Genomic DNA, 66,661 nt, shown 5'->3' on the forward strand with positions numbered 1-66,661 from the left:
TGAGAGTCAGCGTCGCGCCGCGCGCGCCGTCCGCTTTCGCCGCTCGGCGCCCTTATTTCGGCTGCGAGGGGCGGGTGCGCGCGTCAAGGCATAGAGACGGGCGTTGAGTTCTCGGGCTAGAGCGTCGCTGAGTCGGAGCCGGAGCCCGATCCGCGCGCGGTGTCTCCGCTGCGTCCGCCGAGGCCCCCGAGTGTCAGGGACAAAAGCCGCCGCCGCGCCGCCTGCTCCCGCCGCCAGGGCTCATCCGCCGCCGCCGCCCTGAGGAGAGTCCGCCGCCGTCGCCCCCCCGGAGGATCCGAGAGCCATGTCGGCCAGCAGCCTCTTGGAGCAGGTACAGGCCCGGCCCGCATGCCTCGGCCATTGTGTGAGGCGAGAGGGAGCCCGACTAGGCCCGGGCCCGCCGCCCCCGGTCGGGCCGAGCCGAGGCGGCGCCTTTCGCGGGCCGGGTTTCGAGGCTCTCCGGCCGGCCGCGCCCAGCGCCTCGCCCTCACCCGCACTCCCCGCTCCTCCCCGGGTCTCGGAGCCCGCCGGACGCGCCGTGTTTCCTCCTCTCGGCGGGCCTCGTTTTTCCTCTTGTTTCCTTCTCCTTCTGTGAAGCCCTGGTTTCCTCGCGTTGTTCGTGGCGCGGCCCCCGCTTCTCTCCGCGGGCCCCGCTGGCCTCGCGCTTTCCCCCGCCTCCCATCCCCAGTCTCCCCCTCACCCCCGTTCCCCGACGCCTCTCCTCAGGCCTGCGCCTTTATTCCCTTCTCCGGCCCGGCTTTAATTGGTGTTTCCTTTTCCATTTCTTCCTCGGACGACCCGCTGCTCGGCGACGTTTTCTTCGCCCGCAGAGACCAAAAGGTCAAGGAAACAAAGGTGAGCCCAGCTCCGCCGGTGGCCCCGGGCCGGGAAGGGGGCCCCGAGTGGTGGGGGCGGGGTCTCCGGGAAGCGCCCCGGGGAGAGGACCTTTCGGAAGCCGCTTAGTTTGCAGGTGCCTCACACTTAAGTATCTGACCCTTTCCGTGTGTTCCTGCAGCTGGCGAACAGCTTTTTGGTGAACAAGGAGTAATTCATTAGAGGTGGGGGTGGATTCGGTTTTGAAATGTCCCAGGTCCTTAGTTTCCTGTAGGTCTTAGAAGGCCTTTGTTTTTCATCCTCGTGGATCACACTCTGGAAGTACTCACATGTGATGGGGGAGGGGAAGCGGGAGGGAATTGAAATCTAGAGGAGCCAATAAAATGACCTTTTAAGATCAACTTGCTCTGGGTGGAGGGAGACATTTTCACTGACGAATATTGCTTTATCCTTTTGAAATCCAAACATATTTGCTCTGTTTGGTAAGGTTTTTCTCTGGTTGGAAGGCTTTTAATTAATTTGTGAAGTAGAGTGCGTGTTTGAGACACCCCTAACACGAACTTTTTTTTCTTTAGTGCAAAATGGATCTGTACATCAAAAGGATGGATTAAATGATGATGATTTTGAACCTTACTTGAGTCCACAGGCAAGGCCCGTGAGTAGTTAACCATTTACATGCTTGATCAAAGGATGTAGTATACCATTATTCTTTGTCTGATCTGTCAGTAAATCTCATTTTTAGGGAATGATTTTCTTAATACCAATCAGTATGGTATAAAAACAGTTACAAATGTTAAGATCCTCATCTGCTTTGTCAGCAAACACAGTTTTCTGAGAGAGACTAGTACTGATAACATTTTACAGTATACTAACAGTATCACTTGTTTGAGTAGTTTTTCCTCCTTCCAAATAATATATCAGTGCAGAATTTAAGGATCCTTTCCATTGTTGAAGATTTTGAATTTTCATCCCCAAAGCATTTTTCTTTTAGGAAAATTGGATTTGTACGTGATGGGAGAAACTAACAAAATCACCTGAATTTTATTCATTGCTGTGGAACTGGTTATCTTCCTTTTGTCTGGTCACTAGTTACTGGGTTCTTAGAACGATTTTGAAGTTGAGCCATGTCTACATTTATAAAGACCAATTTTGGACGTATCGGCTTCTTATTTAGGGGAGCTAGAGGATTTACAAAATAGTGTTAAGATACAGTGCTGTTTAGCGCAAAGACGGAGAATGGTTGGGACTCAGGCACTTTCACCACAGTGGCCTGGGTTCAGTCCCTAGTCTGGGAACAGATCCCACATCAAGCCACTGTGTAGTGGCCAAAAAAAAAAAATAATAAATAAATAAAGGAGTTCTTGTTTTTGCAGTGTAATCTTCTAACAGGAAGATTAGTTGCATATAGGTTCACATATATGAACATGGCCTGTGCATGCAGAAACTTGATTTTGTAGTTTTTGTGTATTGATATCTCTTGGATCCCAAAGACATAGTCACAAAAGTTTTAGCCAATGAATATAACTTCCCAGTCAAAAGAAAACTGACTATGACTCATGCAAAATATCATAAAAGATGAAGAAACTTAGGGTACATTTATATAAATTCTAAATAGATGTTGTATGATATGTACAGTTGTTGAATAAATTTACATATTAGTGCATGCCCATGTTTGGGCCTAATTTTTACATAAAACTTTTTGATTCTTTATGTAAAATTTTCTGCGTTGAAAGTTTAGAAACCACTTATGTGATTTGAAAAAAGTTTTTGCAGAAGACACCCAACTAATGAGGAAAAGTAGGGAAGGAAGTAGAGGAATGAACTATTGGGTTCCTGCTCTTGAAGTAATTTGCTTACGTAATCATTATAACAGGGAGAGTGGGAGCATTTGGAAACATAATTCTAGGTAGTTGTGAAACATTGTGTAATTCAGATTTTTGAGCTCAGGGGCATGTGGGAACCTGCCAGTTCAGGTGTAGGCATTCTGCTGTATAATGGCATAATCGGTGATACTAAGTGCATTTGTTTTTTTGTTAAGTAAGCTAAAGCATAATGTCTTTAAAAAATTTGGCCTTTGTAGTTTATGTCAAGAGTATTTCATCCACTTTTTTTTTTAAAGGACCTCATCCGTGGCATATGGAGGTTCCCAGGCTAGGGGTCATATCAGAGCCGTAGCTGGTGACCTACACCACAGCTCATGGCAACGCTGGATTCTTAACCCACTGAGTGAGGCCTGGGATCGAACCCAAAACCTCATGGTTCCTAGTCGGATTCCTTTCCTCTGCTCCACAACAGGAACTCCCCCTCAACCACTTTTTAACCAGTTTTTCGCCACCTTATGTTGGATTAATTCCTCCAGCTTGACCTATTGAGTATTGACTGAGTTTCTTGTAAACAGTGGATGTGGGACTATTAAAAGTATAACATTTATCTTCGAGAAATAGATTTGCCTTAAACTTGAGGGTGTATGTTAAAGACTTTTTTAAAGGAAAATTTTAAATTGGCAGAGGAAATTTTATCAGGCCACATTAGCTGAAACATTTAATCTTCAAGAGATGTGTTTTAGTGGCTAGGGAGAAGACCTTTGGGCTTTAGTACTATGAACTTAAAGACTAACATATTCATGGTCTTCCAAGTCTCTTAAGAACAAGACAAAAAAAAAAGAACAAAACAACAAGAATGGAATCCACAGGGAACTATTTCCAGTCTCCTGGGGTAGACAGTGATGGAAAAGAATTTTTAAAAGAACATATATATATGTATAACTGAATCACTTCGTTGTACAGCAGAAATTGGCACAACATTGTAAATCAACCATATTTTAATAAAAAGACAAAACAGGAGTTCCCGTCGTGGCGCAGTGGTTAACGAATCCGACTAGGAACCATGAGGTTGCAGGTTCGGTCCCTGCCCTTGCTCAGTGGGTTAACGATCCGGCGTTGCAGTGAGCTGTGGTGTAGGTTGCAGATGCGGCTCGGATCCCACGTTGCTGTGGCCCTGGTGTAGGCCGGTGGCTACAGCTTTGATTACACCCCTAGCCTGGGAACCTCCATATGCCGTAGGAGCGGCCCAAGAAATAGCAACAACAACAACAAAAAGACAAAAAGACAAAAAAAAAAGACAAAACACCGTGTTGGCTAGTTGATAGATTCTTAGATACCAGAGCTTTTTTGAAGTTATGGTAAAGTACTCTATTTTTGAATTGAGCTGTATAGAAACCAATTCTATGTATCTCTGGCTTCTCATTTAAGCGGCTACTCTGGACTATAGGATTTATAAAAAGTTAAAATATTGTCAGCACAAATAAAAGAATGTTTTTGCAATGCAATTTATCTTCTAATGTGAAGACATTGTATATTTTTCTGATTATTCTAAAGGGTGATTCCTTTTTAAAGATATGGACTTTACTGTGTCTTTAGGATTATACTCATGTTTTTAATGGAAAAGTTCGGTGTGCATTTCAGTTTACAGCCTTTGCTCTCATGGATTAAGCAGAACAAATAGCAAGTTTTTTTAGTTTTGAATCCTCTAGAAGCCACTGTGCTTTCCTTTCCAGTTTATAATTAAATATTGGCATATGTTGATGGTCCCAGATGGTTTGCCAGGAGGCTATACTTTAAAGTAGATTCATTGAACCTTGCTTTTTTGGTTTATGGTTGAGGAATGGTTGCACAGATTTTGGGGATAGAAGGTGAAGTTTCCAGTTCTTTTTGTTAATGTATCTGTTATATAGTACAGATTTTTTGGTTTGTTTTGTGTTTTTGGGTTTCTGGGGTTTTTTTTGGCTGCCCTGTGGCGTGTGGAAGTCCTAGTACAGTTTTAACAGGAAACTCTTGAATATTCCTCTGTTCTGCCATTATTCCCAGCTTTCAGTCCAGAAATTGTGGTTTTAACAAACGTATCCTCTTAACACTTCTGTATAGCAAGACATAAACTTGGTGAGATGCTGGGTTTTCCCTTTTCTGAATTTTAGCACTTAAAAATCCATCTGTATTTGCTGTATGTTGGTTTAATTTCAAATGTTTAAACAGTTCAGTTATTAAGCTAAAATATCTTTTTTTTTTTTTTGGGTCTTTTTAGGGCCGCACCTGCGGCATATGGAGGTTCCCAAGCTAGGGGTCTAATTGAAGCTGTAGCCACTGGCCTGTGCCAGAGCCACAGCAATAACAGATCCCATCCGCGTCTGTGACCTACACCATAGCTCACAGCAACGCTGGATCTTTAACCCACTGAGCAAGGCCAGGGATCCAACCCGCAACCTCATGGTTCCTAGACGGATTTGTTTCTGCTGCGCCACGATGGGAACTCCCTTAAACAAAAATATCTTAGCCTACAAAAACACCTGCAGGTTTTTGGAAAGAGACTATCTGAAAAATCGCTCCTTTTTTTATAGTAATGGCTGGAATATTTGAATTATGTGAATAATTAAGAGAGGAAATGTCCTGGTGGTTTTATTTTTGTGTTTAGTTTTAATTTGCTTTTTTTTTTCTTCCACAGAATAATGCATATACTGCCATGTCAGATTCCTACTTACCCAGTTACTACAGTCCCTCCATTGGCTTCTCCTATTCTTTGGGTGAAGCTGCTTGGTCTACTGGGGGTGATACAGCCATGCCCTATCTAACTTCTTATGGACAACTGAGCAACGGAGAGCCTCACTTCCTACCAGATGCAATGTTTGGACAACCAGGAGCCCTAGGTAGCACTCCATTTCTTGGTCAGCATGGTTTTAATTTCTTTCCCAGCGGGATTGACTTCTCAGCTTGGGGGAATAATAGTTCTCAGGGACAGTCTACTCAGAGCTCTGGATATAGTAGTAATTATGCTTATGCACCTAGCTCCTTAGGTGGAGCCATGATTGATGGACAGTCAGCTTTTGCCAGTGAGACCCTCAATAAGGCTCCTGGCATGAATACTATAGACCAAGGGATGGCAGCACTAAAGTTGGGTAGCACAGAAGTTGCAAGCAATGTTCCAAAAGTTGTAGGCTCTGCTGTTGGTAGTGGGTCCATTACTAGTAACATTGTGGCTTCCAGTAGTTTGCCTCCAGCTACGATTGCTCCTCCAAAACCAGCATCTTGGGCTGATATTGCTAGCAAGCCTGCAAAACAACAACCCAAGTTGAAGACCAAGAATGGCATTGCAGGGTCAAGTCTTCCACCACCCCCAATAAAGCATAACATGGATATTGGAACTTGGGATAACAAGGGTCCTGTGGCAAAAGCCCCCTCGCAGGCTTTGGTTCAGAATATAGGTCAGCAGCCAACCCAGGGGTCTCCCCAGCCTGTAGGTCAGCAGGCTACCAGTAGCCCACCAGTGGCTCAGGCATCAGTAGGGCAACAGACACAGCCATTGCCCCCACCTCCACCACAGCCTACTCAGCTCTCAGTGCAGCAACAGGCAGCTCAGCCAACCCGCTGGGTAGCACCTCGGAACCGTGGCAGTGGGTTCGGTCATAATGGGGTGGATGGTAATGGAGTAGGACAGTCTCAGGCTGGATCTGGATCTACTCCTTCAGAACCTCACCCAGTTTTGGAGAAGCTTCGGTCCATTAATAACTACAACCCCAAGGATTTTGACTGGAATCTGAAACATGGCCGGGTTTTCATCATTAAGAGCTACTCTGAGGACGATATCCACCGTTCCATTAAGTATAACATCTGGTGCAGCACAGAGCATGGTAACAAGAGACTGGATGCTGCTTATCGCTCCATGAACGGGAAGGGCCCCGTTTACTTACTTTTCAGTGTCAACGGCAGTGGACACTTCTGTGGCGTTGCAGAGATGAAATCTGCTGTGGACTACAACACGTGTGCAGGTGTATGGTCCCAGGACAAATGGAAGGGTCGTTTTGACGTCAGGTGGATTTTTGTGAAGGACGTTCCCAATAGCCAACTGCGACACATTCGCCTGGAGAACAACGAGAATAAACCAGTGACCAACTCCAGGGACACTCAGGAAGTGCCTCTGGAAAAGGCTAAGCAGGTGTTGAAAATCATAGCCAGCTACAAGCATACCACTTCCATTTTCGATGACTTCTCACACTATGAGAAACGCCAAGAGGAAGAAGAGAGTGTTAAAAAGGTAACCGGCTTAACTCTTCTTAAGACTTTTAGGGAAGGAGAAGGAACTAGAGAGAACAGGGGAGGTATTATACTGAACTGTTAATAAAAGCTCTGTAAATAAGTATCACTTAACAGTTGAAGCCTTTATGGAAGGATAATTGGTCTTATTATTCAGACCTTAGTGTGAAGGGATGTGGGAACATTAATGGAGGACAGAAATGTGGGCTTAAAAGGAAAGCAGAGACAATAGAGAAACTGACTTTTTGTGATATAGAAAGGTGAAGAATGAGTCTGAAAAAATGCATAGGGGATAATTGAAGTTATAGAACCATGGAAATGAAATTAAAAGATTGAGGCTGTAACATGGCAGAGAAAAAGATAAAAATTATATTGGAATTAACTTTTGGCTTAACTGGGTATTGTGGTTATTTTTAAGAGTTGGTATATCATTAAGCCCTGACATTTCTGCCTGCCTTCTGACAGCTGGCAGTGTTAAGAGGATGCTTTTTCAGAACCTTCTTCCTTGCTTCTGTCCTTTGTACTGTTCTGATTACTTTTTCGAAAACCTTTTTCCCATTAGAAAACTTAATGTTTATTATATGAAACTTGGAAAACAGATAATCAGGAAAAGCTGACGTCTTGCTCTTAGCATGTTTTTGTATTCTTTTTTTTTTTTTCATATTTTTGTATTCTTAAAGATTCTGTGTAACAAGTAGGGATCTTGAGTAGATTGATGGAGAATAGTTTCGGACTAAAGAGTTGGATTTATCTTAAAGAGGTGGTAGTGCTTGGTCCTGTGTATTGAGTGAAAACTCTAGGACCCTAAGAGAATGATAAAATACTGGTTGGGGTAGATCATATATTATCTAGAACTTAGACTTATGTAAAAATAGGAAGTAAGTGAAAAGATAATGGCAAGGAGAAAATATTTTAAAAACATATATATTAATGATAGAATCTTGAGTGGTTAGCTTCAAATGTAAAATAGGAAACAAAACCCAACAGGCTTAGGTAAATAAATTTTCCTTCAATTTGTTGTTAGTTCTTCGGGATCTTATATAGTTCATCTAGGACCTGACACTTGTTACGCCTCTATAAAACCTTAACTCCCTTGAGCAGTGGGAAGAGAGGATTCTCTACCTCCGTAACAGAATCAAAGGCCCATAGTTGTCTAACACTGGATCTTTGACTCATCTTCCAGTGTGTACAAATAAAAAATGGAGATATGCTTGTCAGTGATGCTGAAAGTATTGGGGAGATAGAGTCATATTATTGGAAAGTTGGCTGTTAGAAAAAAAAACTTAGTCCTTTTTGGTCCTTTAAACTTTTCCCTTTCCTGTAGTTTAACAGTTTAACTTAAAATCTTCCATAATCTTGTAGAAAAAAATAGTTGATTGATTATTTTTGCCCAGCATCTGGAAGACTTTAAAGATATCTTCATAGGCTTCTGTTTCTAGAGAAAGAAGAAGCTGTGACCTTTCAGGAATCATGTAGTGGCATAGCAGATTACTAATGTGTGTGAGGGGCATCAGGGTGCTTGGTTTAACCACTTGACACATGCATAATATCTGTCACTTACTATGAATCTGTTTGCTTTCATCTGCAAAGTTTTGCCCTACATCTTGTGATTTAAAAGCAGGAAGGCAAAGACAGGAGTATTTTTTGGGATGTACAGTATAGCTAAGATAAATTTGTGTTTGTTAGAACTAGTAGGGAAGCTTGCATTTAAAAATCAAGTAGCAAGTTTGAGGACTGTTAATTTATGTGGACTTTTTTTTTAATTTTAAAAATTTTGTTGGGGTGGAGTTCCTGCTGTGGTACAGTGGGATCAGTAGTGTCTCTGCAGCGCTAGGGCACAGATTCGGGCCCTGGCCTGGGAACTCCCTATTCTGTGGAACAGCCAAAAAAAGAAAAAAATTTTATTGGGGTGTAGTTAATTTACAATGGTGTATTAGCTTCAGGTTTACAGCAAAGTGAATCAGTTACACGTGTACATATATCCATTCTTTTTTCACATACAGGTTATTACAGAACACTGAGTAGACTTCCTTGTGCCATACAGTAGGTCCCTATTAGTCATCTGCCTTATATATGGTAGTGTGCATGTGCCAACCCTGTCTTCCCAGTTTATCCTTTCCCTCAACTATGTGTACACCCGAACCCAAGGCATATCGAATGTGAGCCACATATGCGTCCTGTGCCACAGGAGGAGCACGCCAAATCCTTAATCCACTGTGCCACAGTGGGAACTTTGTCTATGTGTATTTTTATTTTTTAAGGCCTCAGGTTCAGCATCTGAAAGTTCCTGGGCTAGGGGTCAAATCAGAGCTACAGGCCTGTGCTGCAGCCACAGGCAGTGCCAGATCTGAGCCGCATCTGCGACCTACATCACAGCTCACGGCAACACTGGATCCTTAACTCACTGAACTAGGCCAGGGATTGAACCCGAATCCTCATGGACACTAGTTGGGTTTGTTTCTTCTGTGCCAAAACGGGAACTCCTATGTGTACTTTTAAACCAGGTATACATTTGTATTACTTTTACTTAAGTGGTTCAGTGAATGGTAAAATTTCATAAGTCAGTATAAGATTCATGTTGGAATTGAACAGCCTTGTGTTGTTTTTCATAGGGTGGGTGTAATATAATCAAAGTTTAGGGTTTTTGTTAACTAATGAATCTTTCTTTTTTTTTTTTTTTCCGTTTTTGCTATTTCTTGGGCCGCTCCCATGGCATATGGAGGTTCCCAGGCTAGGGGTCGAATCGGAGCTGTAGCCTCCGGCCTACTCCAGAGCCACAGCAACGCAGGATCCGAGCCGCGTCTGCAACCTACACCACAGCTCACGGCAACACTGGATCGTTAACCCACTGAGCAAGGGCAGGGACCGAACCCGCAGCCTCATGATTCCTAGTCGAATTCGTTAACCACTGTGCCACGACGGGAACTCCTAATGAATCTTTCTGATGAATGAGTATCCTAATTGTCCTCAGGCTGTTGAACAAACCACCAAAAAAAAAAAAAAAAAATATCATAGTTAATTGGACTGTGATGATCATTATGCAACTATAGATGTGATAAATTCATGTGAGTAATAATAAAAAAAAGATCATACTTGTGTCAGATTACTTATTAGTTTATTGTTTGTAAGAGGAGCTTGCTAGATTTCAGGCAGGTCCCTATGATTGCTTCTAAACCCAGTTACCCATTCAGTCAGTATTGCCTTATTATGTTGCTCACTGTTATCCTTTAACATCCTTACGTAACTGACTGTAAACTGTTCCTCCAGTCTTTATTAGGTTTCCAGGACAAAACAAGTTTTCATGAGAATGTGACTGATAGCTCATTGAAGCAGTTAACTCCCCTAAATGGGGTGTTTGTATATGTGCCTTGGTATTATTTACCAGATTACAGAAAGTTTTCATACCAAATGGTAACTCAATCAGTAGGGAAATACTAAAACTTCATCTGGAAAATGATGTCATAGCTGTTCCAAGTTCCAAGATTGGGCATGTTTCTTGGCAGAACACACTGAAGCAGAACTACGGCCATTTTCGCCTTCTTCTGTCACATTATCTAATTCAGTGTCTTAGAACTTTTGGTATCTGTCTGGCTTGAAAACTTCCAGTAGATTTTAGTGACATCTTAGATATGTGGCTGGCTTTGTTGTGTACTTCAGAAACTATTTTGTAATCTTTCTGCATTTATTTAGAACTTTTCCCTAATTGCCAACTTTATTTCTGTGACCTCACTCTTAATGGCTTTTGTAGTATTCTAACATAGATTTATTGTTGTTTACCTGTATCTGTTATTGAATGTCAGCTTCTTTATAATTTTTTTCCGAGCTAAAATAGCATCGTAGTAAACATCCAAAGATATGAATATTGATTCATACCTACCCTTAAGTGCTGGGTCAAAGGATATATTCTTTTGAAGGTCTTGGCTGTACTATGTATTGCCATACGGGCATTTTTCTTAAAAATTTTTTTCTTGAGAGAATTACTGTCAGCTATTCAGAAGACAGTTAACCTTTCCCTTTGCCTCATCTTTGGTGTAGTCTGGCATAAAGGGAGACTTACTCCCTACATTAGTGATAGGTTTTTGTGTTTTTTTTATAAACCTCATAAAATAGTTGGCTTAGTCTTTGTCTTACATTTCTAGCCTTTCACTCTAGGTAAAAATAAGATAGTCTAGAAGTTCCCTTGTGGCGCAGTGGGTTAAGGATCTGGCGTCAGGCTGCAAACTGCAGTGCAGCTTTGATCCCTGGCCTGGAACGGAACTTCCATGTGCTGGAGATGTGGCAAAAAAAGCAACAACAAAAAAACGATAGTCTAGTAGAGGAACTAAGGATTGTAATTTTCTTAAAGCCTAGCCCAACATTAGACTCAGGCACTTGGATGAATGATTTTTCTGAGTAACTTAAAATTAATGGGAGATTTGGGAGAGATCTAAAAAAGATGTGATTGTAGTGACAACAGCTTAAATATTTTTTTAAAAATTTCATTGCTATCGAGAATAGTAGGATTTCTTAAATACTTCTAGAATTCTTATTTGCAAGCAGAAGACTTAAAAATGGTGACTTGTAGTGTGTTTAGATAATACTGAAAATTTATTATGGTGTTTAAGAATGAGATGAAGCTCATTCATCTTTCTTTGAACAATTTTACTGTGTGCTAGACACTACAGAGAAACCAAGAGTGTATAGTCAGCCTTACATTAGTGACAACAATATAGAATGGAAAGTGTTTTCTCAGGGTGTGCATGAGGTGCAGTTTGCAAGCTAGAATATTGCCTAACCCAGCCTGGATTCTCTCATAGAAGAATCCTGGAAGAAGTAATCTTTTAGCTGAGCCTTGAAAAATGTAGAGAAGATAGCCAGAGGTGTTTTAAGAAGCATGAACATAGGTTCAGAACAGCCCAAATCTGTATAGATAATAACACTGTATAGATAGTAACTTGTAATAGGAAGTTACAAGAACAAGTATAGTACAATTCAAGAACAAGTCTAATTGGAGTTTTTGGAATGGGTTTCCCAAATGAGAAGTTTGGAGGTTAGATTAGGAAAAGAGAGTTGAATGGAATGTTTATGTGGTTAGTTGGATATAGAAGGAATCTGCTCGAGTTCCCTGGTGGATCAGCAGGTTATAAGGATCCAGCATTGTCATTCATGTGGCTAGGGTCACCACTGTGGTTCTGGATTGATCCCTGGCCCAGGAACTTCCACATGAGGGTGCTGCCAAAGTTCCTGGTCCAGGGATCAAACCTGTGCCATAGCAGTGACCATGCTGCTGCATTGACCATGCTGGATCTTAACCTACTGTATCATGAGAACTCCTAGTAAAATTTAATTTGAATAAGGATGTAGGAGGTCCTTGATGTAACCTTCACATGAAATGCATTGGGAAACTTGTCAAAGTAAACGTAATAATAGGTATTCTTATTGTGCCTGTATGTATATATACACACACAGTTCACTTCTTTTTGCAGTGTGCTGTATACATGTTATCTTATTTCTCATCATAGTGTTTAGCTTAGTAGAGGTGATTTAGAAGGGGAGTATGAGAGCTGTTATTAAAACTGTTTTAAGATGTTTTTATTTTATTTTATTTTATTTTATTTTATTTTTTTGTCTTTTTGCTATTTCTTTGGGCCGCTCCCACGGCATATGGAGGTTCCCAGGCTAGGGGTCGAATTGGAGCTGTAGCCACTGGCCTACGCCAGAGCCACAGCAACGCAGGATCTGAGCCGCGTCTGCAACCTACACCACAGCTCACGGCAACGCTGGATCGTTAACCCACTGAGCAAGGGCAGGGACCGAACCCGCAACCTCATGGTTCCTAGTCGGATTCGTTAACCACTGCGCCACCACGGGAACTCCTAAGATGTTTTTAAAACTGACAGCACTAGAAGCAAGGGATAGAGGTTATAGGGAGGAAAATTTTTTAAAATAAAAGAAACTTCTAGAAATGGAATCCTAGGAGAGTTCCCATTGTGGCCAGGGGAAACGAATCCTACCAGGAACCATGAAGTTGCTGGTTCCATCCCTGGCCTGGCTCAGTGGGTTAAGGATCCGGCATTGCCGTGAGCTGTGGTGCAGGTTGCAGACACAGCTCAGATCCCGCATTGCTGTGGCTGTGGTGGAGGTCAGCAGCTGTAGCTCCAATTAGACCCCTGGCCTGAGAACCTCCATATGCCATGGGTGCAGCCCTAAAAAGACAAGAGACAAAGAAAAGAAAAGAAAAAGAGTCCTAGTCACCTGAAGGTTTTAAGAAGAGAGTAAAAGAACTTTTATTAGATAAATTGTAGAGAAGATTCACATGGGATAGTTTAAATCAGAGAAAGCAGAGATTAAAGAGAGGGCTAGGTGGCCCATGATAACCTGTTTTGTGGAGAGGAATTGATGGTACCAAACAGGTCTTTTTAGGAAGACCTTGTTTTTGTTTGTGTTTTGTAGTTTCTATTTTTTTATTTTTTGAGTCTTTTTGTCTTTTTAGGGTTGCACCCTCGGCATATGGAGGTTCCTAGGCTAGGGGTCTGATCAGAGCTACAGCTGCCGGCTTATACCACAGCCACGGCAACGTATAATTTCTGAACTAAATACTTATTTACATATAAAATAAAAAATAAAAAAGGACTTGAGGCTAGAAGGACATAGATGACAAAGGATAGCTGGATTCTCAGGTATTTGGATAGTTATTTCTGGGTATTAATGAAAGAATTATTGCAACAATGAACTAAAAACTTGGTAAAGGAGTATAGAGAAATGTTTCCCTTTTTAAATCTAATTTTTCTGTAGTGCTGGCACAAGTAATATTTCTCTTTATAAGGAAGTTTTTTTTAATGATTTTTGTTTTTTTCCATTCTAGCTGGTTTCCAGTGTTCTGTCAATTTTTTACTGTACAGCAAGGTGATCCAGTCACATGTACACATATACATTCTTTTTTTCTCACTTTATCATGCTCCATAAGTGACTAGATATAGTTCCCAGTGCTATATAAGGAAGTTTTTTGTTTTATGTTTCTTACAGCCATCTTTTTCCTCCTTACCCTTTAATTTGGGCTTTTAGCCCCTTGTTTATAAATATTTGAGGTGATCAACTTGGCTCAATCAGAAAGGAAGAAAAACATCATTTTAGCCAAATATATTGTTTTCTTATTAAATCCTGAGGAAATAAATAACCATGCAGTATTGTTCAGTATTGTTTAACATTTCCCCAGTCCACTGCTGCTTTAAATTGCTTCTTCAAAAAAAAAAAATGCTTCTTCAGACTAGTGAGTAGGATCTTGTTTTTAATCAGGAGGGCAAACCTGAACTTTCTGTAAAATTTTAAGGCCACTTATGTCTTGGGATAAATTAACTTGTCTGTCTGCCAAAAGGGTTGAGGGAATTTTATTTGTATTATTCATCACCTTCTTTGTTTCGTGGATATATAAAATGCCTTTCTGTAGCCTCCTTAAAGGAGTACCAGAAGAGAATCAGTGACCTTGAGTTTGGATCTCTTTGAAGAATGCCTTTGTATCCATCTTTCTATAAATGTTTGTGTTACTTACTGGAATAGAAGACATAAACAAGGCACCATCTTTGTCTTAGGACCAGATAGTGTTATTAGGAGGATGATGCAATGGATAAAATACAAGGTAAGTGCTGTAGTAGAGAAATGAAAAATGTTTTGGTTTTCTGGAGAAGTGATAAATTTGGGGAAATTAAGGCTTCATGGAGGAAACAACATTTGATCTATGTCAAATAGATTGAGTAATGCAGTAATAAGCACTTAAGTCACAGCACAGTGCTGTGCTTGGCACATGGTGCACATAGAAGTTCAGCTGTCTCATCTGATATTTCATTTTCATATTTTAGATGAGGAAGCAGGCTCAAGAGGTGATTATTTTTTACTTTTTTTTTTTTTTGTCTTTTAGGGCCACACCTGCGGCATATGGAGGGTCCCAGCCCAGGGGTCAGCCTACACAGCCACAGCAATGCAGGATCCGAGCCGTGTCTGTCTGCAACCTACACCACAGCTCATGCCAACACTGGATCCTTAACCCACTGAGCGAGGTCAGAGATCGAACCCACATCCTCACAGATACTAGTTGGGTTTGTTAGCCACTGAGCCACTACAAGAACTCCTCAAAGAGGTTTTTTTTTTTTTTTTGTCTTTTTGTTGTTGTTGCTGTTTCTTGGGCCGCTCCCGCAGCATATGGAGGTTCCCGGGCTAGGGGTTGAAACGGAGCTGTAGCCACCGGCCTACGCCAGAGCCACAGCAACGCAAGATTCGAGCCGCGTCTGCAACCTACACCACAGCTCACGGCAACGCCGGATCGTTAACCCGCTGAGCAAGGGCAGGGACCGAACCCGCAACCTCATGGTTCCTAGTCGGATTCGTTAACCACTGCGCCACGACGGGAACTCCTCAAAGAGGTTATTTATACAAGGTCTCATAGCTAACAAGTGGCAGAGTTGGTACTTCAGCATCCAGTGATGTGCTTGAGCTGGCTAAATGTAAGGCAACTGTTTTGTTTTCAAGAATTTAGCAAGCATTGGGGGAGGAGGAGAGTGTGGGATGGACTGGGATTTTGAGGTTAGTAGATGCAAACTATTACATTTAGAATGGATAAATAGTGAGGTCCTGTAGTATAGCATAAGGAACTATATCCAATCACTTGTGATAGAACATGATAGAAGATGATATGAGAAAAATAATGTATATATATGTATTACTGGATCACTTTGCTCTACAGCAGAAATTGACAGTAAATCAGCTATAATTAAAAAAAAAATTCAGCAAGCCAGTTTTTAAACATAGCCATTATTAAGCAGTACATTGTAATAAATTGTTTTAAATGTGTTTCTATTTACATTAAATTACATTATAAACTATAGTTTGTAATATAAATTGCAGTTAAACTACATAAACTTAGGTACTATTGTTATTACCATTAAACCATTTTATGTGTGTGTGTATATGCATAATTTGCACACATATTTTGGCACACCCACAGTCATGTGGAAGTTTCTGGGCCAGGAATCAAACCTATGCCACAGGAGTGACTCTAGCTGCTGCAATGCCAACACTGGATCCTTAACCCACTGCACCACAAGGGAACTCCAAACCGTAATATATATTTATTTATTTTTAAGACCACACCTGCAGCATGGAAGTTCCTGGGGCTAGGGGTTGAACTGGAGCTGTGCTGCTAGCCTACACCACAGCCACAGCAGTGCTGGATCTGAGCCGCATCTGTGACCTACACTGCAGCTTGTGGCAATGCCAGCTTCTTTTTTTTTTTTTTTTTTTGCCTTTTTCTAGGGCCGCTCCCTCAGCATATGGAAGTTCCCAGGCTAGGGGTCTGATCAGAGCTGTAGCCTCAGCCTACACCAGAGCCACAGCAGCACAGGATCTGAGTCATGTCTGCAACCTACACCACAGCTCATGGCAACGCTGGATCCTTAACCCACTGATTGAGGCCAGGGATTGAACCCACAACCTCATGGTTCCTAGTCAGATTCGTTAACCACTGAGCCACGAACAGAAACTCCAGTGCCAGATTCTTAATTCACTGGGCAAGGCCAGCAGTTGAACCCACATCCTCATGGACATTATGTTAGTCCTTAACCTGCTGAGCCACAAGGGGAACTTCAGGCCATAATATTTAAATTCACCACTCTGGAGCTCCTGCTGTGGCATAATGGGATGGGTGGTGTCTTCAGAGCACTGGGATGCGGATTTGATCCCAAGTGGGTCAGAGATCTGACATTGCCAAAGCTGTGGCTTAGGTCGAAATTTTGGCTCTGATCTGATGCCTAGCCCAGGAGCTCCATATCTGTGGGGCAGCCAAAAATGAAAAAAAAATTTTATCACTCTGAAAGTTATATCTGTATCAATATATAATACTGTGGTATGGCGCATCTCAGCCCCATTGGTAGTTTGAAATCAGCCATGTAGTTAGCACCATGGAAATTGGCAAATGCTATATATAAAGCTGGACTTGATTTTTGTTGATTGTCTAGACTTAGAATGATGGAGAAAACATTAATGCAGATTAAATTTAAGTGTCATGTCTATATCCCTGACATTATTTTGAATAACGCAAAATTTGAAGAAATAATCTTCTAGAATTTGAGAATTATTGTCCAGTTTAGCAAGTTGCTCAAATCATTGACAAGCAAGTGAAGTTTTGACACATCTTTGTTATTTCACTTTTGTCGTGAGTAAATGATAAATGAAAATATGTTGGGATGACACTCAGAGCCAGTCTCTAGCCCCAAAGCCCATGGACCACTGTGTGATAGGTGGAAAATGTGAAATAGAAAAGTGGGTCTTGTCAGAGCTTAGGTTATGGTAATAATAAAGTTTAATGTGGAAAAGAATAAGTGACAAAACTAGAGAGGTTGGTTGGGCCCAGTATAAAGAAGGGCTTTGGATTTTTATTCTGTATTTACATTTTAGATTGTAAGGGAGGTTGGTCAATGTAGAGTGACATTTTGAAGCATGGGAAGGATTAAATACTGACTGGGCACTGACTATTAGGTACTTTCATAGTTTTACTTTAATACCTACACCAACTGTGGAAGGCAGTAACCCATGTTTATAGGTAGGGAAATGAGAAATTAGGTTAGCAACTTACCTGAACTCATCTATTAGATGAAGAGACAGGTAGATGATTCAAAGACTTCAAACGAGAGGCTTTTATAACAGGAGAAAGACAATGAGAGCCTGAATCAAGACAATGGGAATGGGGAAGTTAAGAGTGGAAAAGTGTGGTAGACATATTTCCTGATTAGTTATTTTAGAAAGCTTCAAGAATATGGGATGAACAGCAGGTTAGGGTTTGGAGATGTGTTGGCTTTGGAACAGTAAGATGATAGGATCTGAAGTTCATGAGTGACATATATCGATAGAAGTTTGGGAGTTTTCAGGCCTCGTATAGGTAAAGGCATGGATGATTTTAAGATTCTTCAGAAAGTGGTAATAAAAAACAATGGCTGGAGTTCTTTTGTGGCTCAGCTGGTTAAGGATCCAGTGTTGTCACTGGATCAGTGCTGTGGTGCAGATTGGATCCTTAGCCTGGGAACTTACATGCCGGAGGTGTGGCCCCCCCTTCCAAAAGTGAAATTATTGAAAGTCCTGGAGTGTCTTAATACATAGCAGTCCTGAATAAATTTTTATGTAAGTTTTTATTTAATTCTTTCGTGGTGAGGTAGGTGTAGCTATCTCAGTTGTACAGTTGAAGGCACTGAAGCGTAGAAAAGAGTAAATGAACACCTTTGCAGAGTTCCCCAAACTAAGCAGAACGGATGTTATACTTCTGCAGTGTGGTTCCAAAGCTAATAACACAGACCGAGGGAAGAGGGCCAAAAGAAAGAACCCCCAGAAATAACACAATTTGAAGGATGGGTGAAAAGAGGGAGCAAGTGAAAGAGACTGAGAAGGAGTAGTTTGAGCTTTAGAAAGAGAACAAGGAAAGGGCTATATCTTGAGTAGAATTTCAAGCAGTGGGATATAATCACCTTATTCAGAGACTGCAGAGAGGTAACAGATAACTGCAAATGCCAGCAACTGTCTGAATAAAAGTAACACGAGAGTGCCTTGTTAGGGGTTTGAAGGCTTTGGTCTCCGCACATCATTATTTGTTGTTTCTATATTGTTCCAACCCTTCCCCACCTGTAAATTCTTCCGAGTTGTCTGTTCCAAGCCTTAAAGAAATTTAGTGAAGACTAGCATTTATTTAATTCATATGGGCTGTTTGGTGGGTTAGACCATGTAACAGTGTCTGAAATAAGTTGAGTATTAAAATGACAATATTCTGTTCTTATTTAATATGGCTAAAGATTAATCCATAGGAGACTGCTGTTTTTCCAGACATTTGGTAGTTAGCAATTCTAGAATTACTTAGTATTTATTCTGTATAGTTCGAACCAAGAAGACTAATATGTGAACCATACTGCTTAATTGCCAGATTAGTTCTGTAACAGTTTTCATACTTTTTAGCAGTTGAATGTTCTTTCCCCTTCAAACAAAACCTTCCTCAGGCCCCATGAATGGCTAACTTCACATGCTCAGCCCCCTTTTTTCCCTGGGAGATTTTTGAAGCAGCTCCTTTGTAAACACATCAGATGAGATGAATTTCTTTCTTTTTCTTTTTTTTTTTTTTTGCTTGTTTAGGGCTGCAGCTGCAGCATATGGAGGTTCCCAGGCTAGGGGTTGAATTGGAGCCACAGCATCACAGGATCTGAGCCACACTTGTTACCTACATACACCACAGCTTACAGCAACACTAGATTGTTAACCCACTGAGAGAGGCCAGGGATCGAACCTGCATTCTCAAGGATATTAGCGGGGTTTGTGGCTACTGCTGTGCCACAGTGGGAACTCTGAAATAAATTGTTTGAAGATGAAGGAATGCTGTGTGGTGATTAGTGGAGCTGTTTTGAAATTGAAGAAATGAAAGGAATCTGCAGCTTCAGCATCTCACCCAGCTACAGCATTGACATTGACTGCCTTAGTTTAAGGAACAATATGATAAAGGACTGACACCGGCACTGTTGAGGACTTTCATATAGAGAAGGAAAAAAAGCTCTGTTCTCAATCTTTACCATTGAACCTTGCAAGTCTGCAAATGAGCAAGGACAAAGGCTCTGAGTATGGGAGGGTCGGATCATCCTGTTTCTCCACAGAAAGTAGGTAACTCAGTTTAAATTTGCATCCTGCTCCCACCTCCTCCAGACCAAATTTTTCTAGTTATAACTAGACAATGTAGACTATAATAACTAGCTCAATAAATAGTGCTCTAATGCTTTTCACCCCTTGCTGAATAAGCAGTTCCCTAATTGAACTGATTTAACTCCAGCTAGCCATGGGGAGGAGACATAAATGAAACAGTTTAGGACAGTGTACATTAAAGAGCTAACTTTTCAATATGAGACTAAATACAGAAGAAAAGAATTATAAAACCAATTAGGAATGAAGTCAGGTCATTTTCTTTTCTTTCTTTTCTGGCTGTGTCCACACCATGCTCAAGTTACCAGGCCAGGGATTGGACCCACCCACAGCTGTAACCAGAGTGAAAGCAGTGGCAGTGCTGGATCCTTAACCCATCAGGCCACCAAGGAACTCTGTTTCTTTTCTTTTTTTACCTTTTTAGGGCTGCAGACGCAGCATATGGAGGTTCCCAGGCTAGGAATCAAATTGAAGTTGTAGCCGCTGGCCTACACCATAGCTCACAGCAACGCCTCATCTTTAACCCACTGAGTGAGGCCAGGGATTGAACCTGTGTCCTCATGGATACTAGTCAGATTCATTTCTGCTGAGCCACGATGGGAACTCCCTCCCTCTTTTTTCTTTTAACTTTTATATTTTTATGATAGGCTTGATTTCAGTCAATTCTGGAAGGATGTATATACAGGGAAAGATGATGGAGAGACGAAGGAAGAAAATGGCTAAATCCACAAGTTAGAGCTGTTGGGTATTGGGGAGGGGAGGGAAGAGACAGGGAATTGCTCTTTCCAACTCATTTGCACTTAGTACTGTTGTAATATCTGGTGGTTCTTAAGAGGTAATACTCTTCTACATGTGTCAGAGCTAGGAATTTGGACATGTCACTTGTTTAATACATGAAGCCATTTAGAAAAGGTAGGCACATAAGCTTTTGACTTCATGTGGACCATTTTGGCAATCAGGGTGGGGGTAGTATATAGAGCTTTTAAACTGTTTGCATGTTGGAGTTCCCGTTGTGGCTCAGCAGTAATGAACCCGACTAGTATCCATGAGGATGTGGGTTTGGTCCCTGACCTCGCCCAGCAGGATAAGGATCCAGCATTGCTCAGAACTACAGTGTAGGTCGAAGACATGGCTTGGATCCCACATTGCTGTGGCTGTGGTGTAGGCCAGCAGCTGCAGCTCCGATTTGACCCCTAGCCTGGAAACTTCATATGCCTTGGGTGCGGCCCTAGAAAGACACAAAAAAAACTGTTTGCATGTTAACAAAATTTGCAATGTGTAAATTTTATATTAACATTTGTAAATGTCTCCTTTGCATTTGTTTTTCATAACCAAATTATAAAAAGTGTAGAAAATGAGAGAAAACTCACCCATAATTCCTGTACTCTTGACAAAGCCACCCATCATTTTGGCATATTTTTCTTTTCTTTAGCTACACAAGTGGCTTATAATAGCATTCTGTATAGCATTTATTTTATTCTGCTTTTCTTCCTTAATTCTTAAAGTATTTACCCATATTTATCCACTTTTTGGACATCTGTATAAGGCACTTTTCATATCACCCTTGCAAAAATACTATAGAATAGTTAAGATTATTTTCATTTTACAGGTAGGGAGCTGAGATTCAAAAAGGAATAACTTTCTTAAGAACACTAAGTTGTTGAAGAGCTGGAATTTGTTTTACCCCAAATTTTGTTCTTTTTGTTCTTCGGCCTTGCTGCATCTTCACGTTTATCATTTAAAATAGCTATCTCGGAGTTCCTGTCGTGGCGCAGTGGTTAACGAATCCGACTAGGAACCATGAGGTTGTGGGTTCAATCCCTGGCCTTGCTCAGTGGGTTAACGATCCGGCGTTGCCGTGAGCTGTGGTGTAGGTTGCAGACGTGGCTCGGATCTTGCGTTGCTGTGGCTCTGGTGTAGGCCAGTGGCTACAGCTCCGATTGGACCCCTAGCCTGGGAACCTCCATATGCTGCGAGAGCGGCCCAAGAAATAGCAAAAAGACCAAAAAAAAAAAAAAAAAAAAAGCTATCTCCTGGAATTCTCATTGGTGCAGTGGGATCAGCAGTGTCTTGGGAGCACTGGGATGCAGGTTCAATTGCCTAACTGCAGCTTAGGTTGGAACTCTATCCCGCTAGGCTTCCAAAAAAGAACCCCCCCCAAAAAAAAAACTATTTACTAATGTTTGTAACCAGCTATCTCTTTGTTGTCTAGCGAGGAGCACATAATGAATTAAAACTCAAACCTTTATTTTAAGCACTTAGGTTTAGAACTTCCTCATCACAAGCAAATTGGATCAACTCTACCTAAACTTGTGAGAGTTGCTGCGATGACAAATGATTCTGAATTGTCATTGGAGTCAGAATTACAGCTCCAAAAGGTTGTGAAGTTGAGTAGGAAGGTTTTAGGCTGTCTAACTCTTCTTTTTATTACCTGATTTTAATGGTAGAACTAGAGCCCTAGACAAGTTCTTGGGTAATTCAAAGTCCTTTATGACAACTGTTACCCTGCTTGGAGTCTATAAACCTGCAAAGGAGTGGGGAGGGGAGCAGGGTGGACCCGGTATGAGAGATTTTTAGAGTATAAATTCCAAAAAAAAGGTAACAACAGTTTAAAACAAATTTTGAGTCATCTGGAAAATATTTACCAAAAACTGATAACAAACTGAACTTATATTTAGTAAGCTCCCTAAGTATTTCTTAAAAGGATTAGAAGCAACTGAAGAGAAGTTACTCGGTTTGTGTAAGTTACCATCTGAGTACTTATACTGCAGATTCTTTTTTTTTTTTTTTTGTCTTTTTGCTATTTCTTGGGCCGCTCCCACAGCATATGGATGTTCCCAGGCTAGGGGTCGAATTGGAGCTGTAGCCACCGGCCTACGCCAGGGCCGCAGCAACGTGGGATCTGAGCCGCGTCTGCAACCTACACCACAGCTCATGGCAATGCTGGAGCGTTAACCCACTGAGCAAGGGCAGGGACCGAACCCGCAACCTCATGGTTCCTAGTCGGATTCGTTAACCACTGCGCCATGATGGGAACTCCTTATACTGCAGATTCTTGTCCTTCTTCACCTACTGAGTGAACATCTTTGGAGGTTAGGCCTTAGAATCTGGATTTTATCAGCTGTATAGGTGATTTTCTTGTATTTTAATTACGGATGTCAGGCATTCCATCGTAGTTCAATGGTAACAAACCTGACTAGTATCGATGAGCATGGCGGTTCGATCCCTGGCCTTGCTCAGTAGACTAAGGATCCAACATTGCTGAGAGCTTTGATATAGGTCTCAGACAGCTGCAACAATGCCAGATCTGCTCTGGCTCGGATTTGATCCCTAGCCTGGGAACTTAAAAATTCCACGGGGGGTGGCCGAAAAAGGGGTGGGGGGTGAGGCAGTAATGTCTTTGGCTTAATATCCTGCACATATAACTCCATTTTATAATCTATTCCTCAGAGACATTATGGCTACTTTTAAGAGGCTTTAATACTTTAGGTTTTACTTTTTTTTTGTATCTTCCTTTTTTCGTGAGCACATTAATTTTTTAGAGAGTTGTTAGATAATTTTATGCAATAAGATTTAGTAGCCACTAGCCATCCTGAAGTGGCTCAAAGGTGTTGATTGATTTTTAAGAGCATGTAGTGGAGTTCCTGTCATGGCTCAGTGGTTAACAAATCCGACTAGGAACCATGAGGTTGCGGGTTTGATCCTTGGCCTCGCTCAGTGGGTTAAGGATCCGGCGTTGCTGTGAGCTGTGGTGTAGGTTGAAGATGAGGCTTGGATCTGGCATTGCTGTGGCTATGGCCTAGGCCAGCAGCTGTAGCTCTGATCAGACCCCTAGTCTGGGAACCTCCATGGGCAACAGGAGTGGCCCTAGAAAAGGCAGAAAGACGGGAAAAAAAAAAAAAAGAGTACTTAGTTTTTTAGGATACCTTAAAATTTTAGGACCTTAAAATTTTAGGTTTGTATGTACATTAGGTTGATATCAATAGAGCATGAAATCCTAGATTCTGTGGTCTCGCTAACATAGTAGTGGAAAGGCTAGGAGTTCTCTAAGAACGCCTGGTGTCATATCTGCCTGCTACTGTCACTGATTTGAGCAAGTAAACTTCTCAGCCTTACTGTCTTATGAAAATAGGGAAAAAAACTTTTTGGGTTGTTAGGATTAAATGTATACAAGTGAAATGTTTGAATACAAGCCTTTTATGAATGATGATTGTGATCCATAATCTCAGGCATGTAAATGTTTATGTACACAAAAATATACCCACATACGCCTTTGTTTAGTTTGGGTCAATCATCAAATTCTTCAGTAACATTTGGAATGGTACTTAACAGTACTACTGGGTATCCATTTTGGGGCCCCACACATGGAATTAGATTGAAGAGGGCGCAAGACTGAAAGATCAGTTGAAAGGAGTTTGGCAAAGTCCTATTGAGGTAATATAGTAGCTTGGACTAGAGAGCTATTAGTGTTGAGAATGGTTGACTGGTATTTTTGAAGGTGGAACTGAAGGCTGTGATATCATTCATCAGATAGCTGGAAAGCATATTCTAATGATTGCTTCATTCTTTTTGAACTGTCAGGTGCTGGGGTTGGGGGGGATTTGACTGGCAAGCTATTATAAACCTTATTTACTTGTATCCTGGAGTGTTTTCAAAAATTTGTTCAAATATAGTTCTTACTAGAGAGCAAAGGAGTGAGTCAAAGAATAGCTGAAAAAAAATATTAATGTATCTATCTTAACATTCTGTTACTTTGTTAGACATTATTAAGGGGCTGAAAATAGATTTTCCAGGCTTTTGCTTCTGACCCTTTTGGTGAAATTTATATAGGAGTTCAGCTCTTCATTAACAGTCTTAAGATTTTTTGTGTTAGGAAAGATTTTTAGTTAAATGCATTTACTTCATCTGGTTGCTCATATGTCAGGTCCCCAAAATTTATTCCAACTAAGTGCCCCACTTCTGCACCTAGAAAATCTTAAAAGGGAGTGAAAAGATCGAAGGTACATAATTTTTTGTAAATTTTTTTTTTGTCTTTTGTCCTTTCAGGGCCACACCTGCAGCACCTGGAAGTTCCCACGCTAGGGGTAGAATCAGAGCTACAGCTGCTGGCCTACACCACAGCCACAGCAATGCCACATCTGAGCCATGTCTGCAGCCTACACCACAGCTCATGGCAATGCTGGATCCTTAACCCACTGAGCGAGGCCAGGAATCGAACCCTCTTCCTCATGGATACTAGTTGGGTTCGTTACCACTGAGCCACGATGGGAAATCCCAATAGAAGATAATTAAATAAAATATTATATAGCCCTGCTTTAAATTGGAGGACTGAAAATATTTTTGTTGCCTCACATATGGAAGAGAGAATATTAATTATGTGTAACTTGGTCTTTCTGCCATTAGACTCATAACTCATATATTCACAGCATCAGTCTATTAAGATTTATTTCATAAACCATGTTAAGCACTGAAAGTGATTTTCGTATAATCCTATTTTTTCATGTTAGCCTGTCTTAGCATTTTCTTATTTTTAGCCTAGGCACTGAAATTTGTGTTCTTTTCTATCAAGGACCATGGGACAGGAGTTCCCGTCATGGTGCAGTGGTTAATGAATCTGACTAGGAACCATGAGGTTGTGGGTTCAATCCCTGGCCTTGTTCAGTGGGTTAAGGATCTGGCGTTGCCGTGAGCTGTGGTGTGGGTCGTAGACAAGGCTCAGATCCCAAGTTGCTGTGGCTCTGGCGTAGGCTGGTGCCTACAGCTCCAATTAGACCCCTAGCCTGGGAACCTCCATATGCTGTGGGAGCAGCTAAAGAAAAGGCAAAAAGACAAAAAAAAAAAAAAGAAAAAGACCATGGGACATAAATAAAAATATTAGTTGAGGGCTATTAAAAGTAAATTTTATTTGGGAGATAGACATCAGATTTTAAAGTTAATAAATGTATCTGACAAATAAGAATGTGCCTCAGTTGTGTTTTATTGGCCCTCTTAAAAGTAGGGAGGGGCAGTAGAAGAAATAGGAAAGGATATTAAACTAGAGGAAAAATAAATAAGCACATTTACAGTATTGTAGGAAGAGATTGCAAATGTGTAGGTTTTAAGAAACATTATCACTTTGTGGCTTTTAGAATTTTCCTCTAGAGATGAACTTCATATGTTACAGTCATAGATGTGAGGAGGGGCTAATAAGATGGGATGGGTGGATTGATTGTATGAGTGTTGCTTCTGATTGTTTAAGTGGCAGATCAGATAGTGAGGACTAGAAATTTCTTCTCCAGGTTTATATGTTCTTGGTTAACATCTTTAAATTTATCTTAAGAAATAGATGTTTTTCTTTTTCTTTTTTTTGGCTGTGGCATGTGGAAGTTCCTGGGCCAGGGATCAAACATATGCCACAATAGCAACCCAAGCCACTGCAGTGACAGTGCTGGATCCTTAATCCACTGTGCTGCAAGAGAACGCCTTGATTTTTTCTTTAGGGAGTTCCCATTGTGGCTCAGAGGTAACGAACCTGACTAGTATCCATGAGGAACCTGACTAGTATCCATGAGGACGCAGGTTCCATCCCTGGCCTTGCTTAGTGGGTTACGGATCCAGAATTACACTGATCTGCTGTGTATGTTGAAGACACAACCTGGATCTGGTGTTGCTGTGGCTGTGGCATAGGCCGGCAGGTGTAGCTCCGATTCAACCCCTAGCTTGGGAACTGCTTGGGTGCAGCCCTAAAAAGACCAAAAAAAATTTTTTTTTTCTTTAGTCTCCTCATTGAACAATGAACAGTGAGATTGTGGAATTTTGGGATGAGGTGTGAATTCATTAAAATCTTGCTCTGCTATTTTCCTTTATTTATTACCATCACAGTATCCTCAAGTTTTAGGAATGCATCTTCCTTCCTTTTAACATTTGGCTATCTTCTGATTAACTAGAGTTTTATGATTAATTTTGTGTTTGTGCTTGAGGATCTTAGGCAGGAGCTTAATTTAGACTGGCCACTCCAGCCTGTTCCTACCACACATCTCAGTATAGCTGCCTCACAGATGGCAGTAGGTTAAAAAAGGTGGTAGGTGGGTCAGTAGCATCTTCATGTGTAAAAGCTGGAGTGTCCAACACAATACAGTGTGTGTTGTGCTTATGGTAGTTCCAGCTGGGACTTGGACACATTGAAGGTCTCAGCTTGCTTTTATGGGTTCTACTGCTCTTTTATTGTGTATCTATCATCATTCTCTGTCATTTCCCACTCCCCCCCCAGGCATTTTCTTTCTTTTTTTTTTTTTTCTTTTTGGTTTTAAGGCCACACTCAAGGCATATGGAGGTTCCCAGGCTAGGGGTCGAATTGGAGCTGTAGCCACTGGCCTACGCCAGAGCCACAGCAACGCGGGATCCGAGCCGCGTCTGCAACCTACACCACAGCTCACGGCAACGCTGGATCGTTAACCCACTGAGCAAGGGCAGGGACTGAACCCGCAACCTCATGGTTCCTGGTCGAATTCGTTAACCACTGTGCCACGATGGGAACTCCCTATTTCGTTGCTTTTAATGAAGGCCTTATGACTTTTAAATGATTGGCTAAGGCCCACCCATATTATTGAGAGTAATCTCCTTAAAGTCAACTGATGGTAGATGTTAATCACATCTACAAAATACCTTCATCTAGACTGGCGTTTGACCAAACAGCTGGACACCATAAACCAACCAAGTTGATCCATAAAATGTAATCATTGCACTGTTAATATTAGTGATCAAGTACAAGTTAAAATATACTGTGTTTCTGTTAAAAACTCTTAGAGTGTTCACATCCATTGAATGAATGATTTTACCTGAAAGATTTTACCCCAAAATGGTATCAGTAAAGATAAATATCTAATAATAGAGGATTTGTAAAACAAATAATGGTAAGGTTTTTCTCATGACTTTGTTTTATTAAATATGTCATTTTCTTTTCTTTTTTTTTTTTTGTCTTTTTTCTATTTCTTTGGGCCGCTCCCGCGGCATATGGAGGTTCCCAGGCTAGGGGTTGAATCGGATCTGTAGCCGCCGGCCTACACCAGAGCCACAGCAACTCGGGATCCGAGCCGCGTCTGCAACCTACACCACAGCTCACGGCAACGCCGGATCCTTAACCCACTGAGCAAGGGCAGGGACCGAACCCGCAACCTCATGGTTCCTAGTCGGATTCGTTAACCACTGCGCCACGACGGGAACTCCTGACGTTTTCTTTATTAAATATTACCAAGGTAAGACTGGGTGATCAGAAAGAAATGTTAATAAATACAGCTGACAAGTGAAGTCTTTCGGATGTAAGTGGTCAGGTATCAATAGGAAATAGTCACAAAAGTGAAAGAAAAGATTTTCTGTAAGAGAAGTTTTTTATAGAAACCGAAAAGGTTTTAATGTCCAGAATAGTCCTTGTGTTAGAACCTTCGCTGTTGTATCATCTTTTCTCACTTTAAAAGACTTATAAAAAACTGCTAGGCAGATTTTTTTTGTTTCCTTTTTTCTTTTGTTAAAATACCCTTAAGTACAGTGACTTTCACATAGGTATAAGGAAATAAACACATTTCAAACTTTTATGAGTTGTTAAACATTATTTTTTTTGTCTTTTTAGGGCCACATCCTGTGCCATATGGAGGTTTCCAGGCTAGGGAAATCAGAGCTATAGCCGCTGGCCTAAGCCACAGCAGTGCAGGACCCTTAACCCACTGAGCGGGACCAGGGATGGAACCTGCATCCTCATGGATGCTAGTCAGATTCATTAACTGCTGAGCCATGACGGGAGCTCCCAAACATAACTTTAATGCAGCCAATTTTTGCAGAAGAATTAGATGAATTTTCTCCCATTTTATTAATTCTTTTTGACTGTACCTGCATTGAACCCGCTGCACAGTTGCACCCTGTGCCACAGCTAGGGCAGCGCCAGATCTTTATTTATTTTTTTATTTTTTGTTATTTCTTGGGCAGCTCCTGTGGCATATGGAGGTTCCCAGGTTAGGGGTTGAATCGGAGTTGCAGCCACCAGTCTACGCTGGATCCGAGCCGCGTCTGCAACCTACACCACAGCTCACGGCAATGCCGGATCGTTAACCCACTGAGCAAGGGCAGGGACCGAACCCGCAACCTCATGGTTCCTAGTCGGATTCATTAACCACTGTGCCACGATGGGAACTCCCAGTGCCAGATCTTTTACCTGCTACACCGCAGGGGAACTTCCTCTCCTATTGTGTTAACTTTTTATTTTGAAATAATTTCAGACTTGAAATTTAAAAGACTATGCAGAGAACTCCCATGCACTTTTCACCTATATTTACCAATGTAATATTTTGCTACATTTGTTTATCATTGTCTTTGGAGATGTGTGTGTAATTTTTTCCTGAACCACATGAGAGTAAGTTCCAGACTTCATGTCCTTTTCTCCTGAATATTTTGCTGTTCAGTTTCTAAGAACAAGAATGCATTTTTTTCTTATATTGGCTGTCCTACAAGCGTATGGAGTTCCTGGGCCAGGGATCAGATCTGAGCCACAGTTTTAACTGGATCCTTAAGCCACTGTGTCTGAATCCCAGTGCTGCAGATGCCACCGATCCCATCACACCACAGTGGGAACTCCTAGGCTTATTTTTTGTGTATACATCACAATTGTATTTGGAAATTTATAGAGCATCTCAGTCAGCTTGCTGTATTGTATCAGTGATATTTTCTTAATATCGATCAAGAGATTAAGGCAGCTAATGTCATTTGTTGTTTGTGTGTAATTTCCATAATTTAAAGTAGACTGTCTCTCATACAGGTTTACCTTAGGCCACAGATGGTACTTGCCCTCTTAGTATAGTAATTGTAATTTCACAGTGCTGTTTTCAATTCCTTTTGAAATTTGAAAAAAAAAATTCTTGTTTTTTTTCTTTCTTTTTTTGCTTTTTAGGGCCACACCTGCAGCATATATATGGAAGTTCCTAGGCTGGGGTCGAATTGGGGCTGCATCCGCAGGCCTACACCACAGCCACAGCAATGCCAGATCTGACCCGAGTTTGTAACCTACACTACAGCTCATGGCAGTGATGGATCCTTAACCCACTGAACAAGGCCAGGGATTGAACCCACGTCCTCATGGATACTCGTCAGATTCGTTTCTGCTGTGCCACAGTGGGAACTCCAGGAACATCAGAACTTTTGATATCCTTTTTTTGTTGGAATGACCTTTTGTTTTTGGCCTCACCGATGACATGTGGAAGTTCCTGGGCCAGGGGTTATACCCCAGCCCCAGCAACCACAATGCCAAGTCATTAACCACTAGGCTACCAGGGAACTCCTGAATGGATTTCTTTTTTTTTTCTTTCTTCTTCTTGAGTTTGATTTCCAGAAATGGTATATGGGTGAATTATTAAATTTTATTTAATTCGAAAATTCAAAATGGCTTTTTTAAAACAAACAAAACTTTTTAAGCTGCACCCATGGCAAATGGAAGCTCACAGGCCAGGGATCAAATCCGAGCCACAGCTGTGGCAACACTGGATCCTTAAAAGCTCACTGTGCCAGGCTGAGGATCAAATCTGTGCCGCCACAGAGAGAATGCTGGATCATCAATGTGCTGCTCCACAGGGTGATCTCCCAGAATGACTTATTTTTAAAATAAAACCCTGGAGGTCCCATTGTGGTGCAGCAGAAAGGAATCTGACTAGTATCCATGAGGATGTGGGTTTGATTCCTGGCCTTGCTTAGTGGGTTGGGGATCTGGTGTTGCTGTGAGCTGTGGTTGTAGGTCACAGACATGGCTCAGATGCTATGTTGCTGTGGCTGTGGTGTTTGCCAGCAGCTGTAGCTCCGATTTGACCCCTAGCCGAGAACTTCCATATGCTGAGGGTGCAGCCCTAAACATTAGCAAAAAAAAAACCAAACAAACCAAAAAAACCCACAAAACCAAAAAACAAAGCAAAAAAAACCCAGAAAACCCAAGTCTTTGTATGTTGGTGAGCTTATTTCAGATATGTGAAGTGGGACATCACAAAAAGGTAGCCAGGGGAGTTCGTGTCGTGGCGCAGTGATTAAGCAATCCGACTAGGAACCATGAGGTTGCGGGTTCGATCCCTGCCCTTGCTCAGTGGGTGAAGGATCCGGCATTGCTGTGAGCTGTGGTTTAGGTCGCAGACGCAGCTCGGATCCCGCGTTGCTGTGGCTCTGGCGTAGGCTGGCAGCTACAGCTCCGATTAGACCCCTAGCCTGGGAACCTCCATATGCCGTGGTAGCGGCCCAAGAAATGGCAAAAAAGACAAAAAAAAAATAACTGTTCTTTTTGAATAATTTATTGTTTTTAGGTCCATGGAGTAATTAATTTAGTAATAAGGGTAGTCAGTTTACTACAAAGCCTTACTTAGCTTTGTTGACTTTTATATAAATACTTGTAATGATGTGGTATAGGAAAAGAGCCTTCATAGCCCTAAGTTTGAATCTTGGTCAAGTAACTTTTTTGAACTTTAGTTTTCTTATCTCTAAAGCGGGAATAGTACAATCCTTGCAGGGTGGTTATGAAGATCATTTTTATGTACAGTGCCTGGAACATAGAAGCTTGTAAGTGGTAGTTGCTGTTCTTTTGTAGTGGGAATTATATTTAACTTCAGGAATTTCCGTTGAGGCTCAGCACTAACGAACCTGATTAGTGTCCATGAGGACATGGGTTCCATCCCTGGCCCCATTCAGTGGGTTAAGGATCCAGTGTTGCTGTGGCTGTGGCTTAGGCTGGCAGCTGCAGCTCAGATTCGACCCCTAACGTGGAAACTTCCATATGTCTCCAGTTCAGCCCTAAAAAAAAAAAATTTAACAGGTTGAGTGGATTTTAAACTCTCCCTAAGGGAAGAACATGATTTTTTTCTTGCCAGCTGTGGACTAAGCATTTCTTTATGTCAGCTCATTAGTTCTCCCACAGCTCAGATACACATATCCTAACTTTACAAAAAAAAAAAAAGGAAATTGAGGCCTATGAATATGTCTAAGGCCTTGGGACTAATGTGAATGATTAGTACTATTAGAGTGTGTGTATTCTGTATATGCTGCTTCCCTTCTATGGGCCATTGACATGTGTTTATGTTACTTAGGCCTATATTTTGGGGAACTGACATGTATTATCCTAAACCAACTATGATAGGAAAATCTGTTTAGTCAATTAAGAATTTTAAAGTCAAAGAAAAAAATTTGTATCAATTTGAGTATTAGAACTTTGGTTTAAAATATAAGTAAAAGTCAGTTTTTATTTGTGGGGAATGTTCTGTTTAGCAAAAAAAATTCTATTGTGTTATTCTACAAAGTTTTAATTCTTAAACATGTTCAGATTAAGTTTTAACTAACAATTTCATTTTTTTTTTTTTTTAACTTCTGTAGGAACGTCAAGGTCGTGGGAAATAAAAGGCAGTTCTGCACAGACTGCAGCAACGGTTGCATCTGCATATCCTAAGAGGAAAAAAATGACCTTCAAGAGAATTAGGACTTTTTTCTTAATTTCATTGACTTCAGAGACGATTGCAGACTTGCAGTTTAAGTATTGGAATTTCACAAAAGACATAGGACTAAACTGGAAAACGAAAAAAAAAAAAAAGAAAAAGAAAAAACTAAACAAAAATTCCCTCTAGGTAGTTTAGGTGAAAAATGTCCCTTTTATTTTGGCTTTGGTTGTGATTTCAGAGCATAATGCTTTGGTTTTTTGTCTTTTTACTATGTTTTTCGGATTTTAAAGTCCGTTAAGTGCATACAATTTTCTCTAATTTTTAAACCCTTTCCTCCCCCCATTTTGACATTTGCACTTGGAGAACACTTGAGTTTCGAAGGTTTTGGGCCTCCACCCCAGAAAGTGGGAATTTGGTTTTTCCCTTCCAAACTGGAAGAACATTTTTATGAAGAATTTTTGTCTTGGAGAATTTAACAGTGTTACCCAAGGTTGTGTCTTTAAGGGTGGTTCATTTTCTCTGACCCTTTGTTACTCAAAGTAAAGTACTAGGAGTCCTAAGAAATGTTCTGTTCTTGTACATTATACTGATTAAGTCAGGATTAATTTGATTTCAAAGCTAAGAACAGTGGTAAAAACTTGTTTACAGAAATGCATTTTGGAAGAGAAAAATATTGTAAAACGTGTAGTGAATGTTTCTTCAGTTTCTTGTTCAGCCAATGAGGAAAGGGCATTGCCTTTCTTTTTACCATTAATCACTTCTCAATAAACGTGAGATCCTGTTGAGCATCACTTCTAGTACCATTTATTAGTATTATTTGAATCTGCTATATTTTATGAAAGCTTTGGAGTATAAGGAGTTTTAAGAGGTGAGAGAGCAACTATTTTTAGAAAATTCACTGAGATGAAATAGTTCAGGCTTGCTTTTGTACTCAGGGTTGGATAACCATGACCTCTGCAAAGCAAGGTGGGCCAGTCAGTATTCATAATGTTTTATTTCTGTCTACTTCTCTGAGAAAGTAGATCCACTGTTAAATCATTCAGCAAATATTTGATTGTGAGTGCTTTTTGGGTGCCAGGCACTGTGCTAATAATCCTGAAGAAGCCTGGCCACATATCTTATGTGCAAAGTAGATAGAGCCCAATATCAAGGATATGAATGTTTAATCTGAAATACGATTTATTTAGACAGGATTCCATATAGATGCAGGTCCAAGAATAAGAAATTCCAGTGGGCTTGGGTCTTTGTAAACCGTATAACCATAGTGCTATTTGATTCACCCTTGTTTATTTCCTAAGGTTTGGAGCTTCTCTACTTTAAAAGATTTTTAGCCCTTAGGATGTCCCAGTTTGGGAGAGTTAAATGTGTGAAAACTTATGTAATAAGAAAGGGTTCTGAAAATGGGTTTTAATATTGTTGGATAGTCTTTTACCCTCAGATGACTTATTCATTCTGTTCTTCATAGCCCAGGCTACCAAATCAAGGGTGTGATAAAATGAATAAATACTGATTTGTAATTAGTGTCATAGTTGACACTTTGCCTGTTTGAGGCACAGCACAGTATACCTAGATAATTGCTATTTGCTAAATAAGCTTTTTGAGATACTTATTCCCCTCAAATTTGGGAGTCCTTTGTGCTTTCATCAATTTGAAGATGTTCTGTTTCAAGCTAGAAATGTAACCTTCATTTTCCATTTTAGCTGAAACTTCTCTAACTTCTGGAGAACTCCTGTGAGCTTAATGATTTAGTATTTTCACTTTCAAAAGGGAAAATAACCCTGAGCAAAGTAAATTCAAAAGCAGTCTTACCTAGATTTTCCTACCTTGTATTCATGTTGGATATGAGGTTATTCAAGATAGTTTTTTGCAGTTTTAAATGTTAGTGCCTCTATTTATTTAAGCCAGTGTTTCTCAGTCTTTTATTTGCATATCACATAGAAATGGTATGGCCTTGAGGACAAACAAAGGAATTTGGAGCCCTTAACAAGGTTGCTCACCTGGCTGTCCCTGAGTGAGTATTGAGGGAGTCAGGTTGTTGGATTTGTGTGTTTTTCTAAAAAAACCACATAGGCCTTTTAATGTAGTATAAAATTAGATTATATTCACTCTTAAGAGTTTGGTCCATAAGTTAGTTGGGTGAAGATCCCAAAAGGCAACTAAACTAGTTCTCTTAATGCTTATGACAGCTTTGCCATGGAAATTGTTGACTTTTGACTACTTGCCCTTAATGCTTTGTTCTGTTCTGTCATTTGTGATGTAAGACTTTGAATAGCCATGTTTGTTTACTTTTCTCATTTGTTGAATATGGGAAATGAGCAGTCTCACCACATGCCGTCAGTGTTACTTCAAAGCATTTTAAACATTTATGAACAAAATTTATAAATCTCATATTCACTCAATTTAATCTTAATTATATTTGATTGGCTCTTCATTCCCCAACATGTTCCATTTTGAAAAAAACTTACTTTGCAAAAATGTATGGGGAGTTCTCACATACCCTACTCTCAGCTTCCCCCAAATGTTTACATTTTACATAACCATGTAACAATTATCAAAAGCAGTAAATATTGGCGTTCCGGTCGTCGCTCAGTGGTTAGCGAATCCAGCTAGGAACCATGAGATTGCGGGTTCCTTCCCTGGCCTTGCTCAGTGGGTTAAGGATCTGGCGTTACTGTGAGCTGTGGTGTAGGTTGCAGACATGGCTTGGATCCCACGTTGCTGTGTCTCTGGCGTAGGCCGGCGGCTGCAGCTCCAGTTAGACCTCTAGCCTGGGAATCTCCATATGCCATGGGAGCAGCCCTAGAAAAGACAACAAAACAAAACAGTAAATATTGATGCAGTGCTACTTAAACTAATCTACAGACTTTATGTGGATTGTGCCAGCTGGTCAAGGAATGTCTTTTTTTCTGGCTCAGCCATCCAGTCTAGGATCCCTCGATGCATTTTGTTGTCACAGGCTGTAGACTGTGAGTTCTTCAATCTTTATTTCTTGTAGTTTTGACACTTTTGGAGAGTACCAACTGCCCAGTTATTTTTTTAAAGTGCCCCTCAAATTGAATTTGTTTAATATTTTCTATTAGATTGAAATTATTTTTTGGTAAGAATACTGCAGAAATCATCTGCCCTTCTCAGTGCATTATCAGGGTACATGATGTCCATATATATTATCACTGGTAACCTTCACTTTGATCACTTTGGTGATCTGTAGTGTTTGCCAGATTTCTCCGCTGTAAAGTTATTGTTTCCCTTTGTAAAACTATTGGGTTTTGGTTCACTGATTTTTACATTGGATTGTTATTCTCTGGAACAAGTTATTAACTGTGGCGTTGGCCAAATGTTAATTCACTCTATTATTTCTTCTACATTTATTCTAATTAGAATTCTACTGTAAGGAGGAGCTATCCCTTTTCTCCATTTTATTTATTCACAATCAGTATGGACTTAGAGGTATTTTATTCCATGGGTTAATGCTATCATTTATTTTGTGGCTCATATTGGTCCAGCTTTGGCTCTTTGGACCTCCTTCAAGTTGGCTCCTTTGTCTTTTTGACATGCCCCCAGTGTATTTTGGAGCCCTTCCTTAACATTAGAGTACTGTAAGATGCTCCTGAATAGTCTTATTTTCAGTGCCCCAGGAACCTTCAATAAAAGGTTTCTTTTATTGAAGAATAATTAGAAACCATCCCTTGAGTGTTTTTAAAAAATCCTTTAAATTTCAACAGGTTATTAAAGTGGGGCTTTTTACTACTCATGTAGGTGAAGATTTATTTGGCCCAATCAAAACACCGAACCACTTTCATAGAGCTGTATGTATCTCAGTCTTCTGGAGTTGTGGAGAGGTTTTTCACTTGGCATATTACATCACTTAGAGTGAGGCCCAATGAATGTGGGTTGGTTTGCACCCTTCCATGGTTGCTATCTTTAGTCTTGTAACTACAGACCCAAAATGTTGGAACTCCTGATTTCCACCCCACCTAAACTATTTTAGGGGTTCAGAGCTTTTTCTACCTATGAGAAAATAAATTGTCATACACTAAAGTTTTCTGTTTTTCATTATGGAGCTGATAGCACTTATTTTGACCTTTATTTGAAATGTAACCTTGTGTCATGAATGTAGGACCCTTGGTTTTGAAGATGGGAGTGAGTAAAAAGTATCCCTAGGATTCAGTAAGTTTACAATCATTGTTTTTGCCTTGGGTAGTACTTAGAACTGTATCACTCACTGCTAGTGTATTCTGGGTAGCCAGTGCAACTCCTTACCCCTGAGAAACCTTTCTTTGAAACTAATACTTATTACAGCTGCTGGGTTTACTCATGGAAAGCTGACATGGCTTGTAGGGTAAGACATCCATACAGAGACAAAGTGTAAAGTCACGAACTTGCAGGCTCTGCTTCCAGATTTCCTGGATTGGCTCTGTAGCCCCACCTGCTGGGGAGTTTAGGGCAGCACCCCCTGCCCTGCTCCCGCCCAGCTGCTGGGCTTGGTGATTGGAACAGCACGGGCACTTCACTGGCTGCACATGGTGGCCATGGCTCTGTGACCTGCAGGAAGCAAGCCTCTGTCCTGCTAGCCAGATTCTCACTCTACTCCTGCGACCCATGCACTTGAGGCCTGCTTGGCATACCCATTCATTTTTGTCTGCTCTTCCCCTTCCCTGACCAAGCAACTATTTTACATTGAGAAGTGTGGATTCCAGATGTTGTTGTTATTGCTTTTGCACCTGCGCAAAAGCCTCTCCCAGTGCCAAACCCCTTACCTTCACAGGTGAGCAAGCTAGGTCGCCTAAGTCACGGGGAACTAGTGTTTCTCACTATTGTAATAGAGGGCAAAGGACATTAGTGCTGTGCATGGCTTGTTGCTTTCTTCTACCTTTTAAAATAATGCTCAATTTGGCTGGCTAAAGTTGTAAAACTTACTGTAGCCCCATCTGCTGGCCATAAGCAATGTTAATGTACTCAAAAAAAAAAAAAAAAGTTATACTCTAGAGTTGCCCTTTAGGGGGAAGCTCTCTGAAGGAACTCCCAATTTTGCTGCTTTGTCCAGTTTTTCATGAGAGTTTTTGTCTGCTTTTCCATCTACTCAGAGTCATTCAGCCTTATTTTGTGAACCCCTGTTGGTACTGTTGGGCATTGGAGGAAAGGGAAGTAAATAAGATCCTTGTCTTCTTAGAATTTAGTTTAAGGATTACTGTAATACGGTTTGGGGTTGTGGGAGATAACACACAGTGTTGGAAAAGCAGAAGGGTTTCTGCCCAGAAGATTGCCCTTGCAGTACTGGATTTTTCCTCCCTAGCTCAGTGGAAACCTCATGAGCGCCTTGCCTCTTTTTCTTCCTTCACAGTTTCAGCTCTCACGCCTAGGTTCTCTGCTCCATCATTAATGAGACGTCTGATGTTGGGCAAGTCAGGGAATTGCTTTGTGCACGTTTCCTCCATGGAAAGAGGAAAAGACCTCTGAAGCCACTTGATGTATGATTTTTGCAGGGATTTAAATTAATTTTAATTACTAGTGCTTTTCTAATTAAAACCAAAACCAGTCCAGTTACATATATAGAATTAAAAAATGTATATCTTGACATAAGCTTGCTTCTAAACCTTTTAAAAAATTGCTTTATGATACATTTGAATTCAGTATATAGTATAGAGCATGTGTGTATTCCTTAGTATATAATTACATAATTTTAAGTTATTTTACAAAAATGGTATACTACTAAACCATATACAGGGTGTCTGTGTCTGTCTCTCCTCTGTCACGATCCATGAATCTTCTGTTTTGGTCTGCTTGAGAAGGACCCAGATCTTCTGTAACAACTTAATATGGTTGGCCTTCTAGGATCCTGGAGTGAGCAATGGTCCGAGGGCCTAGGTCTCATCAAAAGCAATCTGGCAGAACCCTGACCTTGTAATCTTGTTCCTCTTAAGTATTGGAACCCAAACTTTTCTAGATTTCTGCTTCCCCAAAGCTTTCCAACTTAAAGAGTTAGGCACTCTGTTTTTAGGTGAATGTCATTCCAAATCAAGGTCCTTTATGTATAGAACATGCCCTGGGCAAGTGGTGGAAGAGTAAGCTGGCCAGGTTTGGATAGGGAGGATGGTGTCGGGAAGGGCTGTTAACTACCAGCAAAATTCTAGGCACTGGGGCAACAGCAGAGAACTTAAAATTCCTGCCTTCAATGGGACTTCATTTCTGGTGGAGAGACAAGCAGATTAATCAGGTGTGATGAGTACTATAGAGAAAAGTAACACAAGCTAAATGTATGAGGCTGGAAGAGTCATACTAACAAATTCAGAGGTGAGAGATGAAGACAAGTTGGGTAAGGCTTTGAGAAGAAAGCACTCACTTCCAAGAAAAGTATATTATCACCTTTTCATTTTACCTCATACTTCACCTCTTTTCTTTCCCAGATTAAATTCTATGGTCCATCATGATCCCACTCCCCACCTGTATTCACCATCAACTCCCTTGCCACTTTCCCTTGCTTCATCTATTTTAATGGACAAACCACAATCTTGGTTATGCCTAGCCATACCTGTGCAGTTTAGAGTGAGTGGAGAAAAACATTCAACCAGTGTCTCATCTTAAATTCATGATCATCAGCCTCAGGAGGGGAATCATTCTCCCTATCTATTCACTTTCCTACTCAAAAGAACCATTTCATACCTTCTCGCTTTCCCCAAACCAATCTTACCTTTATTCTCAATGACTCTACTTGACTGAGAAAATTGAAGCAGCCAGAACAAAACATCACCGGCCCCCTACATCTACTTACTTCACATAATTGTAGATGAATGTTTCTAAAAATCTGGTCTCTGGGCCAGTGGTATCAGCACCACCAAGGAACTTACCAGAAATGCAAATTATTGAGTCCCACCTCACACCTACTGAATCAAATTCTGGGCTTGGGGCCCAGCAATCTGTGCTTTAGTAAGTGTTCCAGGTGATTCTGATGAAGCTTAAGAGTTTGAGAACCAGTCCCCCTCTGCATGTTTCTGTCTAGAAAGAATCTATTTGTGCACCAGACCTCAGTCTCTCATCAACTAAGGTACATGGCTCCATCAAATCTCCCTCTTCTGCATCCCAGTTTTACTTCTATTGGATCATTCTTGTCAGCATAAAAACATGCTGCTGTTTCTCCCATTTCTTCATCAGTTACCACCCATTTCTCTATTTCTCTTTGCAGCAAGACCCCAAAGAGGAAGCTGTTATTGATTCCATTTCTCCATTTTTTTCTAACCCAGTCCAATCAAGCTTTCATCCTCTTCATTCCAGTGGAAATAGTCTTGTCAAGACCACACATTTTTGATTCTCAGTCCTCATCGCTCTCTTTTTTTTTTGCAGTTGAGAATAAATGTCCATTTTATTTAAGCATTAGTAGATAAGCAAGGAAAGGAGATTTTTTTTGTATCATTTAAAAAAGTTACTCAATGAATTTTATTACATTTATAGTTGTACAACGATCATCACAACCCAATTTTATAGCATTTCCATCCCAAACCCCCAGCCCATCACCCCACCCCTCAACCTGTCTCCTTTGGAAACCATAAGTTTTTCAAAGTCTGTGAGTCAGTATCTGTTCTGCAAAGAAGTTCATTGTGTCCTTTTTTTAGATTCCACATGTAAGTGAATAGCATTTGATGTTGGTGATGTCTGATTAATTTCACTTAGCATGATGATTTCTAGGTCCATCGATGTTGCTGCAAATGCCGTTATTTCTTTCCTTTTAATGGCTGAGTAATATTCAATTGTGCAAATGTACCACATCTTTATCCACTCCTCTGTCAATGGACATTTAGGTTGTTTCCATGTCTTGGCTGTTGTATATAGTGCTGCAATGAACATTGGAGTACATGTATCTTTTCAAGTCATGGTTTTCTCTCAGCCCTCATCTTATTTGACCTATAGATGGTACACGATCCCCTTGATACACTTTCTTCACTTGGATTCTAGCACAGAATACCTCCTGATTTTCCTCCTATTTTACCCGTTGTTCCTTCTTAGTCTCCTTGGCTGGTTCCTCCTCTTCTTTTTATCCTCTTGATGCCACAGTGACCCAAAGCTCAGTCCTTGACCCTCTACACTCACTAGATTACATCCAGTCCTATGGCTTTAAACACCATCCTTGTGCCAACAACTCCCAAATGTAGAATCAGTCCAGGTCTATCTCCTGATCTCTGGTATGTTCAGTCGCTAGCTCAACCTCTCTACCGATATCTCGCCAACATCACAAACCCAACACTTGCAAACCTAAACCTCTTCCTCATCTGCCCCATCACTTATAATAAATTCATCTCTCCCACTTCTCAGGCCAAATCCTGAGAGTAATATTTCTCACATCCTATATCGTATTTACTGGTTGACCAGTTCTTGCCATATCTATGGCCAAGTCACCAACTCTCACCTGGATGATGGCACAATCTCTTAGCTGGTTTCTACTTGCACTTCTACAGTCTGTCCTCCACACAGTAACAGAGGGATCCTGTGAAAATGTACATCAGATCCTGTCATTTCTCAGACTTTCTCCTGGCTCCCATCTGAGAGTAAAAGCCAAAGACTTTGATGGCTCACAAATTCTTGTCTTCTGATCTCCCATTTCCACTGTCACCTCACTGTTTTCCCTGCTTACATCTCCACTGTTCTTATCTACTCCACCCACCTTGTCCTCCCTTCTACCCTTCAAAATGCCAGGTTCCTCTCAGAGGGTCTTCACACTAGCTGGGTCTTCCACCTGGAGTACACTTCCCTCATATCTACAAGGCCCAGTTACCTTTTCCAGCAGGTATCACCTTATCAGTGAGGTCTCCCCTGACTCTTATTTGCACTCGCTATCCCACCTCCCACACCACCTGTCTCCCTTGCTCTGGGCTTCCCGTAGGCAGAGGTGGACCTGAGATTCCACTCCCAAAGATCTGTCTCTTTCTACTTTGAAGTGGGGAGTCAAGAAAGCTGATAAAAAGCCATTACACAACTTTTAAGAATCAAATGGATCAGTAATTACTGGTTAGCAGAATTTTAAAATACAGTTTGTATTCTCCATTTCCAACTCCTGCTTTCCTAAAGTGATAGAACACTGACCTGGGAGTTGGAAACCTTGGATTCTAGGCCTCGATCTATTACTCAGGAGCTCTGTGACCTGTCGCAAGCAAGTCCTCAGTCTTGGTCAGCCTGGGAAGTGAGGGAACTGGGACTAAATGATCCATGAGGTTAACACTCCAATCCTGTCAACTCTGCTTCCAAAATAAATCCCAATGCTGTCAATGTTTCTCATCCCTGCTGCGCTACCTCCTCTCCGTGCTCTATTCACTTCCTGCCAGGCCATTGCATCAGCCTCCTTACCTCCTTTCACTTTTGTCTTTAATCCAACTTCCACATAGCTGTCTAAGTGAATTTACAGGTGTAACTCAGAGCATGCCTGTTTCTCTCTGAAACCCTCCAGCAGCTTCCCACTGTGCTGAGAATCACCCCTGTGCTCCCCACCCTGGCCTGCAGGGCCTCTCGCCATCTGGCTCTGGGCTCCCTCCCTCATCTGGTTCCAGCCACAGTGGTGTCCAGCCCCTCAGATTTGCCAAGCTCATTCCTGCCTAAGCAATCCTTTCTTTGTTATGCTTACATGTTCTTCCTCCTTGTGTCCTCCTGGTGGATTCCCTCTCATTTTTTAGGACTCAGCTTCAAGGTCTTTTCCTGAGTGTAAGCTCCCTTTCCTGATCACTTTTTCTAAAGCCAGTTCTTCCTCATTAGTTTAAAATTCAGCTCCCTACTTATTTTTCTGTTCCCATAGACATTTATCACAATGTAACATTAAGTCATGCAATAGTCACAAAATGGAATACCATACAACTGTAAAAAGAAATCTATGTATTGATATAGAACAATTTAAGATATTGTTCAGTGAAAAAAAATCCCAAGGTGAAGTCCAGAGTGTATAGAATACCACCATTTGTATAATAGAGGGGGAAGATATATTTGCTTGTATATGCATATGTTATCTCTGGATGGGCATAGAAGAAACTGATAACATTGCTGGCCTTTATGAGGAGGACTAGGTGGCTAGGGGCAGGAGTGGGGGGCTTTTCACTGTGCACCTTTTTGTATTTTGAATCATATAGTGTACCACCTATGAAAAATAAATAAGTAAATATTTAAAAATTGTGTAACTTGCTTTGTTTTCCTACCTCCCCAAAGAGAACATAAACATTCTGACAGTGTGTACTATGTCTTTTTTGTCTTTTTTTTTTGTTGTTGTTGTTGTTGCTATTTCTTGGGCCGCTCCCGCGGCATATGGAGGTTCCCAGGCTAGGGGTTGAATCGGAGCTGTAGCCACCGGCCTACGCCAGAGCCACAGCAACGCGGGATCCGAGCCGCGTCTGCAACCTACACCACAGCTCACGGCAACGCCGGATCGTTAACCCACTGAGCAAGGGCAGGGACCGAACCCGCAACCTCATGGTTCCTAGTCGGATTCGTTAACCACTGCGCCACGACGGGAACTCCTCTTTTTTCATTCCGTATTATGTCCTCAGCACTTAACACAATACCTGGCACTTAATAGGGCTCAGTAAGTAATTACAGGATGAATGGATGAAAGAATGAAGGTCTCTTCCTGTTCTAACACTGGATTCTAATCTTAGGCCTTCAAAGAATAAAAGAAACACAGGTTCTAAAACCAGCCATTTAGAGGGAACCAAAGAGACACCGAATTGTTTTGCAGTGTGGTGGACGCTTTTCCTTTGTGGTTATCAATAAGCTTAAAAAAAATGTGACGGGGAGAGTATGGCAGGTGAAATGTGACTGATTTGCCTGGCACAGATGCACTTATCAAGTGAGAGCCCAAGAGGACACAAGAGGACAATGTCCTACTTGGACCATGCCCCAGTCACAGCCTCTGCAGATGGCAGCCTGAGGGACAAGCAAAGCAGCCCCCTTTCCTGAGGCTTCAGAACATTCGGGATCACAAAACCTACCACACTCCAGTTCTGAGATTGTCTTCCTTGGATTCTAAATTTTTTGAGGTCAGGAACTGTCTTGCTCACCAGTATACTTACATCCTGGGATAGAAGAGACAAGGAGTTAAGTGAAAGAATAAAATTTGAGGAGTTTCTGTCATGGTTCAGCGGAAACAAATCTGACCAGTATCCATAAGGATGTGGGTTCAATCCCTGGCCTTGCTCAGTGGGTTAAGGATTGAGCTGTGGTATGGTATGTGGTATGTGGTGTGGTGTGGTAGAAGCGGCTCGGATCTGGTGTTGCTGTGGTTGTGGTGGCGGCTACAGCTCTGGTTGGACCCCTAGCCTGGGAACCTCCATATGCCATGGGTACGGCCCTTTAAAAAAAAAAAAAAAAAAAGAATAAAATTTGAGTTGAACATCTGGAAGAGGGAGCTGTAATACCACATATAACCAGAAGGTGGCACTAGAGGATCATTTTCTGAGATGTCAGTTCAGCCCAAGACTTAACAGTCTGGGGTGCAGAGTGTTATTTTGACCAAGGCAAAGTGTAGCTGATTTTTGACAAGTTTACTGAGCAGCTCTACAAGTCACTAGGGTTTATAAGAAGAGACACAGCTGGGCCAGGGAGACAGAAGCCTACAGCAGAAATCAACACTGTATAAGAAGACAAGTGCTATTCTGGCCTTCAGGAATCCGGAGAAGGAAAGATTAAGTCTGGTTGAAGCATTTGGGGAAAGTTCACAGAGGAAGTGACATCTCCTCTGGGCCTTGAAAGTGGGGAGGATTTATGCAGTTGGAAGACATTCTAGGTAGAGGGGATGGATTCATGAGAAATTGGAGACTGGTGAATTACCAAGAATGGCTGCATTGTCCAAGATTTTGGGGAGATAAAGGGGTAAAGAAAACATTCTGCTCTGAGAGTTTACATTTTTGATGAAAGGACAAAAGGCTTATGGAGTTAATGCAACACCTACAGTAGCAGCTCAAGAAATAGTCAAAGGATTGAGATTTATGTGTCAGGTAAATATTAAACATTAATAAATGCATTACTGAATGAATGACTCCTGGGACTCTGGTAGTTTCTTTGCTAAATCACATATACTTGCTGATACTTTAAGAATGTGTTTTCCAGAGTTCCCATTGTGGCTCAGTGGTTAACGAATCTGACTAGGAGTCATGAGGTGGCCGGTTCGGTCCCTGGCCTTGCTTAGTGGGTTAAGGATCCAGCGTTGCCATGAGCTGTGGTGTAGGTTCCAGATGCGTCTTGGATCCTACGTTGCTATGGCTCTGGTGTAGGCCGGTGGCTGCAGCTCCCGATTGGACCCCTAGCCTGGGAACCTCCATATGCTGCGAGAGTGGCCCTAGAAAAGGCAAAAAGACAAAACAAAACAAACAAACAAACAAAAAAACCCAAAAAAACCAGAATGTGTTTTCCAAGATTCTTTCTTCCTGTGTCTGAAGCTCTTTACAGACAGCTTTTCCTTCCTCCAAAGATAAGAAATCCTGACCCAAAAAGGAAAGGATTGCAATAGCCTCTGAGGTCCCTGTTACCTAGAGCTTTCCTTCTGAGAGGATTCCCAAGCCCTGTCCCTAGAACATAGCCTCCTTCCTTAGAGCTGAGATGATAGTAACCATCACTTCCATGTTTATAGCAGTGATGTCATCCATCACTTCCATATTGATAAATCTACTGGAAACATTTCAAGGCTCATTTTTAATTCAGAAGGCTTCTTCTTTATCGAAACATTTTCCATCTTACTTGTGTGACCCTGGGCTCTCCAGTTTACTGCTAGCCCCTCTCCTCTTCTTGGCTTCATCAGCTGCTTTCTTCCATTCCTCTCTGTAGCTGTTTAAGGTTGAGTTCTAGGCCCTAGCCTCTTCTTACTTTATCCTCTTCCTGTGTGATCTCATTCCCCCTCCGTTTTTTTTTGTCTTTTTAGGGCTGCACCCATGGCACATGGAGGTACCCAGGCTAGGGGTCTAATTGGAGCTACAGCTGCTAGCCTATGCCATAGCCACAGCTACGCCAGATCTGAGTCACATCTGCGACCTACACCACAGCTCGTGGCAACACCGGATCCTTAACCTACTGAATGAGGCCAGGGATCAAACCTGCATCCTCATGGATACTAGTCAGATTCATTTCTGCTGAGCCATGACCGGAACTCTGGGGATCTCATTTTTCCTTGTGGTTTCAACTACCACCTAGATGTCAAACGTCCTTGGAGTTTCCTCGGTGGCTCTCCTCTGCACTCCAGCCCACACACCCAACAGCCTACTTGACTTTTTCACTTGGATGTTTTGTGGACATCTTAATCTCAACATGTATAAAAACTCCCCATCTTCCCCACCTATTCCCCTATCCTGGTGAATGCCCGCATCACCCAGTCTGTTGCTTCAGCCAGCAGCCTGTGTGTGTGACTCATCCTTGACTCAGGTCCTGATCATTCCACCCCCTCACTGTCTCCCGAATCTTTCCACTGCCCTCCATTCTCAACACTACCATTATCTCGAGCTGCCCCTTCTGCAGGCCATTCTCTCCTCAGTTGCCAAAGTGACCTTTTAAAAAGGCAAATAAGATCATGCCAGGACTCAACATTCTTCAAATACCATCCCATTTCCCTTATATAAAATTGCAGCCCTTTAACCGTGACCTTCAAGACTTTGTATGATCTGGCTGGTACCTACTTCTCAGGCTCTGTCTCGTGCTGGTTTTTTCCCCACTCTACTTCAGCCAGTAGGAATTTCATTTATTTAAGCAACCAGGCATTTATAGAGTGCCTCCATTGTGCCACGCGTGGTACAAGGTGCTTGAGTGTAAACAAGGTGTCTCTGCCCTCATACCCTTCCTGAGCTCTCTCTTCCCGCATCAGGCTGATTTCGCATGATGCTCCCGCTGCCGGAACTCCCTCCTCCAATGCATACACTCTACTCCCCTCCACTGCTAACTCCAGTACACCATTCAGGTCAAAATTAAATGTCATTTCCTCTCTGAAGCTCTCCAGGGGCAGTTAGGACTCCTGTTATAAATCCCAGGATCCTGACTTGCCTTCATTACTCACATCTGTTTCCCTTGCTGGACCAGAGGCTCCATGAGCCTAAAAACCAGGTCTGCTGTGTTCGCCAGTGCTTGGCACTATGCCTGGCTCATGTCATGATCTCAATATATTAGAACGAAAGGACCCAGGCTTTTCATTTGGATTTGCTCTTTTAGAATATTTGAGGATGATTTTTTTTTTTTTTTGCCTCATTGGCAGCATACTAAAGTTCCCAGGCCAGGGATCAAACCCTCACCATAGCAGTGACCTGAGCCTCTGCAGTGACAATGCTGGATCCTTAACCAGCTGAGCCACACAAAACGCCAGAGGATGGCATCTTAAATGCTCCTAGACAGGGCCACCCTAGTCATAGTCTTGCACAATCCAGTCTCCCAGGCTCCAATGCTGTGTTTTTAAGGAGGTCATTGACCTTAATATCACCTGGGTTTAAGAAAGCAAGCACCCAGCCCACACAGAGATCCGGGGCTAAAGCCTTTCGTACAGTCAGCTCATCCTACGGCAAGGTGGCTCAGGGGTGTCAAACAAAGAACAGGGGCTTTCCAGTGAGAAGGATTCTGGCTTCAGGCCTTGGCCACTTGCTGGTGGGGTGAACAGGTCATTTGATGTTTCCGTCTCTCAACTTTCCTACCTGTGGGGAAGACAGGCATAGTCAGATGTGTATTGCTGGGCTGATGGGAGGCATTCATGAGTTCACAGAGGACCTGTTAATCCCATTAATGTCAGCTTCTTTCCTAACCGTGAGGCAGTGCAGGTGAGTGGTTAGCAGTCTGGGATCTGGGTTAGACAGACCAGGGTCTGAGTCCTGGCTTCATCACTTCTTAGTTAGCTGAACTTCGGGAGGTCAGGTAACATCTGTGAGTCTCAGTATATGTTCATGAGGAAAATGGGGGCCAAGCTGTACCTGCATCCAGGGTTGTTGTGAGCATTTATGCGAAGCTCATGTACCCAGAGCCTGATACCTGGTTGGTGCTCAGTAGGTGCGCACAGCATCATGTCGGAGGTGGCCAGGGGGACAGAGAAAGTGGGTCAGCAGTTCTGATTCTCACTGGTGGGTTCATTTGGGAGCTGTTTATCAAGGATCCAATTTGCAGAGCGTCCCGTAGGGGGTGCCATTCAACATGAACCCCCCTTCTCTCAAGTCTAGTACAGAAGACATGTACATAAGTAAGGAAACTTTTCATGTGCAAAGTGACAAACGTTATTTAAAAAAAAAAAGAGAGAGAGACTCAAAAACTTGTCGAATGAAAGAAGCTAGAAGCAAAAGAGCCCATGCCACATGATTCCATTTTTATGACACTCTAGAATTGCTGATAGAGATCAGAGGAGTAGTTCCTGCTGAGGTTTTGGTTGGGAAAGGCATGAGGGAACTTTCTGGAAATGTTGTGTCTTTATCTGGGTAGTGGACCCCTGGGCATATGCCAAATATGTAAAAATTCACCCAGTGGTACACTTAAGATTTGTGGAAATCTTACATACAGTAAACTGTATGTAAATAAAATATATATATTTTAGGGCTGCACTCATGGCATATGGAGGTTCCCAGGCTAGGGGTTGAATCAGAGCTTCAGCTGCTGGCCTACGCCACAGCTCACGTCCACACTGGATCCCTAACCCACTGAGTGAGGCCAAGTATCAAACCCACATCCTCATGGATACTAGTCAGGTTTGTAACCCACTGAGCCACAACGGGAACTTCCTGTAAATTATATTTTAAACAATCCGCACAGAGGAGTTTAGAGAAGGGAGGGGTCAGGACAGGCTGCCCAGCGGGGAGGGAACTGCAGTGGGGAAAGAGCCACTTTCTCTCTCTTGGTGGCTCAGTAACAGGGCATCTAAACAAAGCACTTGATCTTAAATGGAGTCGGGAATCATCTGTAAGTGGTTTTGGAGATTATTTGCTCTCTGTTTACATTGGGAAAAAAAAGTTCGGGATTATATAATTGCAAAAGTCATAGTCAGGGAGGTAATTATCAAGGGTAACATGAGGGCTCTATTTTTGGCCTCCTTGCCGGCTCTTCTGGCCTTTCCTTCCCTTCGGCTAATGTGATTGCCCCTTGTTTTTGCTGGTTCTTTTCTGTCTGGAGGCCACGGCTGGGGGAACACAGAGCCGGACGGTAAATCGCATCTCTGCTGGGCTTCATGGCCCAAAGCACCTGTGTGCACGGGCGTCTCGTGTGATGATAGTGATCTGGGGGGAGGCGGGGCTCTCAGTCACGGTTATTGATTGCAGGCAGGAGAAACAAGTTCTGGGTAGCTTGAGCAGAGAAGGGGTGGGTGGGATGTTAGCAAAGAGCTCACGGGATCAAAGGAAAACTGGAGAACGAGGGTCAGAAAACAGGCGGGAATCAAAGAAGGCTTATTTAAGCCTGTGTGTCTGAGGGTGCCTTTGTTTCCGAAGCTTAACCATCACAGTTGCATTTGGGAATGATCGAGACTGATCTTCAAGGAAGCAGTAGCGTGGACGTGGATGATGGGAAGTAATTGGACCAGCAGAGAAGGGAGGTTCCAGGAGGGACCCGCTGGACAAGCAAAGGCAGGGAGGTAGGAAAGAATGGTGACGGTATGTTTGCGGGCACAGTTTGTTGCCAGGGAGCAGTGAGATAAAGCTGGGAAAGCAGTGAGGTAAAGATTGAGGCTGCACTGTGGACAGCCTTGCACATCTGGGTGCAGAGTTGGTGATTTTGAACCAGCTGGCAGTAAGGATCCTTGGAGGTTTGTTTATTGCTGTGTTTTGGGCTGAGCCCATGGCATTTGGGGTTTCTGGGGCCGGGGATTGAACCCTCACCAAAATAGTAATGATGCTGGATCCTTAACCCAATGAGCCACCAGGGAACTCTAGTCCTGGAGGTTTTTTTTTTTTTTTTTAAATTAATTGATTAATTAATTTATTTTTTAAGCAAGAGTGAGATTTTCCATTTGCATGTTAAGAAGAATAGCTTGGTACCCATAAGAGGACAATGTGAAGCAGGAAGGGTCTGGCTCTAGGCCAACAACATAGTGAAGGACACTGTTCCCGAGAGACTGAGGATGAGGACACAGAGAAGGCTTTGGTGCCGGGATCACTGGGGACCACAGAGAAAGCAGTTTCAGGAGGGTACCAAGGCCAGGGTTCAGTGTTCAGGACCCAGTGAGGACCCTATGTTTCTAGGCGGGTGAGAACACAGGCCCTGAGGACTTCCTGTCATAGCTCAGCGGTTAATGAATCTGACTAGGATCCCTGAGGACACAGGTTCGATCCCTGGCCTCGCTCAGTGGGTTAAGGATCCAGTATTGCCGTGAACTGTGGTGTAGGTTGCAGACACAGCTCGGATCTGGTGTGGCTGTGGCTGTGGTGTAGGCCAGTGACTACAGCTCCAATTTAGCCCCTAGCCTGGGAGCCTCTCTATGCTGTGGGTGCAGTCCTGAAAAAAAAAAAAAAGAAAAAAGAATACAGGCCCCAAGGCCAAGTTCTCCACCGTCTGCCCCAGCCGACCCCTCCCCTGGCTCCTTTTGGGCTTCCCTCCCCTTCCAAACTCTCCGACTGGGAGCTGAGTCCCCCTGGATTTCACTCTTCCCTCTGTTCCCCCAGCTTGACACAGAACCTTAGCATCTGAAGAGACTTTATTTTTATTTATTTATTTATTTATTTATTTTCCATGGGTGATTTTAAACTCCTCATTTGGTGTGTCTTCCAATGAGCCCCAACAGAGGCCTATTTCCTCGTCCTTGGCATCACCTCCAGCATGAGTCCAGGGCTCGTCATGAGGATTGAGGCCAGCTCTGCCTCTCAACCTGGGGTGATGTCTGAACACAGACCCTGGGGCCTTCACTCTGATGCCAAAAGGCAGTGCCCAGCATGAGATCACTAAAACCAGGGAGAAGAGTTCCCTGGTGGCCTAGTGGGTTAAGGATCTGGCATTGTCACTGCTCTGGTTCAGGTCACTGCTATGGCTTAGGAACTTCCATATGCTTTGGGCTTGGCCAAAACAAACAAACAAACAAAAAAACACAACAACAACAACAACAAAAACAACTAGGAAGAGCCCAGATGGAAGGGCTGAGCCAGGCTTCTGCTCCTTTGAAGTCCCTCTAGAGAGTCCCTTCGCCTTCCAGGGGAAGTCTAGCACCGTCCCCAGGGATGAAGGTGTGTCTCTCCAGAGCATTCTTAGGGGTCCAGGACACATTTTATGTTAATTCTTCAGCTTGTGATTCCAAGACTACGGGAGTAGTGTCAGTCAAACTAGAAGCCTGAGCTTGGGTTGTAAATTCCCGGGAAATACCCACCCTCCCATCCTAACTCAGGGGGAGATATACCCATTTCCTTGTTTCCCTGTGCCAGAGGAGACACGTCTCTTATCTCCTCTTCCACCAAGAGCATGGTCCTTGGAGGGCCCTGCTTTATACGAGGGTCTCAGTTCGGTCTCCTTACCCCATATCACTAGAACCTGGACCCCTTGCCATCTCTTAACTCATCTCCACATCCTGGGAATCTTACCCTGCTATTCTTCAACTTCACCCTGGATGAATCTTAGCAAGGTGGCTCAGATCATGCTCAACAGCCTTCAATGGTTCCCCATGGGTTAGAAATGTAGCACGTCATTAACGAAGTAGCATTTCACACAGCAGGGCCTCAACCCACGTTGGCTGTCTTATCACCGGTGCTTCCAGCAGAGAGGTCACCAGGCAGGCAGAGCAGTAACTTGGGGGGCACCAGAGAGAACTGCCTGCTATCTGCAGGGCACTTGGGGCCACTTGCCTGGCAGAATGACTCCTCTTTCCAATCCTCTGTCACTCACATTCTCCTCCCACTTCATTTGCCCATTTTATTCATAACATAGCAGGGATGGAAAAAAATGCTATTTTAAAAAGCTGCTTGAGGAGTCCCATCGTGGCTCAGTGGTTAGTGAACCCGACTGGCACCCACGAAGTTGCAAGTTTGATCCCTGGCCTTGCTCAGTGGGTTAAGGATCTGGTGTTGCCGTGAGCTGTGGTATAGGTCACAGATGCGGCTTGGATCCCAAGTTGCTGTGGCTGTGGTGTAGGCCGGCGGCTACAGCTCCAATTAGACCCCTAGCCTTGGAACCTCCATATGCTGAGGGTGTGGCCCTGGAAAAGACAGAAAGAGAAAAAAAAAAAAATAATAAAATAAAATAAAATAGAAAGCTGCCTGCTGTGGCTCAGCGGTAATGAACCTGACTAGTATCCCTGAGGATGCCGGTTTGATCCCTGGCCTTGCTCAGTGGGTTAAGGATTTGGTGTTGCTGTGAGCCTTAAGTTCCCCAGTCTGGGAACTTCCACATGCTGCAGATGTGGCCCTAAAAAGCAAAACAAAACAAAACAACACAAGCTGCCCAAAATGGTAAATTTTATGATATGTATAATTAACAAGAAAAAAAAAATCTGCCAGAATTCATTTCATCCTGGTGGAAGACTGCTTTTTTTTTTGGTCACAGTCACAGCCACAGCCACATGGGATCTGAGCCGTATCTGCAACCTACACCACAGCTCATGGCAATGCTGGATCCTTAACCCACTGAGCGAGGCCTTGGACTGAACCAGCATCCTCATGAATCCTAGTTGGGTTCATTAACTGCTGAGCCACAAAGGGAACTCCAAGTCTGCTTTTTTTATTCGTTATTTTCTTTTTAACATTTTAGTCACATTTGCTTTTGGCTTTTAGTGTGCTCACAGAAAATTAAAACACCTTAAGCAGGAGTCTAAGGGCAATTTTTGTAAGCCGTTACATTCCATCTCTAAGTCAAATTGGTCAAAGCTTCTGCAGTCTTTACAGCAATGACAGACGAGATGCCAACAAAAACATTGCCTCTGAAGATCTTTTCCTCTCTTCTCAAAGATCCCTGGAGAAGAAAGCGTTGTCTGATGAAGACTGCCTTTTCTAGAACAACATACCTACTTGGCCTCTGTGATGCCAAGCAAGTCTCATGAATGAGGGTGGAGGGAGCTGCTGAGACCAAAAGGGCTGGACTCTTTGCTCCAGGACATGAAGGGTGAGTCTTCTGGGTGGAGAGTTGTTAGCTGGTTGTTTTTGTGGTTGCTGTTCTTTGGCTGCAGATGCTGTTCTGGTTCTCTTTCTCAGGAGGACCCAAGAAATGGATGTAGGGCACAGTTTGGTCACAGAAAAGGTAGGGGAATTGCTGCCATGGCACAGCGGAAATGAATCCAACTAGGAACCATGAGGTTATGGGTTTGATCCCTGGCCTTATTCAGCGGGTTAAGGATCCAGCATTGCTGAGCTGTGGTGTAGGTCTCAGATGTGGCTTAGATCCAGCCTTGCTGTGGCTGTGGCATAGGCCATAGCTATAGCTCCAATTAGACCCATCGCCTGGGAACTTCCATATGCTGCTGGTGCAGCCCTAAAGAGCCAAAAAAAAAGGTAGGGCAGGGACAGAAGGCCTTGATTTGAGCAGGGAAGGCCCTGCTAATGTGGCAGGGGGTAGGGCATGGCTGAGGGCCCTGAAGTCACCCATATTTGAGTTTCCTGGTTGAACATCAATTTCAGGTTTTCATTTGCTGAAGAGCAGTTTCCTCAGGACTTACCCAAGCTGTCGGCAAGGCTTGTGGTGCTACAACTAGCCTGAGCCCAGTGCTGCCTTGGGAAGGGAAGGGAAGAACAGATGCTGTCTCTTCAGGTGAGTCTGATTCGTGGAGGGGATTGGGAAGGTGGTGGCAGCATCCTGAAAAAGTGATTGCAACACAGCCTGCAATGATTGGGAAGAAACCAGAGCAGCTGTGCCGATTCCATGGACAGATGTGTGACTATGGTTAAGCTATGAGTTTTGGATTCAGACAGTCTGGTTTTGACTCCTGGTTGTACCTTACAAGCTGTGCAGCCTCCCAGAGCCTCAGTTTTACTCTCTATTAAGTGAGAAAGTATACTAGGCCCTACCTCACAGGGCTGTCTCAGGGATTAAATGAGATACAGGGGTACCCCCCTCATCTGTGGTTTCCTTTTCTGAGGTTGCAGTTACCCACGGCCAACCATGGCCTGAAAGTATTAAATGGAAAATTCCAGAAATAAACAATTCACGAGTTTTAAATTGTGCACTATCCTGAGTTGCAGATAAAATATCGTGCGGTCCAGCTCCATCCCACCCTGGGCTGTGAATCATCCCTTGTCCAGTGCATCCCGCCTGTTATTCAGTAGTCACCTTCGTTATTAGAGTGTCTGTTGAGGATTTCCCGTCATGGCTCAGTGGTTAATGAACCTAACTAGGAACCATGAGGTTGCAGGTTCAATCCCTGGCCCCGCTCAGTGGGTCTGGTGTTGCTGTGAGCTGTGGTATAGGCCAGCAGCTGTAGCTCCAATTAGACCCCTAGCCTGAGAACCTCCATATGCCATGACTATGACCTTTATTTTACTTAATAATGACTCCAAAGCACAAGAGTAGTGATGCTGGCAATTCAGATATGCCGATGAGAAGCTATAAAGTGGTTCTTTGAAGTGAAAGTTGAAAGTTCTAAACTTAATAAGAAAAGAAAAAAATCATATGCTGAGATTGCTAAGATCTGCAATAAGAATGAATCTTCTATCTATGAAATTGTGAAGAAGGAAAAAGAAAAGCTACCTTTGCTGTTGCACCTCAAATTACAAAAGTTATAGACACAATGTATGATAAGTGCTTAGTTAAGATGAAAAAAGCATTAGATTTCTACAAGATATTTTGAGAGAGATAATCTATGTTGACATAACTTTTACTACAGTATGTCATTGTAATTATCCTATTTCTTTTTTTTTTTTTTTTTTGCTTTTTAGGGCTGCACCTGCAGCATATTGAAGTTCCCAGACTAAGGGTCAAATCGGAGCTACAGCTGCTGGCCTATGCCAGAGCCACAGGAACGCCAGATCCAAGCCATGTCTGTGACCTATGCCACAGCTCACGGCAATGCTGGATCCCCGACCCACTGAGCAAGGCCAGGGATTGAACCGTCACCCTCATGGATACTAGCCAGATTCGTTTCCTCTGTGCCATGATGGGAACTCCCCCTATTTAATTATTGATTATTATTGTTAATTTCCTTCTTTTTTTTTGGCCATGCCTATGGCACGTGGAAGCTCCCCGGCCAGAGATTGAACCTTCACCACAGCAATGACAACACTGGATCCTTAACCCACTGTGCCACAAGAGAACTCCAAACTCTGGGTTTTTCTAACCTGTATTTCTCTCTCAGACCCCTCCCTCCTCTGCAGATTTTCCTTGGGCCATGATTTGAGGAGGCTGGTTCTGTGGAAGCAGGTGAGGAGGAGTCTTAATGAAACCTGAGGTGCGGAGAGAAACTAGGGTTGGGGTCCTGGTGGGGTCTCCAGGAGGGAGGTGGGGAGGGGGGCTGGCTTTCTTAGGGTGCAGCTCTGACGGCAGGGCCTGCTGGCAGGAAAGGCTGGGGGCTTCATGAGGGCGCTGGAAGCTGCAGAGAGAGTGGTCTTCTCTGGAATGCAGGCCTGGGTATGGCGCTGGGAGGGAAAAGAAAGCGAAATGAACACCGCCCCCCTTGTTGCTTTTCTAGGCCTTGCAAGGTGAGCGGGAGACAGCTCTGGGGCCCAGCAGCAGGCAAAGGGCTGGGAGCTGGGTCTCTGGAGAGAGAGCAGGACCATCAGGTTCCTCTCGCTCTCACTGTGGAAGGAGAGAAGCAAATGCGTGATTTGTGAGTCTCCTTGGCAGCTCTGTGTTCATTTTCATAGAAGCTTGAAGAGCAAGATGAGTCATGTTTCCAAATACAGAGGAGGAAGGAGACCCAGCCTCTGTCTTCCCGGGCCCTCTGCATGTCCCCTCCTGGTGTCTCAGCCACTTCAGCAGGATTGGCTGCAGGAGGGGAGGTTTACTGATTTCTAAGACAATGAAAATAGCTTTGTTGGATTATTTCTGCTTATTATGAGATTTAGACAGTTGCATAATGATATTTTTCTATCTATAAAGTAAACAAATACATCGTCATTCCATCATCCAGATATGGCCCCAGGTGTAGCTTGGGGTGGCGAGCTTTCCACATTTTGTTTCCTTTTTTTTTTGTCTTTTTGCCATTTCTTGGGCTGCTCCCTTGGCACATGGAGGTTCCCAGGCTAGGGGTCTAATCAGAGCTGCAGCCACCAGCCCACGCCAGAGCCACAGCAACGCAGGATCCGAGCTGCATCTGCAACCTACACCACAGCTCACAGCAACGCCGGATCGTCAACCCACTGAGCAAGGGCAGGGACCGAACCCGCAACCTCATGGTTCCTAGTCGGATTCGTTAACCACTGCACCATGACGGGAACTCCCCTTTTATTTTATTTTTTTTTAGGGCTGCACCTCGGCTCATGGAGGTTCCCCCAGGCTAGGGGTTGAATTGGAGCTCTAGCTGCCAGCCTACCCCACAGTCACAGCAATGCCAGCAGAATCTGTGACCTACACCACAGCTCGCAGCAATGCTGGATACCTAACCCACTGAGTGAAGCCAGGGATCAAACCTGCATCCTCATGAATACTAGTTGGGTTCTTAACCCACTGAGCCACAACAGGATCTCCTACATTTTGTGTTCTTACACATTCACATTCAGGTCACCTGGAAGTCACCTGGGGTCATAAGATGAAGCTAAGATGATCCTGAACTCTTCATCCTATGCTCATTGGAAAATCTAGTTCCCTCCTCAAAACTAAGTTTCTCTGGGGGCCCACGTGAGCCCAGTCACCTCTGGCCCCTACCTCCCCAACTCACCAAAATTCTTAGTCTCTGTTCTGGGTCCTTTTGACTGTTCTTGTGTCTAACTCTTTGGGCAACACAACCAGCTAGTAACTGGGACCTGGAATTTAGCTTCTTTCCTCTATTTCCCTTCACAAGAAGCCATGTGTAGACCTACTGCAAACACTGCTAAGGTAGGAGGGAAAATGATGGGGAGTACAAAGCCTTTGATGGAATGTTGACATGTCATTTAAAATGGAATGTGGAATGTTGACTGGTGACCTAGCAGTTGAGGATTCAGCATTTTCACTGCTGTAGCCCAAGCTTCAATCCCTGGGAGTGGCCAAAAAAAAAAAAAAAAAAGGAATTTTGATATGCTGTTAAGAAAAGTCCCTTTGAGGGAGTTCCCATAGTGGCTCAGTGGAAATGAATCTGACTAGTAACCATGAGGTTGCGGGTTTGATCTCTGGCCTCACTCAGTGGGTTAATGATCCAGTGTTGCCATGAGCTGTGGTGTAGGTCACAGACCCAGCGTGGATCTTGTGTGGCTGTGTCTGTGGCTGTGGCTGTGGTGTAGGCCGGCAGCTGTAGCTCCTAGCCTGTGCACTTCCATGTACTGTGGGTGTGGCCCTAAAAAAAAAAAAAAAAGAAAGAAAGAAAAGTCCTTGGATCCTCTGTCAGGGAGCCCATCCCATCCTCCTTCCTTTCCTTTCTTCCTTCCACCCCAGTTCCCAGCGTTCCTAATGCATCTCTCTTACCCGCTGGTCTGAGAGCTAATGCCCTTGGGTGCGCACTCCCCCCTCAAGTGGTTTATCAGAGTGCTGTCTTAAAGAGAGACAACTCTCTCCCCCAAGGAGCCTGCTGCCATCTGTTAGGATGACAGTTCTTTCCATCCTGCTAGACACATCTTTTTTTTTTTAAACAAAAATGAGCTCATTCTACACATCCTCTATGACAATGGAACTGATATCTTTTCCCTCCATTTTACAAAAGAGGAGAGCGGGATGAAACCTGGTTCTTGCCTAAGAGCTGCTTTGCCAGTTTTTTTTTTCTTTGTCTTTTTGCTATTTCTTTGTACCGCTCCTGTGGCATATGGAGGTTCCCAGGCTAGGGGTCGAATTGGAGCTGTAGCTGCCAGCCTACACCAGAGCCACAGCAACGCGGGATCTGAGCTGCGTCTGCAACCTACACCACAGCTCAAGGCAACGCGGGATCCTTAACCCACTGAGCAAGGGCAGGGACCGAACCCGCAACCTCATGGTTCCTAGTCGGATTCGTTAACCACTGCGCTATGATGGGAACTCCTCTAATTAATGTCTTTAATGTGTTTCTTTCTCCTTCCTCCCTCCCTCCTTTCTGCTTTCTTCCTTCCTCCCTCTCCTTCCTTCCTTCCTTTTTTTTTAATTTTTTTTTTATTTTCCCACTGTACAGCAAGGGGATCAAGTTATCCTTACATGTATACATTACATTTTTTCCCCCACCCTTTGTTCTGTTGCAACATGAGTATCTAGACATAGTTCTCCTTCCTTTGCTTTTTAAGGCCACAGATGCAGCATATAGAAGTTCCCAGGCTAGGGGTCAAATCAGAGCTGCAGCTGCCAGCCTATGTCACATGGTAATGCCGGATCCTAGTGGGCTTTGTTCCCACTGAGCCACAGTGGGAACTCCAATGTTCTGCTTCTTATTTATTGTTTCCTCCTTCCTCCCAACTCAGTGAGGGAGATCCCCATTATGGCTCAGGGGGTTGCAAACCTGATTAGAATCCATGAAGTTGTGGGTTCGATCCCTGGCCTTGCTCAGTGGGTTAAGGATCCGGCATTGCTGTGAGCTGTGGTGGAGGTCACAGACTCAGCTCAGATCCCGAGTTGCTGTGGCTGTGGCATAGACTGGCAGCTGCAGCTCTGACTCAACCCTTAGTCTGGAAACTTCCATATATCACAGGTACAGCCCTAAAAAGGAAAAAAAAAAAAGAATCTAAATTCAGTGAAGCCACAGACTGTTTTGCTCACTGCTTTGTCATCATAATTAATCACATAGCAGGCTGTGTTAGTCAATGTTCTCCAGAGAAAGAGAATCAATATGATGTGTCTATGTAGAGAGAGTTTTTGTTTTGTTTTGTTTTGCTTTTTAGGGCCACACCTGCAGCATACAGAAATTCCTAGGCTAGGGGTTGAATTAGAGCTGCAGCTGCTACCCTACCCCACAGCAATGCCGGCCGAGCTGCACCTGTGACCTACACAGCAGCTTTAAGCAATGCCGGATCCTTCACCCACTGAGCAAGGCCAGTGATCAAACCAGCATGCTCACAAATACTATGTCAGGTTCTTAACCCGCTGAACCAGGACATGAACTCTGAGAAATAGTTATTTTAAAGACGTAGCTCAGGGAGTTCCCGTGGTGGCTCAGTGGTTAGCGAATCCGACTAGGAACCATGAGGTTGCGGGTTTGATCCCTGGCCTTGCTCAGTAGGTTAAGGATCCGGCGTTGCCATGAGCTGTGGTGTAGGTTGCAGATGCAGTTCGGATCTGGCGATGCTGTGGCTCTGGTGTGGGCCTATTGGACCCCTAGCCTGGGAACCTCCATATGCCACAGGAGTGGCCCTAGAAATGGCAAAAAGACAAAAAAAAAAAAAAAGTAGCTCAGGTGGTTATAAAGGCTGGCAAGTCCAAAACCTATAGGGTGGGTTGGAAGCCTAGAGACCCAGGGAAGAACATTTCAGGTCTGGAGATTGTCAAATTGGAGGATCCTTCTTGCCTGGGGGAGGTTAGTTTTTTGTTCAATTCACTCCTTCAACTGATTGAATGAGGCCCACCCACACTATGGCGAGCAATGTGTTTTACACCAAATTTACCAACTTAAATGTTAATTGCATCCAAAAACAACCACAGAGGGAGTGCCCTGGTGGCCTAGTAGTTAAGGATCTGGCATTGTCATTTCCGTGGCTTGGGTCATTGCTGTGGCATGGGTTTGAGCCCTGGCCTAGGAACTTCTGCATGCCATGGGCACGGCCAAAACAAAAAACCCCCAACAAACAAACAAACAAAAAACCCTAAATCACCCTCAGAGAAACATTCGGAATAATGTTTGACCAAATATGTTTGCACTATGGCCCAGACAAGTTGACATGTAAAATTAGCTGTTACAATAGGCATATTATAACTATTTGTTGAATGAGTGGCAGAATAAATTAATGAATGAAAGAATGAACTTGAGGGTGAGAGTCTTGCCAGGGTCACACAGCTGGCAAAAAGAAGGCCCAGGTCTTTAGGATTCAATGCAGGCAGCTGTTCTTTCTACCCTATTGCAACCGGCTTCTCCAAATGGTGACCAGAGCCAATCCTGTGCTGTTCCTAGGGCTATTGTCAGAGCACAGAAGACATTCTCCTGCAAGCATTTTACATTTCACAAAGGCCTTTGCTCATGTCTGGCATCATTACACAATGGCTCCTAAGACAGAAATTTTCACTACCAGTGTGACCTGGAGCAACCAAGGATTTACTCTTTTACAAAAAGGAGCACCTCACCTAAAACCTCCTGCAGGCATGAATAAGCTCTGGCCCTAAACCACTAACCTACTCTTCAAGTCCTTGCCTGCCCCACTTTGTGCTCCCTGCTCTTCAGCCAAACTAAGCCTCTTCTTGTTCAAGGTACAGACTTTGCAATTAATTCCCTCTGCTGTGTTTCACCTGGTGCTGTTAATATACCTGGAATGTATCCCTCCCTCCTCTCCACCTCATCCATTCATTTATTCATTCAACAAAAATTTCTTCAACACCTACACGGGCCAGGGAGTACGACTTAGCAGAGGGGACACGGTGATGAACAGAGAGAGAAGATGCCTGTCCTTTTGGAGCGCACATGCTAGTACTGTGAAAAAGAGACACAACTCAAGACAGTAAATAAACAAGATAATTTCAGATGGTGATAGGCGCTGGGAAGAAAACCAGGAAGTAGAAAAAGGCTGTAAATAGGCTGATGTGAAAGATCGTGCTAGGTTTGGCAAAGGATGAAATTTATTTATTTATTTTATTTTCCCACTGTACAGCAAGGGGGTCAGGTTATCCTTACATGTATACATTACAATTACATTTTTCCCCCAGCCTTTCTTCTGTTGCAAAGGATGAAATTTAGATTGGAGCTCAGGGCTGCTGTTTGGGACCCCAGCCACGTGGGGAGTGATGGAAGAACATTCTAGGTAGAAGGAACAGCAAGTGCCAAGGTGCAGGAGGTAAGTGCAAGGTGCAAGGTGCAAGGGTAGGAGGGGTTTGATATGTTATAAGAATAGAAAGAAAAAAACTTGTACCTATTACGTACTTTCTGTCAGACATGTGCTAGGCTCTGGGAATACAAAGATAAACAGGGCATCGTTTTTCCCCCTAAAGAATTCATTATTCGGGAGGAAGACAGAAATTACAGCTGACATCCATTGGACCATGAGCCAATAACTGCACCCCCTTCTTTCTCCAGGAACTTTTTCATAGTTCGTGGCTCCTGGCCCCTGGCAGCCATGTTGGACTTTTAGGCCAGGGCTGATTGGTTGGGAAGGTGTCACCTGACTTAGGTTGGACCAATCAGGACCTTCCCTTCACGCAGGACCATGGAATGGGGGTTCCAACACTGAGCCTACTTGCCACTGGCACTGGAACATTTATTAACTCAGGTATGTTGCCAGCAGCTATCCTCGGGGTGACTAACCTTTCCAGTTTTCCCAGGATTGAGAGGTTGCCATGGAGGAACTAGGAGAGTGCCAGGATGGTTGGTTGCCCAAGCTGAGTGTTAAACCTGAGAATTGGGAGTTCCTGTTATGGTTCAGGGGTAACTAACCTGGCTGGTATCCATGAGGATGCGGGTTCAATCCCTGGCCTTGCTCAGTGGGTTAAGGATCCTGCATTGCCATGAGCTGCAGTGTAGGTCACAGATGTGGCTGGGATTTGGCATTGTTGTGGCTGTGGTGTAGGCTGGCAGCTGCAGCTCCTGTTTGACCCCTAGCCAGGGAACTTCCAAGTGAGCTCATGCGGCCCTAAAAAACCCTCAAAACTAAAACAAAAACAAACAAACAAAACCTGAGAATTTAGGAGCTGCGGGTGGTCTGACCCTTCTCTGTGGCTGGAGCAGCAGAGGAGACTGGTCTTTAGAGTGAGAGAGAGTTGGGAAGAGATGAAAAAAAGACATTGAGCTCCTGGGATTATATTCGTGGTGCCAGGGTCCTTCCAGAGCCAGTCTACATCCCTGACTGTGGGTTTTCAGACACCCCCTTTTCCCTCACAATAAATCTTCTCTGCTTAAGTTAGTAGTAGGGAGTTTGCCACTGGGGAGTTCTGGTAGAGGCAATGGCTTTAAATAGCTGTAACCCAGGAAGTGTATGCCTTGACAGAGGTGTCCACAGTTTGGAGTACAGTGAGGATATGGCCTGCCTAACTGGCTGCCTCCCCAGCAAAGCTTTCCACACCTCAATCTGGGCACTCTCTCCACTCCCAACAGCTTCATCTGACCCTCGCTTGTAACATTTACTCCTCCAGTATGTCTTACACATCACCATCTAGTCTGTAAAGATTCATGTGTGAAAAATCTTTGGACCTCTCCCCAAATACAGTGTCTAATGTGGCTTTTGTATAGAACGTGCTTGCTTCAGTTATTATATGTAATAAGGGATCCTGTGCAGCCAAGAGTGTGTGAATATTCTCACTGGGTAATAATATCTTGTACCTGTGTAATCTTGCAGTATATAAGCATTTTCAAGTTCATTATCTGATGAGCATCCAACTTTTCGAAATTTGGATTTTAGTATTAACAATAGCAGCTGCTGTTTATGTTGTGCATATTCTCTGGGCCTAGCGGGGAGAAAACTTGAGGCTCAGAGAGAGCAAGTGATTTGCCCGAGTTCGCCCATTGTATATGTCACAGACCTGGCCATAGAACCTTATTTTCAGGCTACAAACTGAAGCTCTTTCTGCCCTTCCAGGATCTCTGGGGCAGAGTGCAGGCTGCTCATCCCCTGTGGTCCGATTCAAGTCCTCTGGGCTGGCCCTGGCTCTGCCTTGACCCTCTCCAGTAGGGCAGGCTTCAGGTCACTCAGTTTGCCTGTCTGGCCAAGTCAGGCAAATTCGGCTCCCTGAAGCCACTGTGGTTGCCATGGCACCGTCCCCAGGCTCATCTCAGTGTAAACCTGGGGGCGAGCTGTTGTGAAGCAAATGGGGGAAAACAGAGAAATTCTCCCACGAATGTGGGCAACTAGCAAACAGCTTGCCTCTCCTTTTGATGCCTCGCAGGTGGATCTTAGGGCCATGCGTCCACTCCCTCCATTTTACAGATGAGGAAACCGAGGCCCAGGTGCTTAGTGTTTCACAAAGACGTTTTGTGCTGTGGCAGGAGGATGGGGTCAGAGAGACCTGGGTTCCAATCCAGCGCCTGCATGACATTGGGCAAGCTCCTGAACTGCTCTGAGCTCTGGATTCATAAGCTGGGGATCATGACAATCCTTCCCTGAAAGAGTTATGTGAAGGGTTAAATCATATCATATACATAAAAGTGCTTCCTAAATGCCTGGTAGGTGAATAGATACAGTTGCCCAAGCTCACTCTGCCCAGTGTGGAGGAGAGCGCATTGTTACAGGATTCAGGAGGCATGGGTTCTGGTCTTGACTTTGCGACCAACTTGCAACTAAGTCCCTTCACCACTCTGGACCTCAGCCTCTTTTTCTCTATGCAAAAGGAAGATTGGACTAGACAATGCCTAAGCTTTTTTTTTCCCTCCAGTTCAGTGCATCTCATGACAGAATGCTAGTCCCAGGGCTCCCAAAGCTGTGTTCTTTCACTACATCACCCTGCCTCACCACCAGAACGGCCCTGGGACCCAGCCAGGAGGCCAGCACCCTGAGCCCCAGGGCCTTTTGTGGCAGAGAGAGAAATGCCCCCGAAGGCAGGAACTTTCCATGAGGCCTGGGGCTGTTGGCACTCAGGCTGGCTGCCCAGTATCCTCCTCTGGTTCAGAGTCCTTCCCAGACTTTGTGGGGAGGACAGGGATGGGTGGAAGCGGAAAGAAGGAGGCTGGGGACTTGCTGGTGGGGATACCCATCTGACGAGAGCAACTGAAGGTGATTTTTTTTTTTTTTTGGTCTCTTTGCCTTTTCTAGAGCTGCTTCCCGCGGCATATGGAGGTTCCCAGGCTAGGGGTCTAATTGGCCTGCAGCTGCTGGCCTACGCCAGAGCCACAGCAACACAGGATCGGAGCCACGTCTGCAACCTACACCACAGCTCACGGCAATGCCAGATCCTCAACCCACTGAGCAAGGCCAGGGATCAAACCCGAAACCTCATGGTTCTCAGTCGGATTCGTTAACCACTGAGCCACGACGGGAACTCCCTGAAGGTGATTTTTAATACTACCAACATTAGAGTGTGGAGGTAAGAGATGGGCAGCTTCAGTGCTCCAGGGAGAAATTACTGAGGATGGATGAGGAGGAGAGATGGGAGTGGGTGGCGTTAGGGATTCCTGAGGAGGGAATAGGAATCCAAATTCGGGGGAGGAGGAGGTTAACAGTGGGATGGAGAGAAGAAAAAGAGGAAAGGCAGGAACTGCTTTTTGTTGAAGGAAAATGATAGCTTGATAGAAAAAAACAGGAGACAGGGAGCACGTTTCACTTGCACTCTCCTGTCCTGCTCCCCGGAGGCCAGGAGGGAGGCACGTACACTGTTCTCAGAGCCGGAACAGAGGGCCCTTCTCCTAACTGGGTCATACTGGATGGGCTGGGCTCCTGGGGCCCCGCCTCACAGGCCCCTTGTCTTCTGCCAGTTGCACCTGAGGCTTCAATTCATGCAAATGTAGCTGGGGAGCTCTGAGCCTGTCCCCTACTCTCCTCCCAGCCCCTGCTCCTTCCTTGCTGCTGCTCACTCATCTCTCAAATCCCTTCTAATTCCTCCTCTCATCACCCTCCACTCAAAACATATCCTGCAATTTGACTTGTGAGTGGACTCCAGGCAGGACCCAGTCCACCTGCCACTGGCTAAATCTGGGATTTAAATCTGGGATCACTTTGCCTCACTAGATGGAGAAAGAAAATTTGATATAAACATGGTTCTTGTGATTAATATTAGGCATGATTATTGCAACAATAATAGCAGCTGAGACAACTTATCAAATGGTTTCAATGTGTCAGGCACTGCAACAAGTTCTCTATTGGCATGACCTCATTTATTTCCTTCCTAATCCTATAAAATATGTATTATTATCATTTCCTCTTAACAGATGAGGAAACTAAGGCTTGAGATAAGTTGAGAAACTTATCCAAAGTCACATAACTAGCATATGGCCAACCCAGTGTACAAACCCAGAGTCTATCCTCTTAGAGAATTCCACCTTGCAGCCGCCAGAGAAAGCTGTAGTCAGGCCAAGAAACCATGTCTGCTTATTCTTGTATCATTCTTGGATGTTACCCCCACACTGGTTCATCCTATAGCAATGCTTTAAGCAAGAAGTAACAAAAAAAACCACGACTAGAAGTGGCTTAAACAAAAGGTCTTGAGGTCCAGAGCTGGCATGCTTAATTATTTATTTTTTTGCTTTTTAAGGCCATACCTGTGGCATATGGAAGTTCCCAGGCTAGGGGTTAAATCGGAGCTGCAGTGGCCAGGCTACACCACAACCACAGCAATGCCAGATCCAAGCCACATCTGTGACCTATACCACAGCTCACGGCAAGGCCAGATCCTTAACCCACTGAGCAAGGCCAGGGATCAAACCCACATCCTCGTGGATACTAGCAGGGTTTGCAACTGGCTGAGCCACAACGGGAACTTCCCCAACCTTATTTCTTTCACTGGCTTGCAGTGATCTCACCCAGGCTCTCTAGCTATCTGTCTTCTTGGCTAGAAAATGAAGGTAATGAAACCTGACCTCCCCATTATCCAGATGGTGTCGAGATAACATGAATTCATCAATTTGGAAGTGCTTCGGAAAGTCAGAAGTACTTTGCAAATGCAAGTGGTTATTATTTTATGGTTATCGCTAAGGTCCTGCTCCTCCTGGGGCTTGCAGATGGAGCCAGACTAAAGGCACCCAGGGGAGCTGCCAGTCTGCTCACTCACTCACTCAGAGCCAGTTGCGGTATTTCCATCAGGCAGTGTCTCTTTGCCAGGTGGGAGCCACCATCCCACGTACTAAATTGTTAATAGCTTCCCCAGGGGGTTCCTTTCTACTCTGACTCCTTCAGTAATTTCAGCGGTTGCTTCACTTTCTGATGCCCTGGGTTGGCCCAGGATTTCCCACCAATTTCTGTTTTTGTTTTTGCTCTAATCTGAAGTTAAGGGTGGGGCCAAGCAGAATGGAACCATTTGGCAGCCCGGGCATGGAGGGCTGTGTCTGCTCTGCTCCACCAAGAGCAGAGATGGATGCAAGGATCTCCTGAGCAAGGAAACTCTGCAGAGACAGGAACCCTGGGTTCTCGTGTCTGTGAGGAGATGACTTTCTGGACTTGCTCTGAGAGGTAGCAGCCTGGTAGTCAGGAGTGGCTTTTGAGGTCCCATAGACCTGGCTTGGCATCCCAGCTTTGGCGTGGGCACATAATCTCACCTCTGCAAAATGAAATAACGGTAGCAGGACCTCACACCTCTAGGGCTTCTTAGGATTAAACGAGATAATCCACAAGCACCTGGCCCAGTGCCTGGCATGCAGCAGCTCTCTCTAAATGGCAGGCAACAGGATTATTTATGAGTTGGGCCCTCAGAAATGGGATTGCCTTGGAGTTCCCACTGTGGCACAGTGGATGAAGAATCTGACTGCAGGGAGTTCTCGTGGCTCAGCAGATTAAGAACCTGACATGGTGTCTGTGAGGATGCGGGTTCGATCCCTGACCTTGCTCAGTAGGTTAAGGATCTGGTGTGGCTGCAAGCTCAGCGTAGGTTTGTAGGTTTCGGATGCGGCTCAGGTATGATGTTGCTGTGGCTGCGGCATGGACTGGCAGCTGCAGCTCTGATTTCAACCCCTATTCTGGGAACTTCCATATACTGCAGGTGAGGCTCAGGTCAATTCCCTGGGGTTGGACCCCCCGCCCCCCGCCCCGGTGCAGTGGGTTAAAGGATCTGGCATTGCCACAGCTGCAGAGTATGTTGAAACTGTGGCTCAGATTCAGTCCCTGGGAAGGGGAACTTCCACATGCTGTGGGTGCAGCTACTAAAAAAAATTAGAAAAAGAAAAGAAAATAAATGAGACTGCCTTTTAAAGATAAGTAGACTAGAATCTATCCAAGTTAGAGTTGATCTTTCAAATATTCACTTTGGGGAGCCTTTGGGGAAACTCCTTTAGATGCCTTCCAAGTTTCCATGTGTCCTTCCAGTGTTGGGGAAGGGAGCATTGCACATGCACTTGGCATGTGCCTTAGCTGTTTGGGGCTGTAACAAAGTACTGTAACTGAGTGGCTTATAAACAACAGATATTTATTTCTCACAGTTCTGGAGGCTGGAAGTGTGAGATCAGCATGCCAGCAGGGTTGGATTCTGGTGAGAAACTTCTTCTAGGCTGCAGACTGCTGCCTTCTGATTGTATCCTCATGTGAGAGAGCAGAGACAGCAAGCAAACTCTGAAGAGGGGCAGACCATGTGGGCTTTCTCGGCAATTACGTCACTCACACAGACTCAGTCATAGCTTCTTGACTGTGAGCAGGGGGCTTATGCTCCTGGTTTAATAACCTGTGCTCATGCAGCCCTTCCTCATTTGGCTGAGCATCTGCTGTCTTACCAGATCCTCACCCCAGTCCTGCCTCTCTCTACTTTATGGATGCGAAAGCTAAGGCTTGGAGAAGTTAAGGGAAACTCTTTTTCTGTCTTTTACCTCCACCATAGCTATGACTTTCACCATAGAATATCCATGCCCAGAGGCAGTGCCAAGGGGTAAGGGTAGACTTTGGTGACAGCCAAAGCCAAGGGTGGGGATGGAGCTGGGAACTGGTACAGATGGTCCCTGATTTACAA

The 66,661-nt window shown here is 43.5% G+C and overlaps 1 protein-coding gene across 1 annotated transcript; it reads left to right on the plus strand.

Moving 5' to 3' along the window:
• Positions 1–345: 345 nt before the first annotated feature.
• On the plus strand, positions 346–32,832 carry YTHDF2 (YTH N6-methyladenosine RNA binding protein F2). Its single transcript, XM_047792911.1, is given in 7 exon segments — positions 346–437; positions 439–569; positions 572–717; positions 720–855; positions 1,410–1,489; positions 5,332–6,918; positions 31,980–32,832. Coding segments are annotated over 7 exon segments (2,193 nt in total). The 5' UTR covers positions 346–348; the 3' UTR covers positions 32,004–32,832.
• The last annotated feature ends 33,829 nt before the right edge of the window (positions 32,833–66,661 follow it).

Source organism: Phacochoerus africanus, chromosome 8 (genome assembly GCF_016906955.1).
Source record: "Phacochoerus africanus isolate WHEZ1 chromosome 8, ROS_Pafr_v1, whole genome shotgun sequence".
Taxonomy (NCBI): domain Eukaryota; kingdom Metazoa; phylum Chordata; class Mammalia; order Artiodactyla; family Suidae; genus Phacochoerus; species Phacochoerus africanus.